At 36.9% G+C, this 72,089-nt stretch overlaps 3 protein-coding genes and 1 long non-coding RNA gene across 5 annotated transcripts in view; 2 read left to right on the top strand and 2 right to left on the bottom strand.

Annotated features, from left to right (window-relative positions):
- LOC126977048 (gamma-taxilin) overlaps nucleotides 1-9,247 on the bottom strand; it is a 15,566-nt gene extending 6,319 nt beyond the window's left edge. The window contains exons 1-5 of the mRNA XM_050825711.1: nucleotides 9,101-9,247; nucleotides 6,693-7,043; nucleotides 4,552-4,749; nucleotides 2,055-2,339; nucleotides 1-174 (exon numbers count right to left, since the gene is read on the bottom strand). Of these exons, the coding sequence (XP_050681668.1) occupies nucleotides 1-174; nucleotides 2,055-2,339; nucleotides 4,552-4,749; nucleotides 6,693-7,043; nucleotides 9,101-9,142 (1,050 nt within the window). The 5' untranslated portion in view covers nucleotides 9,143-9,247. The remainder of the gene's footprint in view (nucleotides 175-2,054; nucleotides 2,340-4,551; nucleotides 4,750-6,692; nucleotides 7,044-9,100) is intronic.
- A 12,254-nt stretch (nucleotides 9,248-21,501) lies between these two features.
- LOC126977490 (jupiter microtubule associated homolog 1) lies at nucleotides 21,502-44,684 on the top strand. The gene is made up of 3 exons (XM_050826337.1): nucleotides 21,502-21,669; nucleotides 39,419-39,589; nucleotides 43,127-44,684. Exons 2-3 carry the CDS (start codon nucleotides 39,427-39,429, stop codon nucleotides 43,372-43,374), a joined length of 411 nt encoding a protein of 136 aa, XP_050682294.1. The 5' UTR covers nucleotides 21,502-21,669; nucleotides 39,419-39,426; the 3' UTR covers nucleotides 43,375-44,684.
- Nucleotides 44,685-46,774: 2,090 nt separating this feature from the next.
- On the top strand, nucleotides 46,775-61,693 carry LOC126977254 (uncharacterized). 2 transcript variants are annotated; one of them, XM_050825996.1, is made up of 9 exons: nucleotides 46,775-46,914; nucleotides 48,735-48,885; nucleotides 50,062-50,181; nucleotides 52,175-52,294; nucleotides 53,643-53,806; nucleotides 54,387-54,505; nucleotides 56,138-56,243; nucleotides 57,774-57,910; nucleotides 59,128-61,693. In XM_050825996.1, exons 2-9 carry the CDS (start codon nucleotides 48,776-48,778, stop codon nucleotides 59,272-59,274), a joined length of 1,023 nt encoding a protein of 340 aa, XP_050681953.1. In that variant the 5' UTR covers nucleotides 46,775-46,914; nucleotides 48,735-48,775; the 3' UTR covers nucleotides 59,275-61,693. The 2 variants fall into 2 exon arrangements, with proteins under 2 accessions (XP_050681953.1, XP_050681961.1); XM_050826004.1 differs by having other exon boundaries at nucleotides 46,825-46,901.
- Nucleotides 61,694-65,093: 3,400 nt separating this feature from the next.
- LOC126977507 (uncharacterized) lies at nucleotides 65,094-68,471 on the bottom strand. The gene is made up of 3 exons (XR_007732218.1): nucleotides 68,303-68,471; nucleotides 67,159-67,278; nucleotides 65,094-65,218 (listed from the first exon to the last, which is right to left on the bottom strand). It is a non-coding gene; the product is annotated as an uncharacterized LOC126977507 (long non-coding RNA).
- Nucleotides 68,472-72,089: the final 3,618 nt, after the last annotated feature.

Below are 72,089 nucleotides of genomic sequence, written 5' to 3'. Positions count from 1 at the left end.
CTGCAATGTTCGACACAGGCTCTGCATCTGAGCGAGATGCTTATTAGCTATGGCCACCTTCTCCTCCCGGTTCTGCATCTCTCCGCACATTTCCAGCAGCGCTTTCTGTGACATCTCCCATCGGTTTTTCCACGATAACGACTCTTTCTCCAGTTTCTGGATCTTTTTTGCCATCTGCAAGCAATTAATTCAAATTTCAACAACTGCTTTACGTTTTACATAAAAGTTTTGCCTCAAAGTTTTAAATAATATAATAAAGCCTGTTTACAACACTAAAGGGAATTGACTAAACGAGGTTTCGTCTTGTCCTTTTTAAAAATAAGTCCTTTTTTTAAACAAAATTCTATAAAAAACGAAGCCGGACAGAAATGTTGTAATGAAATAAAGTACTAGACATGATTTTTTTTATTTCCTTTAAATTAAATTTTTAAATCAAAATCAAATATTATTACATTTTTATAACAATATATTTAAGCATATAAAAATATAGCCCAGTGGTTATTAACCCTGCCTACTAAACTAGAGGACCCAGGTTCGAATCCCGGTAGGTGCAAACATTTATATGAGAGATATGAATGTTTGTTTCCCAGTCATGGTGGATGTTTATATGTATGTTTAAGTAAGTATATTGTATTAAATATACCGTTGTCTTGTACCCATAATGCCTAGTTTTGGGCAAAATAATTTGTATAATAGTGTGTCAATATTAATATTATGTTTTAATTACAATAATTAAATAACATTCAAAGTCTTCAGCGAACAAGGAGATTATTCGATTCGAATTTTGAGACTCAAGACTCGAAGACTCAGGAATGGTACTTTACCTACGTAGGTATCAATTAGTGACTACAACGCATGAACGAATAACTAAGGTGGGACAAATTGTTGTCTGGCGCGACTTCTATAAACTATTATTTGACTAGGTGTAGTGTAATCGGTAGATATATAACTTAAGAATGCATAATTGTATAATATATTGAGCCTATTTTTAATGGTAATATGAATCGATCTACAATCAGAGAATATTATTAAACTTTATCAAAAATACATAAAGCTCTGTTCAAACTGAGGCGAAAAACGCGCGGGACGCGGGACGGAAGTCGCTCGCGCCGATTGTGTCATCTAACTTGTACGGACGTGTTCAAATTGACGCGAGCTCAAGTTGAAGCGAAAAAAGAGTGGGACGCCCGGTGGGATTGTTTGATCTCACAATGCATGATGTTTCTCCACTGAAGAACCTGAAAACTGACACGCGAGAAGTCGCGTCAGTTTGAGAGGCTAAGCGAGCGAGCGAATTACTCTAAAACGCGTCCCGCGTCCCGCGCGTTATTCGCCTCAGCTTGAACAGAGCTTTAGAACGTATCCTAAGCTCTGGAACATGTTTAACCTGTTTATCTTAAATACGGCCATCAACATATTTAATTATTATTCTACTAATTAGGTTATTTTTATGAAGGCACATCATGTTACGGTGTGAAATCAAAGCCCTTCGGTGGTCAATCTCCTTTGAAATAGGTACCAAACACGAACCAAATACGCCACTTTGGAATTAACTTTGAAATATTTCATACTCTACATAGTATATATAAAGAAACCAAATTATCAAGTAATTAACTCATTTATTATGAGATAACGACATAAAACTATACTTTCTCAATTACTATACAATAACAACCTCCCAATAACAATACTCAAACAGAAACACGCTTGGCAGGCGGGGTGGTGATCGCAGGTGATGGTGATACTCTCTCCGAAGGATGCTGCTGCACATCCTCGGTTCTTTGTATCCCTTAGTCGCATCTTACGACACCCACGAGAGGAGTTGGGGTAGTACGACACGACCTGCACGACGACAGACATGGTTGCTAACAATGGGCCTTATGGAAAAGCTCATGGTCACTCAGAAAGCGAACGAGAATTGAGGAGATTAGTAGGAGAACCAAAGTCGGTTGTCTAACAGCAAGAGACTCTACTTAGACGTGTAAATTATCTAAGTTTATAATACATATTACTAAAAATTATAATATTTATTAAAAATAAAATATAAACTCTACCTTCTCCATTTCCTCTTTGAAGCCTCCAAACACCTGATTACTCTTCACAAGCGCATTCTGGAACTCATCATATTTATCAGTATAAATCGCCAGTTGACTTCTCAATGCTGACTCATTTCCTTGCAACTCCATAATTTTGACTTTGTATTGTGCAATTGTAATTTTCATTTGTTCAGCCTCTTTTAGAAGGAATTCCTTTTCGGCTTGATGTTCAAGTGCAGCCTTTTGAAGTTTAGCATCAGAAAGTTGGGCTTCAAGGGTCATTTGTTTGGACATTTTTTGCACCTGAAAATATTATGTTTTAAATTTTAATCAAATTTTTTATTTTAAATATTTTGTTTTATATTGTAATCATAATAACGTCAAAAACATGATATTATCGCGAAACTGAAGTGGCAGTGGGCAGGGCACATAGTTCGACGAACAGATGGCCGTTGGGGCAGCAAAGTCCTTGAAGAATGGCGACCACGTACCGGAGGACACGGAGTTGGTAGGCCCGCCACAAGATGGACCGACGATCTGGTCGAGATCACCTGAATACGTTGGATGAGGGCAGCACAACGTGGAAGTCTTTGGGGGTCTTTTTTAGGCCTTTGTCCAGCAGTGGACGTCTTCCGGCTGATGATGATCATGATTATAAGAGAAGAGGGTGGAGGCACAGATGTCGGCTGACTTCCGCTTCAACCGTTGACGAGTTAGGGGCGTTACTCTGTCCAATTTCTGTTCAAATATTTTAGTCGGTGTCATTATTCTTGGAAGCTTAGCATATTAATTTAATTTGGTATTGAATTATTTTTCTATTTAGTTTTTCAGTTTAATTAGTTTATGTACATGTTACATTGATTGATACAACCTATTCAATATAATAATTCTGCAACACCTCGTAACAAAAACTCTATGTATATCTAACAAAAACAAAATTTTTAACTGTGGAAAGATCACAGAGAGCCCTTTTAAAAGTAATATTTTTAAGACAAGAATCTATCGTACTGAACAATTATATAAAGACTGCAGCGTACTATTCCTTAAAACTATATTTCCTTCATGTTACTCTTTAAATGTTATTATTAAGACAAATGGTGCTAAGCCCATTTTTGCAAAACGGCAGTTTACGAAACAATCAGAACATGTACATACAATCTTATAAACGAAAAATTTGAAATCTATGTTATGTCAAAATCAAATAAACTTTATTCAATTAGGCTTAAGCTAAGCGGTTTTGAATAAAAAAAACCCAAAGTGGAATGAACATGTAGTAGTCAATTAATAAATTTTCTTATCAATGAATTATGTTGAAGCGGAAGAGCTATTTAACTATAAGGAGTAAATGTTTAAGGTTACCTTCTTAAAACTACAGGTGCCTCAAGAAAAGTAACAATTACATAAACACACACACACAGATACACACCGTATCCTGTTCTTATAAATATTTTATTTTGCTATATATTTTTATAGACTTAAATTATAAGTTTTGGTAGTGTAAATATTAATTGATATTGAAGAGTGTGGCCTTCTGGCACAGGTGATCCTCACTTAATAGAAAGTCACATCATTTGCCCCTGAACGCTTATGGAAGTATAAAGGAAAGAAATTTGTCTGTGGTCCGCGGTATGGCAAAGAGATGACGCTGAACAGTCGTTGCATAAGTGTCTCTCTAACTCGAACCATATGCGTTGCGTTTCGAAACCTATACTGATATGATTTTAGTGTAGAAAGTACTACAAATACATTTTAAAATTGCGCTTTATAGCGTCAAAATGTATTAAGCATTATGTCCTTTTTAGTACTTACTAAAAAATAAACTGATAAAAACGAGTTATGAACGCACTTCCTGTTTGATTTAACAGGATCACAGAGTACTTTTTTTTTAATTCGTTCTTGCGAATTATTTGCGGACTTATTGCCTCGTCTATAGTATTTTCATTTTCGGTATTTATTTCAGAATTTTGTTTTACAAAAAAGTCCAGTAAAGGATTCTTATATCATTCTTCATCAATTCCATTTTCCATTTCTGTTTGTTTTCACTATTAAAGTTATTAACAAAACGATTCACTTTCCGCTCAGAAAGTAGCAACTTTAATTGAATCGCTCACTTTGACACATAAGCTATAGGTTGAAATATTACCTCATGGTATGAATGAATGTACGATCTAAAACCGTTTGCGATTTAATTTCCGACTTGATTTGACATCAACCTAAATTGGATCGGTCTTATAACGTCGTGGTATTAAAAAGCAATGCAGTTCATTTTAGGTCGTCAACTGAATCGCAATAACAGTACATGGTAGGGCCACAGGTGTTAAGGGATGTGATGCCAGCCATTATTATTTACTATGTCTGTACCATTTTTGTTACTCAAATAAATGTTTTCCAAATTTCATTTTACAAAACATAACCTACAAACCTACCAAACAACTCCAGCTACATATTGACTAGACAGTTTGCAGGAAAAGAAAGAGATAAAAAAATGATAAAAAATTAAGATAATTATAAATACCTGTTGTTCTCTTAACTGATACTGCTGCATAATACTCTTAAACTTCTCCGTCATACTGATGTTGTCATCTCGAAGCTTGGCATTCTTCTCGTTATTCTGCTGCAACATAGCTGTGATCTCCGATAGTGTACTGTGAAATTTTGCTTGAGTTTCCTTACGTTTCTCCTCCTCTTCTCTAATTTTAAGTAGAGATTCTTCCTGAAATCATATTGAATTGTAATTGAAATCCTTTTTAGAAAACTGAGTGATAGCAGGCCTGTCTCAATTCCCGTGTGGGTATCGAAATCGTAAGCCTGTTCCCTAGGGACTCACGAGTGCTCACGAGCGAGCAGTGACGCATGCGCAAGCTTTGTTCGTCACAGCTACTTCACCGATCATTATTGTTATGAAATTACGATTCATGATCGCTACCTATCTATTACCTATACTAAGTAAATTCAATGGTTCTCTTTCGTTTTTCGTATTTAGACCAAGAGCTGACCGCAAATAAGTTGTTAGTTATTGTTAATATAATAAGTAAAGATTACGTGTGCAAGTCTAGCTCGCGTCGTGTTTCTTTTCAAGCTGGTGTTCCAACTCAACATTACTATCTGCAAGAAATGTAGGTTTGACAACGAAAGAAGATTGATTTAGGCGCTGTTTCACAATAAATAACATAAAATTTATTTATAATACGTACAGATATATACACTCATGGACAATTCTAGTGGTACACAATGAAAAAAGGTTTGATTTTTCTTGCAGTAATTATTCTGTGTATTGGCCACAAACATAAATAAATCCTATAAAAAGGTATAGTTTTAGAATATTTCTTTTTTCTAATTTTATATGTAGTGTTTTTCTATACTGCGAGAAATATCTCAACTTAAAATTTGAGTTTAAATTTTATTTTATCTAAGTTTTGCTTTGTTTGCCTTGTGCCAATCAATACGCAAATAAACTGAGAATGCCAGATCTAAATTCCACTCAAGTTGCTAGGGCTGTTACTTTAATTGTAACTGGGCATACCTACGAATATTCAAATCTATGATACACCGAGTTATCAAGAGGTATCACCAGAACGGACGTTTACCAGACTAAAAGGACAGCGACGTAAACGGAAAACTGTGACCAGGGATGACCGTTTTATCATTAACAAAGTCCTTAGAAACAGAACCTAGACTGTTCTGAAGTAAGAACGAAGCTCCATGAAGTTCGAGGCGTAACAGTAAGCACAAAAATAAACTGACAATGACACTTGACACGCCTGCCAGTGCCAGTTCTTGCCACGTGCCATGGAGTAGCTCGACTTGATTTTGCTCGTAATCATGAAAATTTGGAACCACGAATCTTGGAGTCAAGTTCTGTTCACATATGAGTCCAGATTTTGCTTAAAGCCAGATGATAGAAGGATTAAGCGTGGACACAACCGGAAAAGTTCAACATCATTGGAAAAGAGGCATATGGTGGAGGGTCAGTTTCATAACTCATATAATTATGAGGAGGTATTTGAAAGGAGGGACGTCCGGAACTCTGCGTCATCAAGAATGGGACATTAACGCCGACATGATATGTGACTGACATTATAAAAGAAATTGTAGTACCATTAGCCCTTTTATTATGAAATGGCTTTGTTTTTATGGATGATATTTCACCCCCATTGCATGTGGATATCAATGTTATGAGGTAGCCAGCACCCTCGCTTGACTTACACCCTAATATATAGATAGATACCCTAAAATAGAGCATGTCTGAGACAAGCTTGGGAAACAAATTAAGAAATCCTGCCCACATTTGTATTAGGCAACTTAAAATTGAGAAGAATCAGTTTAACTTATAGCCCATGTTAGGACCACAAGTCAAAAAACATGAAATGTTGGATACAAAAAAGTTTGTGTTCTTTTAATTTTTACTTTACTGTGGTTGATTTTTTTAATTGATCAATAATTTTCGTGACCTTTGTAATTTTTATAAATAAAACTGAACAGAAGTTCAAAAATATTTTGTTTTAATATACACTTTCTGTTGTGTTCCTCTAAATTTGTCCATAACTGTATATAACTCACACTGATTTTAAACATACTTGTCTATATAATTCTATTTACTGCCAGGCCTTGCTTTTGATATATTGATCTGAAATATGAATTAAACAGAATAAATACCTTTATAGCTTTATTATGCTTCTGTAACTCCCTGCAGAGATTTTCAAGTTTAGACTTAGCCAGTATTGTTTTATTATTCTCAAACTGTATGAGCTCTTTCTCCTTTACCATCATATTATGTCTCTTGTCTGATTGTTTGATATAAAACTGAAGTTTTCTATTCTCGTCAACACTTTGCACATATTTCTTAGCTACATAAGCAAGCTTCTCATCAACATTATGCAAATTAGAGTTTGAGTTTAAGGATTTCATAAACAGTTCTATATTTCTATCTTCACGACTCGAACGGTCTTCTTTTTTATTCCTTTTGTTAAATTCTTGCGGCTCTGCTGCAGGTGATACTTCTTTTTCCTAAAATATTTTAATGTTATATTAAAAACAAGAAAGGGAAGCAAATTTCATATTAGATCTAGGCAACTGCTAGGTTTACCAACACACCAAGGGGTTTATTTAAACAAATTTTTATTATAATTTTAGCTGAAGTGGAATTCAAACCCCCACCCCTTGAAACACTACTCCATCACACTTAGCCCAAGTGTCATTAGACCTACACCATTCTTATGTGTTGGTGTGTTAGTTCAATTCTCCAGTTATGGCTTTTTTTTATAGAATAAAGTGATCACCACCGCCCACAATCTCTTGCAACAACAGAAGAATCACAGGTGTGTTGCCGGCCTTTAAGGAAGGTGTACGCGCTTTTTTTTTAAGGTACCCATGTCGTATCGTCCCGGAAACACCGCACAAGTAAGTTCACAGGCCACAAGTCCTCGACCTCAACCTATGTGAAACATAGCGGCATTAGACCGCTACTTCATGCCAGTATTGTGTGAGTGTGGTAATTAACCCGGACGAGTCTGGCCCAATCGTCATGCTGCATTACTCTCCCACTTCTTCTTCGTGGCTTTATCTTCAGGATCTACATAAGTTATTACTAGGAGTATGTCTTCATAGTGCATAGGTTTAGTTATATTTTCCTTCCTATATATGGAAACACTATTTGAGAGGCATTGACACTAAATGTTGCACTATTGTTACTCTCTAAGATTTTTTTTATATATTTGGAAATTGACTTAAGATATTGATCTTTATATTATGAAAAACATATGTTACTCTTAAACAGATTACCCACATTAATATTATATACAGATTTTTATTTATATCACCATTTATGGGTTTGAATCCATGCCCTCTGGAGATAATGGACTAGAGAAAAACAGGCAAGAATCTCAGCTAGTTAATTTCATAACACATTTGTTTTGTACATCTTGTGGAATCATGTTATGAAAGCATACAGATCACCCAATAAAAGACTCACTACTTCAGCCTAACCATGTAGTAGGCATAACAAGTTTAATGTTTGTACCTGGTGTCAACATTATCACCATAGTAATGAGAATGAATTAATAAAATAATTAATGCAGCAATGAGCAAAATTCGCCTCTCATTCACTGATTTTATGTTCTCATGTAAATGATGACTGTCTTAATGAGAAATAAAGTTCTTTTAACTAATAGTAAGGCTTTTCTTATGCAATGTATATATGCTTTTACAACATGATCCCAGAATATGTTCAAATCAAATATATTTAAGAAATTCAAAAGAATTGTTAAATAATGTATATGTGATTAAGGTTACTATAACATTAATAACTTTCTTAATGATACAAAATGTTATTGTGACATGAGTTTCTTGCACCCATTCTTCTCAGGTCCGAGGCATACATGTTGGTATGGATTTTAAATCTTACTTTGAATAAAGATATTAGAATTTTTATTTTAATCAGAACCAATTATTTTAATAAAATTACACTGATATTCTATGCTATCTTTTTATTGGTGATGAGGCTTTAATAAGTTACATTAGGAGGTCATATTCTCCCAGATCCTAGATTATTTTAGTGAGCAGACTGTATTCACTAAGCATGTACAGGAGATCCTTCAAATTTTTCCAAAAGATGTGTAAGAGTGAGAATATTTTGTACATTCCTGAAATGAATGGAAACGAGAGATTGTTATTTAAAGGTCTCAAACTGCTGAGGTGATAGAAGTTTTTTTTTTCAGCATATCTCCATAGTTACCAAAGTATTATTTTAAGTAACTGAAACCAAAAGAGCTGGATTTAAATAAAAAAATATTTCCTTTGCCATTTATGAGAAAACGTGCTTCAGAACAAAAATATCAAAAACATAGCATCTGAGAATTCGTCACAGATTCGGTTAACTTTTAGTGCACTTATTAAACCGAGCCAGTAGAATGGCTTATATTTGTTGGTTGAGAATTAATACAAGTAATTTCTACACCAAAATAGTAAACAGAGAGAGCCGAAAGAAGGCGACATTTGATAGGCCTCAAATTCTATTTTTAAACTACTGAAAGTAATAATATACTAAAACGTATATCTTGACTTACGCTTTTGGGACTTTCTCTAGATAAATCCTCCACCACTTCCATTTTGATGACTTTGAAGTAAAAATATAATTATATTTAATGAATAAATACTTTGCAAATAAAAGCAATTGGCAAAGCGATCGTACAGGTAGGAACCTACATAGAGAACTTAGCAGTTGATATGTTGACAATTGACATTGATTAGTTAGTTTCTTATATTAGACAAAATTTTCTTATATTTGTCAAACATTTGATATTTAATTGAGAACTTGGCAGTGATCATTACCGTAAACATTAGTAAATTCGTTAAGCACCGATCAAATATCAAACCCTTGGAGGTCAAGCTTAGTGGTCTACTTCAATAGGAGACATTGGCTGAATTTTGGTGCGGTTTGCTTACACAGCGGTAGGAAGAATGGAATACTGTAAGACACCTAGGTTTAAAAAGTAGAAGCTGGAACTATTATAGTGATCACACTAAACTAAATTCAATAAATGTTCAGAGACCTCAAACACTTTTTTAGGAAAAATAAAATGTTTGTTATGACCAATGATATTATAGTATTATGTCGCTTAATCGCCTAAATGGAAGCAATTGGTCACTAAGGTAAGATGCACTAATTACGTAAGTAAAGTAAAAAAAATCAAATAGGTAATTACATACCACAGTTATGAAATCATGAATTGCAATTTTTTTTAAATTATTTCTCTAGGCGTTGTTCCAATGAATTTAATAATTTTTAATAAACAAGTGCGTACTGATGTGGGTAGCTGAATTATCAAACTACAAAAACAAGTTTTAGGGTAGGTAACGGACGTGACGTGAGAGTGCTATTTGACTTACGTAGGAGTTTTTTCAGTAACACTGTACCTTTCGGTTTATCTCTTTTAATAAGCAGAAGAATCAATGGATCATTTTCTTCTTCTCCGATTATCTCATTGTAATAACCCTCATCAAAAAGGCATTCATAAAATCTATATATATAAAAGAGATTTCCACCGGTAATTGACTCATCACCAAATCTCAAAAACTACAAAACCTACAAACTTGGAACTTGGAATGTAGGTTCTTTCTAGGACGTAGGTGTCAGCTAAGAAACGGATTTGAGAAACTTCTACCCAAAGGGTGTGATAGGAAGGATCGGAGGTTTTATGAAAGTACACCTTTCGATGATTAAGCTATTAAATAAAATAATTGTTATGCTAATTAGTCATGTAGAAGAAGGATTGTTCTTCTTCTTCGTCGGATTACTCTTGACAGAGCAGTCGTGGTCACGTCGAACGACGAACGATTCTACGCCAGTTATCCCTGGCTGTTGCTTCTCTGGCACATGTGTTGAGGGGAGTATTGGTTTTTGATCTGGTCTGTCCAGCGCATAGGGGAGCGTCCTCTTGACCTACTGCCGTTGACCCTTCCCTGAACAACAAGTCTCTCTATGGTATGCTCTCCACGTCGCGTGATATATCCGAAATATCTGAGGATACGGGCTCTGACTATAGATGAAAGCCTTTCCTTCACCTTGAGCTCTTCAAGTATCGAGACGTTTGTGCGGAGTTGTGTCCAAGATACTCGTAGCATTCGTCTCCAACACCACATTTCTAGTGCGTCAATCCTTTGTCTCTCTTTTTCTTTGACTGTCCATGTTTCGGCACCATATAGTAGTATGGGAAACACTAGAGATCTTACTAACTGAACTTTAGTAGCTTTGGTGATATTCCTGTCCCGCCACATCCTCGTCAACTTCTGCATTGCAGATCTGGTAATAGCAATTCGCCTTCTAATTTCGTCTTCCGAGCCACCTGTATTAGAGGCCAGTGATCCTAAGTATATGTGTGACTGTACAACCTCGCAATTAGCAATCTCGACTATATCGGGTGCATTGTTTTGACTTCGATCGACAATCATCATTTTTGTTTTCTGCCGGTTTATTTTAAGGCCATACTGGAGGCTGGCATGCTCGATACGATGTAATAATTCAGCAATGTTTTCCTTAGTTGTCGCTATTAACGTGGTGTCGTCGGCATATCGGAGATTGGATATGTTTTTGCCGCCAATTGGTATGCCATCTATCCAATCTTCTAGGGCTATCCTCATAATGTGCTCCGTATAAATATTGAACAGAAGAGGCAAAATGCAGCCCTGCCTGACTCCTGCAGAGGGATGAAGTGGGTCGGACGTGACATTATCCACCTTGACTGAAGCGGAACCATTTCATAAAGGGCTCTGAGGATTTGCACCAAGTGCTTGGGCACTCCCTTCTCTATGAGGATCTTCTAAAGTTGTGGCCATTTAACAGAATCAAATGCCTTTTGGAAATCAACGAAGCATATGAAAGTCGGTCTGTTGAATTCCTTTGCTTTCTCTATTATTTGTCTCACAATTAGGATCTGTTCTCGTGTACCTTTGCCCTTTACGAAACCGGCCTGCTCTGGTGCTATTTCCTTCAGAATATAAGCCTTCAGTCTTTCGTTTACTATATGGAGTAAAATTTTGCTGGCATGTGGTATGAGCGCTATAAAACGATAGCTATTGCATTTCGTTGTAGACCCCTTTTTGTGTAATGGTATGAAAACAAAGTGCGTCCATTCCTTCGGCCACATCCCGCTCACCCAAATTTTGTTGCATATAGTGTGAAACATATCTACTCCGAAATCTCCGCAACATCTGATTGTCTCTATTGGAATACAGTTATTTCCAACTGCCTTCCCTCCTTTTAGATGGTTGATTGCAGCTTTAACTTCTTCTCTAAGAATAAGAGGTTCCAAGTCCTGATCTTCCGGTTCAGTGGAGATATAGCTGCGCGAATAAGGGTCAAAGAAGAGCGACTGGCAGTAATTCTTCCAGGCTTCCAGAATATCTTCCAGTTCAGACATAACCTTTCCCTCCTTTTTGATGGTCCATGTTTTAGAATTGAACTTTTTTGTAATTTCACGAATCTTCTTGTGAAGGTCTTTGGTTTCATGCTTTTCGCCGTGGATTTGTATTTCGGTACATATATTTTGAAGAAACCTATTTTTATCACGACGACAAGCCGCTTGAATTCGGCAACTTAGGCGGTTCTGCTGCGTAATGTCAGCCCCAGTAACTTTTAAAACACGTCTTTTTTCGACAAGCGCGAGAGTCTCGACCGTCATCCAACGTTGGCGTTTTGTCATCACGTCCTTCAGTCGGTCAGCAGATTTTGCGGAATCTATCATAATCGATTTGGCTTGAGACCAGAACTCATCTACTGTACACTGATCAGGTTTCTGGTTTACCCAGTTGTGTTTCTGTTCCTCTACACTTTTGGAGAATATTTCGCGGTCCACGACACTTATGCGAGCGCGTTTCTCAGTGGATCTCGCGGCCTTTAGTTTTACCTTAACTTCTGCCTCCAGCAACTGGTGATCTGTACCACAATCTGCGCCTGGCCTAGTAACGGTGTTTTTAACGGATGATTTCCATCTTGACCTGATCAGTATATAGTCGATTTGATTTCGGTAATGCCCGTCTGGTGAAATCCACGTGTAGAGTTTTCTGTGATGGTGTTTAAACATACTGTTCGTACTGGTAAGACCATTATCTGCCGCGAATTGTATAAACCTTGCGCCACGCTCATTTCGTTGACCAAGGCCATATCTTCCTGTCTCCTCTCGCAATTCATCATCCGTTGTCGTTGCTTTTATTTTTGCGTTAAAGTCACCTGACACCATCAGTAGTTCCCTATTAGATGTCTCATTGATCGCGATTTCTAAGGTGCGGTAGAAATTTTCGACCTCGTCATCCTCTTCGGCACAAGTAGCTGCATATACTTGTATAATGTTTAGATTCACCGGATTAGATCTTATTTTAATCGATACGATTCTGTCGCTATAACTATAACTTATATCATATTACGCAGTTGCTGATGTTTTTACAGTAGTACAATTGCTACCTACTCCATTTATACTTTTTGTGTCATGACCAGAATAGTATACGATGTTTTGTGTAGTTTCAAAATGCCCATTTCCCTTCAGATGTGTTTCACTTAGGCCACAGATATCGATGCTATACGGTGTGAGTTCCTGATCTGCAATGTCCAGCTTACCCGGTTGAAGTATCCCACGTACATTCCAGTTCCCGCTCTTAATGCCTCTTCTAATTTTAATGGCTGGTTTTCCAGTAGCATTCTTTCCATGTGATGCCTGGTCGCCCACAAACACATGGCCGGTAGCACATATCACACTGTCTGCCCCGGTCGCAGTGCAGCGCCGGGTGCTATTCGGGTCGCATCGCTTCCTGATTCGTCTCTTTGGTTGTCTATTAATATTCATACGTGACTATCATGGGGAAAATAGTGCAGTGGATTCCCCTTGCCTTCTGCACCAGTCATTTCAGAAGCCTCTTCCAACCGGTTTCCCAGTCAGGTGTATGTCGCCATATCCTCGTCTGTTGTCTAGCAGGAAGCACCACGGAGCGGTAACACGCCATACGGCACGCCACTCCGCCACCATACGGCACGTGCAGGTGAGGTTGACAATTGGGTCGGATAAGGTGTTAGTTCCGTTCTCCCCTTACTCCCCCTTACTAGAAGGATTGTATATGGAGGCAAATTACCTTTGAACCTGAACACGACACAAGTGCTTCGAGAAGCCAAAATTATTGTATGGGATGAGTGCACTGTGGCCTATTAGAAAGGTATTGAAGCTCTAAATAGGACTCTCCAAGATATAAGGAATTGTAACCGACTTATAGGCGGAGTCACGGTACTATTGGCTGGTGACTTCAGACAAACGTTGCCTGTTGTCTCACGAGGGACACGTGCAGATGGAGTGAGGGTTGCCTTAAGTCAACAGTTCTATGGCTTATTGTTAATATTTTGTGCTGTAAATATGGGTGGGTCTATCTTCAACATGATTCAAAGGCGGAGGAGTTCTCCAATTTGTTGCTAGACATTGGTGATGGAAACATTTTGGAGTAGGGGAGTAAAATAAACATTCCCAATAATCTTGGTCATGTTGTGAGAGATCTGACTAGCTTAACAGATATAATCTACCCCTATATTGTTCAATCTGGAGTAAATTGCACTCCATGGCTGAGAGAAAGAGCGAAGAAATTTCTCCAAGAAACGACTCAGCCAACAGAATTAATATTTTTTTAGTTAGTTCAAATAAAATATGAATCTTTGGACACTGTATTGGAGGTCGTTATGCTGTGCATTATCTTGTAGAGTTTCTTCACACTCTTGAGCCACCAGGAATACCACCTCACATCCTATACCTCAAAAATGGCGATCCAATTATTTTAATGCGCAATCTAAACCCTCCAAAACTTTGCAATGGAACCAGACTTTAGACCTTGAATAAACGTGTGATCGAAGCTACCATATGTTACTGGCGTCAACCAAGAGGAAACAGTCTTTATCCCTAGGATTTATTTGATACCATCAGGTTACCAATTTGAATTGAAACATCTGCAATTTCCGGTTAAACTGTGCTATATCGCGTAGCATAATAAAACACAGGGCTGAACTTTGAAACTAGCCGATATAGATCTCAGAAATGATTGTTTCTTGCATGGCCAGTTGTATGTGGCGTGCTCCAGAGTCAGTTCACCAGATTTTTCTTCAACCCGAAAAAAGAAGAACAAGAAGTGTTGTTTACAGGGAATTTTTAAAAAATAGGACTGTCAATTCAATGGATTACAATTGCAATTTAAACATAGCAACAATTTGTGGTTAAGAAATTATACTACTCGATAATCTTATTATGATAACAAAGCCAGAATCAAACTTTGAAAACAGCCGGTTGTTTCTTTCACGACCAGTTGTACCTACGTGGAGGCTTATGAAAATATATTAATTGAAATTTTGTTTACGGGGAAGTTTGGAAAAAATAGAACTGTCAGCTCTTTATTCAGAAAAAAAATTTTCATTGCGACCTCTTTATGTTTTTTTTTTATATGAGAGGGGGCAAACGGGTAAGAGGCTCACGGGATGGGGAGAGGTGAGGCAACCGCCCATGGACATCCGCAACATCAGGTGTGTCAAGAAATTCGTTGCCGGCCTTTAAGGTGGGAGTGTGCCTTTTTCTTGAAGGTCCCTAAGTCGTATCTGTTCGGGAAGACCGCTGCCGGTAGTTGATTCCACAAAGTGGCTATGCGAGGCAAGAAATTTAGAACAAAACGCGCGGTTGTGGAATGCCAGACGTCTACGTGATGCGGATGGTACTTTGCACATAATGTCCGATGGTGGAATTCCAGAGGTGAGAACAGTACTCCATGTGAGGCCGAATTTGCGCCTTATAAAGTTGCAGGCGGTGGCTTTTAGTGAAGTACTGTCTCGCCTTACTGAATACACCAAGCTTTTTAGAGGCCAGTTTGGCCTTCTCTTCCAAGTGACCAGGGAACTGAACGTCGCTCGATATATCGACGCCAAGTATGCCAATACAGTCTGTGGCAGTTAGAGGAGTGATCTCGAATCGAGGGGATACGACAAAGGGAGACTTTTTAGTGGTGAACGCACAAACTTGTGTCTTCTTGGGGTTGAATTGGACTAAATTATGTCGGCCCCATTCTGAGACTTTGCAAAGCATAGTCTCGATTTCAGACACAAGATTGTTCCGGTTCTCGTCGGTGCTATCCCGGGACATGTTGGCACGGCCGGTGTAGGAAGCATACCCTGTGCTGTCGTCCGCATAGCAATGAATATTGCTGATTTGCAGCATATCATTGATATGCAAAAGAAACAGCGTAGGGGATAGCCTTGCCTTTCGCTATAAGCGCTTTATGCCACACCCGATCGAAGGCCTTCGCTATGTCCAAACTCACCGCCAACGCCTCTCCCTTCGACTCAACCACTTGCGCCCATTTATGGGTGAGGTATGCAAGAAGATCACCAGCTGAGCGACCCTGACGGAAACCGTACTGGCAGTCGCTGATCAGCTGGTGCCCCTCTAGGTATCCCAACAGCTGGCGGTTGAAGATCGACTCCATTACTTTGGAGAAAATGGAGGTAATGGCAATGGGGCGGTAGTTGGACGGATCTGAGCGTACACCTTTCTTAGGGATCGGATGCACTAAAATCGCCTTCCATAATTTCGGGACTACGCCTGATGAGTAGGAGAGCCGGAAAAGACGGGTAAGGACCAGCGCCAGTTCCGGAGCCCATGTCCGCAGCACTATCGGGGGAACGCCATCGGGCCCGCTCGATTTTTACCTCCGGCATATATTAATAGCACGGCGGATATGCGGTGGTGGTGCACCTTGGTCATCCAGAGTCAAGTTGGACGCGAAGAGGGAGCCCAAGAGATAAGCTTTCTCTTTCGCGTCATGGGCTAGCGAGTCATCATCCCTGTGCAGTGGCGGAATGGCTGGCTGGCAGAAGTTTCCTTGGACAGCCTTGGCGAGCGACCAGAACGCACGAGTTCCCGAGGGAAGGCGTGCAAGTCTCTCGCCAATTCTGCCAATGTGCCCTTAGATACCACCGCATTGACCCAAGCCTGATAGCACTCCTGCTTTCAGCGAGAGGCCATTTTGCAGGGGCGGTCAAACCATGGTTGGGACCTGCCACCGATAGGCACAGAGGAGGATGGAATGAAGAGTTCCATCCATCATTCCTTCGTCAGCAGCGGCATCTGGATCTCCCAGCGAAAAACAGATCTGCCTCCACGGGTAGGATGCAAAAAAGCACCGCATCTCGTCCCACTCTGCTGACCTATAGTGCTACACGCGGCGACAGCCTAAGAAGCGGAGCCGTGTTAGGCACGTGATCGGCACGTTGCTCCGGATCAGGCAGTGGTCCGACGATCCCAGAGGAGGGTCATCGGAACCTAGGTAGCCGTCCGGATGTGAGGCCAACAGAAGGTCCAACAGTGAAGGTGAATGATCTTGCACATGTGGGATTCGCGTTGGCGCAATAACCAGTTGCGTCAGACCATATGCTAAGGCGAAGTCATGGACAGATCTCCCTGCATGATCGGTAGTACGTGAGCCTAGCCATTCGGCGTGGTGGGCGTTAAAATCGCCAAGAAACACGGTCTCTGCAGTGGGGATCTGCTCCAACACGGAATCTGTAGCCATTTGGATGTATTCGAGGAGCCGGTCAGTCTCTGCGTTACCGCTATGGGACCTATACAGGCTTGCGTAGATTCGCGGATGGTCATCGCAGTCTACACGCAGCCAGATGATGGACAGGTCCTGTCCTTCAAGAAAACTCAGGCGTCGAGAACAGACATCCTCCCTGACGTAAACGTACACGCCAGCCCCTGGTATAAAGGAGTGTTCCAAATTATACCCCGGGTAGGAAAGGTAAGATGAATCAGCCAGGGAGGATATCTGTGTCTCGGTTAAAAAGAGCAGGGCCGGCTTCGCCGTCTCCAGGTGAAAGTGGACGGCATTTAAATTTGATCGAAGCCCCCTGATGTTGCAAAAATTCACAGCGAGTGTGGAGGGTGGTTTGAGCCTCCTGCTCTGTTTGCCCGGAGTCAGTGCAGATTTGCCCCCTCCAGAATACGCGGGGCAGCCTGGGCAACCACTGTTAGGTACAGGCCCTAATTGTGGACGCCCAGGGACGGATTCTCCAGGGCTGCATAGCCTGGTACCGTCCTGGAATAGTCTCTTCTTAGTCTGTGCTGCCATTTGTATTTGGGAGGGGAGGTGAGGCCTCCAAATACCCCACTAATCGGACGAAACACAGCGGCATAGCCGCTATTTCACGCTGGTTTCGAGTGGGAGAGTGGTATTTCTCCGGGCTTGCCGGCCCAATTCGGTAGTGTCCGTGAGGACCCAACATGGCACTACCACTACTATGTGTGAACTATGAAGTGCGGTTTTTACTAGCGGTAGGACTTTTGTCGATAAGTTTGGTTTCCTTCCAGCAGGGAAATAATCTCATAGGAAATCAGAAAGCTATGCGCGGACGAATTCGCGGGCTGAAGAAACTGCTAGTATAATATAAGATACAAATAATAATAATTGTAAACTTAAAACTTTTTAGGATCCGTCGCGGTCGTTAGTAAAATTGTAAAAATGGGACCCCTTACTGTAAATACATTTCGGTTTTGTTTTGTTATGCCTATATGTTTTTTATTATTTTATGTACAAGTAATAGATATCATCAATGTAGTATATTATAATCAATATTAAATAATTTTTTTATAAAGTCAATGACGCTTTATTTACCTTATTTAAATGCAGTTTTACTACTTTATAACTTTTACTACATGAACTTATGAATGAATCGTATTTAAAGCATAAGTCACGGTGTACGGGCAAACCCCATATCTGATTAATTATTCTGTATTTTTTCTATTCAAATTACGAAGCAATTAGAAAGTTAGATTTATCTCTTTTTCGTTTGCGATAATTGCATTAAGGTACTATCCTTCTTTGACGTGTAATCGTAATTTATTGTGCTATTGCAATTTTAAATTATTCACGTGTGCGTTAGTGTATCATTTCGAAACACCGAATGTTGTCTTGGTAACCTATCTTTAAATATCTGGTCAGGACAATAATGTACTTTACATGTGTTGTTGTATGTTCAGCACACATTTACATGTCTAGTTTGCGTGTGAACATAAGGTGCTTCAGTGCCTCAATATATTATAATTAAGAAATACATATTTACTTGAAAAAAAATGGATTACTGTAAAGTCGATTTTCGGACGATAATTTTACGTGATAACCTGTTAAGAATACATCTTGTCTTATACGAGTCATATTAAATTTTGTCAAAATTGTAACATAACCTTTTATTACTGCACTCGCTGACCGATGCTACTAGATTTTTAATAATAAAAGAGAATGATGCTCCACAATCCAAATGCTTAGGTGATCGTGCCTCTCCATCACTTGTTTCTCGCTATTACATGCACGCTCAGCTTAGACGGAACGTGACACTTTTTTGCGTGCAGATGGCGTTCATCGATTTATAAGACGTTATCACGTTAAACGTGTGTGCTTTACGCACTAAAAAAGCTTTAGTGCGATTCATCAAATAGTTCATTTGCAATCATGTTGGCTACCCTGTCTGTCAACATCATCGACTTGCAAAGACGTACCTGCTGGTTCTCAATTCTCAATTTCCTGAGAAAGTCACGATGAAAACATTACAAGTTGTTAAAGACAGATATTTTTAAAAGTGATGGAGTTTTGTGACTAGTATTTTCTTTGATTAACGCGAGTGTTATACTCTTAAATAAAACACTTTATAAAGAATTAAAACGCGTATAATTGTAACTGTTTCTACATTATATATTTTCAGATATCGTTTTCAGGGTAACTACAGTCCCCGCAGTCTTATGTTAAATCAAGGCTACAATTATGACACGGGTTTCAAAACTTTAAAAAGTGTTTTATTTAGAGTTGTGGGACGTTAAAAACGTAACGAGGCCCCGCTTTTTCCATTGAGATATTATGTCACATGTTACAAACTCGGGTCTCAGCCATTACACCTTAGTCCAAAAGAGTTAGCAGCTTCATTTTCATAGGCCCTAGAATTGAGTGATACTAGCCAAAATGTAATACTACTACAAAAGACCAGGGAAAATACTGGAAATTATGATTCATCCAAGTCTAACGGAAGGCATAGTATAGTTAAATGCCGCTCAGTTTAGTTTCTGACTCGGTATCTCAACGGATTCAGAGATTTTCAGTCTTAAAGCAAATATTTACCATTACGTCGGCAGAGCTACAACTGTTTACGCATGCTCTCTCGATTTCAGTCGAGCGTGCCTCGAATATACCAACTAAAACGGTTAATCTGTTGAGATATTGGCACGGAAACTAAACAAACAGTGAAGAAACAGACGAGACCTCTAACGAATATAAGCTAGAATCGGCACCAGGGTTGGCTGTCGCATAGGCTATGTATGAATAACTTTAGCTACGCTGATGACATAGTGCATCTGATTTCGTGAATCAGAGTTCTCCGTAAACTGTAAGCGAACTGCGAGTGCTATGCCGCAGAACAGGTTCTAAGAAGACAGTGGTCATCGTGTTCTGTTCAGTACCGGAGTCGATTCCCGATGTTTTCCTGGACGGAGAGAAACTCAAAGGATTGAGCGGTCCTAATCTCTAATTTTTTTATTTAATTGTATTTTATTCACATAATATTATTGTAATTTTAACTGGTTGCATACCTTTTAATAAACATATTTTTATTATTAATATTAGAGTAGGCATCATGGTGACCGTTACAGTTACCGTTACAAACGTCAAGTTAGTTAACATAATTCTGATAATTTAATTTAGGGCATTTACCTGAAATATGAAACTCCAACCCTTATAAGTTTGGATATGCCGTTATTTGGACAGTTTTCTGAACGAAAACTCTGCCTAATAGACGCGTACGCAGAAATTATGTTTCAGACAGTTTTTGAGCATGAAAGTAAGTGTAGTTATTTATTGTACGACAGTGAGTATATGTATCAAATTTGTATTTAATATAATATAGTTTTAAATAAACATTGATATGGTTGCAGTATGGCCTCTCTCTATATAATTAAATACTCACATTTACTATGGTCCTACGTATTCTGTGTCTGATTCACAATTTGTCAAATTTCAAATATGAAACCTTTAGATTTAAGCGCTTATTACACTTAACTGAATTTAGTCATCTAAATTTAGTTGTTACTGAATTAAGGCAAATTTAATCACATTCCACAACCTTGCATCCTTAATTCAGAAGCAAGGATGGTTTCTGACTGACTGAATCATTTAGAAGCCTAGCTAGAAACGCATTTAGGAAAGTGTAATCGCATTTAGTTACTGATTTCAGTCGCTCATGGCTCTTTGTGAGTGAAGGACGTATTTAAGTTTTATATTCTCAAATAACAGTAATAGCTCCAACAAGTTTCAAATATAGATTTTGTCAGCAGGGCTTGGGATATTAAAGAAATGAAATTTAAATCTTGATATGAATTCCCTGTTACTAGAAATCTTAGAGTTACGATCAATTTTATTTTGCACTAATATTGTCTCGTAAATGAAGTAGAATCTTGTAGAGATATGTCGCTTTTGAAGAACCGGCGTCACAAAATTTAATTATATGTCGATCTCGAATCCATTCGTAGATAATTTATGAAGTCTGCTGGTTCTAAAACACCTATACTCCTTGTAATGTTAGCTTTCACCCAAGATTTTATTTTCTTTGTTTTATTTTAATTGAGCCAACCACCAGGGCTAAGCAAAGGCCATTTTTTTTGTGTCTGAACAATACTGGACCCATCCTCGTATACATACGACACGTCCGACTATGTCGCGCTTTAAGTAATATATAATTAATTAAGAAACTAGATGTAGAACAGTGTGATCAGAAGCGTCTAACTTGTTTCTAAAGTTGCTACTAAATTTAGACGACTAAATTGAGTGAAGTATTAAGCGCTTTAAATAACACTACACTTCGATCTTAGCCAAAAGGCCGAGAAGCGATCGCTTTATTCAGAGGTCTTTGACAGTTTGACAGCCATTTGAGATCCGCCAAACGTCAATCCGGCTTTTTACTTTGTTGAGCGCTGCTCCGTCATTGCCATTCGCCATTCGTCTTGAGATATTCCTGTGGAGTGCGCTTTGTCTATCGTCGAGTCCTGTCCTTTTCATTGTTTCAAGAGAAAGCGTCCAACTGTTGGTAAGTTATTTTTGTATTCATAGCATTATTTATTGCCAATCTGCGCTGAACTGATTTGAATATTTCGAGTAAGATGTTCTGCCAATAATTCCCGATATGCCGGCTGGAGGCGCTGTTTGTCCGTTATTTTTCAAGACCATGAGGTCAATGCGCTCTGCATAAAGAAACTGTTTCAAGACGCACTATTAGAATCCTTTTTATATTTACACGTAATATTTTTGGAAAAAATCCATGATTGTGTATGGGTACTAAAATCTAAAGTAACAGTCGTGTTTCATTTTGACCTGTCAAAATATCTTTAGGCAAAACCGCATTCTTTATATCTTTAAACTTATAGCTTTATTTAAAACATATGTCTTTATACAATTTGATCTGAACTAATTTGATTGCTTAAGATTAATCGATTTATGGATAAAGGCAATCAATCATGCGTAAAATATGGCTTTCGTCCATTCCGATTTTCGCAGTGCTGTCACTTGATAAGTTTGGATTTTATTTTATTAAATTTGTGACTGTACTGTTATGTATTCATTAGAATTTTTTTTATTATTAAAACTGACAATTGAGAAATATGTTCACTTGTTGGTGATTGATACATTTTATCCATTGCAATGCTACTCAGGGTCCTTGAAAAACATAAAACTCAGTGTGGCATTACAGTTGAACTCTTCACAATGAGTCAAGATGTTAAGTCTTTTAAGCCAAGTAACTCCAACAAAATTGAACACAACTAGGGCTTGCACTCTACCATTTAGCAGCAGAATGAGGCTCTTTTTTTTAGGACAAGATGAGCAGGATGTTAATCTGATGGTATTTGATATACCCTGCAAATTACAATGCAGTACCACTCAGGATTTTTGAAAAATCCAATTATTATGAGCAGCATTACAACTGTGTCACCCATATACATAAGATGTTAAGTCTCATTTGCCCAGTAATTTTTCTAGCTATGGCACCCTTCAGACTGAAACACAATAATGTTCAGGTACACATTACTGCTTCACAGCAGAAAAAGGTGACATTGTACTATGAGTACAATGCTATATTTCTAGATACAATTATCTACGATTACTTAAGTTTTTAAGGTTTTCAATCAAGGTAAGCATTGTAGATCTATCTAGTCGTAGAACCACACTCTAGTCTGACAATACTAGGTTTTGAAATCTACATACATCTACATAGTTGTGTTTAGCATGTAGTTTCCGTACCATGTGGCCAATCTAATATTTTTACGAACAAGTATACCCTTAAACTGCTTTCTTATTTTATTTCAATAGCCTAAGGATGTGTGCAAAAAAAGCAAAAATTATTTGTTATTAAAATTCTAAGATTCATACTTTCATTTTTGCCGCCATCTAGCAGTAAACACCCATACTGCAATCATTTACTGTCAAACCTAAAATTTCATGCGTTTATGATAATATTTATACATATAATAATTATTGAAAACTCTAAATAAAGACGTAATATTGTTTTCGAAACATTTGTGGCTTTGAAAAAGAACGTTAATAAACTCAAATCACAGAGCACCTTTGTATAAAGACTCAAATTATATAATTTTTTTGTACTTAAGACCTCAAAATAGCACAGCACTGTCTGCTTCATACTTCATATTATAATTTTAATACTATCCTTTAGCTTTTCTAGATAATATTATTATGCCTACTTAATATATATTTTTCACACAAAAATTTCAAATTCACTTACCACTTCTGTTGCCACAATAACATTAGTTATGGTACAGTAATTTTTCACCAACACCAATATCTCAAAAATGCATGAACATTACTCGTAAAAGTATAACTGGTCTATTAAAAGAAACAATTTTTATTTTATTTATTATTGAAACCAGCTGTACCTATATCTTAACCGGCACACTAATTTAATTTCTCTATTACTTATATTTTTAAATCCCAATACCTATTATAAACACAAATCATACATCAACTTTTTATCACAGTAAAACTTAACACGGGTCACGGATGACGGAATGAACTATAATAAAAATAAAATACTATTTAATAATCAATGAATATACCTATTTACTCTAATGATACTCATGATGACAAAAAACTGAAATAGCCATAAACTCCTAATATGGAGGGATTGAGACAGATGTTGGGTAATCGGTTTATTTCTCTACAAATCGTAAGTAGGCATGCCTATCTTGCCGCCGATACATTGCTGAATATCATTCAACTCTGACGAATATTCTTCTAAATAAGATCTATGAAATACTTGTTGCGTCGTATAGGCATTTTTGGGACTGCCTACCATATGAATGTAGTATGTATCTAGCGTATGGAAATATTGATTGAGTTGGTCTTCAATAGAAGTTTGGTTATAGAATAACGGAAGCAAATTATAGAGTCGGGTTGAGTTAGTAAGTCTTTTTTTGGGCGATGTATATGCTTCTACAATATGATCCCAGAAAATGTACAAAACAAACGTGTTACGAAATTTAAAAGAATTGTTAAAAAACGTTTGTGTGGGAAAGGTAATAATAGCATAAACAATTTTCTTAATGACAACACAGAATGGGAATAAAGCGAACACCCTCAGGCTCTTTAATTATAAATGTTATATAATTATTATTGTTAATTATATTATTATTGTACGATATTACATTGTAATCCATATTTTATATTAAAAAAAAAGCCCACCGAGTTTCTTGCGCCCATTCTTCTCAGGTCTGAGGCAGTCTCTTTTCAATGGGTGGTAGATTTTGACGTTCAATAAGTGATTTTGAATCCTATTTTGAATAAAAATATTTGAATTTGAAACTTAATCAACTTTATTATTAAATATTTTATTTTTATCATATATTGAGTAACTGTATTTATTTATTTTATTTAATACTTTGATAACGAGGTAGACAATGCCTAAAGTCATATATGGAATGCACACCCCTGATGTTAGGAAGGAAAATCGCCTACAATTCGGTTTTGGTACTCTCTGGCCGCTGCCTTAGCATGCTACACTCGGTTAGTGTGTGTTGCGGTAACTGTTCTAACATAACCTAATATGACCAATTTTTATAAATTATAGTTCACAAATATAGTGCAGTTTCTCTTATAACATTTCGTTATTTTCGTTCGTTATTTAGAAAATAACGAAAAAAAAATTTTAACTTGAAAACGGGTAAAACACATAAATAGAATGCTACATGAGCCCTGGCATGGCTGCGGGAGATTAAAGCTGAACACGAAACAGAGCACAGGAACATTCACGCAACTACAATAGAAACGGAATAAACATTTTAGGGAATAAACAAAAAATAATTATTGTTTTTTTTAACAGGCTTTACAACTCTGCGCTCTAGGCTTTTTAGTTTGAAAATTATCATTGATGAGGCAGTCTAGTCTGTCCCAGACTATTTTTTACATTTAATTTCACTGTTTAAGGTTACGTGTTTTTTCGTTATTTTCTTTAAAATTGTAGATTACCTTGTAAGAGTGGTAGCATTATAATCATGGACTAAAGCTCTGTCAACTATAATATTTTTAACCTCCTAATTTGTGCTATGGGGTCCTAAGTCCAACCCACGAATTGTGTATAGTATAATATATTAATTAATTCCAATGTTTTTATGTAATACTAAATTTTTTCATAATGATAATAGAGCACTTATAGAGATCACAATTAATGTAAAATATACAAAATACCTAGTCATAACAAGATATATATAGGAACTCATCTAATAAAATATTATTTAGGGAAAGTTATATTTTTTAATATTAATTAAACTGGTTTCATTAAAAGTTAGGGGCAAACAAATTTTAGGTTGTTTTAGTTTTGAGTAGGTGTTCCTTTTTTTATACTACACCTTAGGTCATTTTGTGATGTGTAATGATTTAGTTTAATATAGTATGTAATATAGTCATTGTTATAAACAGATGATGCCACTTAAAATTATGTTATTCCATTACTTAATTCCATATATAAATGAATGCTAGCTTATATACAATCTTAAGCTGTAATGAGCTGAAACAAGTTTGGCTTTCAACATGGCTACATTCTCAACTCTTGTAAACATTTTCTATTAATAGAGCTCATCATTTAACTTTTATCTTAGTTCAATGTAGCTTTAAGTGCAAGTGCTTAGTTTTCTTTAAATATAGCCTCATGTACATATTTATGTTTGCAACACTATGTAAAGGTCAATGTACTATAATATATTTGTGTAATACTAGCCGCTCTTCAACCTGCAACTTTATGGGTGTGAATTTTATGTAGGCATTAGGCACATTTGATCATATTATTAGGGTGGAACCTCATTCCATTTCTTACATGATAGTTAAGAACCTATTCAGCTGTTTCAAGATGAGTATTATCAAGCAGCATTGTCTTTCAGCAGCTGGCTTGTGGTATGAAGAGGTCCTCATAGCTGTGATTTGTCATAGTTTTGTTTTTTGCCCTCATATTTCATTAGAAAATATTTTAGATTTATGAAGGCTGATTGCATATCACAGCATTGGCTTTTCCTGTGAACTCAATTGACAGTTCTTCTGTATCCAAAGCATAACCAATCTAAGCCTTGTAATTCCATCATCTCATCAGTGTCTCTGTCAGTGGGCTGTATCTGATATTCTGCAATATTAAGACACCTGAAATTTTGACAAAGTACAAAAGTACAAGTTACTATTGCAGCTATAAAAAAAACAGTGATGGCTCTCCATGCAAATAGAAAGACAATATATCTTTTACAAACTATTCAAGCACTTAATTGTTCTTTACTGTAGGATGTTCTCATATTATGTGATTTCTTTTCGGCCATCTGTCACTTGCACTTAGTACTGAGGCTTGGCTATAATTGTGTGTTTTAATTTGATAGTCTATATGAGTAGGGTAAAACACCCAGTAGTCAGCCCGGCACCAGTAGTCAGCCTTTTGAGACATTATTTCCATATAAATAGTATTGATATTTATTTACATATTTAAAATAATTTTTAATCGAATCCTCGTCCTCTTATTGCCTAATACGCACACTTAGGAACCAATAGCACGTCAGGTTGACAAGCTACACTCCTTGATTTGCACTGTTGCCAAAGAATTGACAAGACGCGTCGTTGTTACAATTTTTTTCTTACGAAAACGTTCGAGTTTTCAGTACATTTTTGTGAGTATTAGCCGTAATTTGTGGTGCATCGTTATACTGAGTTATGATTAAATGTTTATTTTGTCATAAAATTAACTCTAAAACGCATTTTATTTGTTTAATACGCTGTAAGTTAGGTGGCTGACTACTGGGCTTAGAAATTTTGGGGTAAATCCAATACTCAGCCATGGGCGGCTACTGGTTTTCTCGTGAATTTCTTATACTCTTACTTGAAATCAACGGAGCGAATAGTCCCAAGTATGCTCATTACTTTAGACTTATCTTTTATAAGACAAAAATTGTATTTTACCAGTAGTCAGCCGCGTACAAATATAATTGCACGTCAGGGGCTGACCAATGGGTCTACAAAACCAGTAGTTGCCGGTAGTCCTGTTGCACAAAATAGCACCTTAAAGTTTTTTAAATTAGGGTTAAATTTATGCGCAAATATTTTAGCATGAAAAGCATTTGTTTTATAATTCCATCATGTCAAAAACACTAATCCACCAATACAAAGAAGAGCAATTAACACAAGCTATAGTGGCGATTAAAGATGGGATGAAGATTAGAGAAGCCAGTGGAGTTTTTAATGTGTTCCGTGAGGGACGCTGCATAAAATGGGACTAATCGAACAGAATTGGTAATAGAGAAAAAAGTGCCTTGAACGGCCAGCGCATAAAGTTAGCAAAATGTGGCTTCGCTTATAAATGTGACGATCACTTTAATACCGTCCTTAATATTATTTCTGAAGGACATAGGCTGAACCCATTTGTAAATAATAGGCCGGGGAAATAAAGGGTACAAATCATTTCTAAGTCGAAATCCCGAATTAAGGGAAAAGGCACCCGAAAATATAGATTAGAATCGAGCCGCTGCAACCGACAAAGGTATTCGGAAGTGGTTTGCTGAACTAATAAGCCATTTAGAAAAAAATAATGCAAGTGATATTTTAACTAACCCAGACCAAATATTTTATGGTGACAAAACCAAATTTACATATTATGTTCAGACTGGAAAATTGTATGCCGGATATAAAAACGTCTACAATATTGTAAAAGATAAAGAAGCTGTTACTGTCTTTGTATTTATATCTGCTTCTGGAAAAAATTTGCCTCCTTGTAGGCTACACAATTATAACATGTAAGACTACCAAAAGATGTTTGTATGAATGTATGCCTGCCAGTATACCTGCTGGATGGTTGTCAAGAAAGTCAGAAACTGGTTGGATGAATCCGATATATTGTACATTTATGGTTTGAACAACGGGAAGAACAAAAAATTTAAAAACTAGTTTAATATGGTATTATCCAATATGAACTTTCACAAAATGCGACACATTTGCTTCAGCCTGCTGATGTGACTGTATTCGTGTAAACCTTTGAGGGCAGGATTTAAAAAATACATTGTACCTATGGACAACTCAACCTGAAAATGTCAATAGTGTCCTTTCGAAAATAACATTTTTCCATTACTTAAAAAAGTCTTACAGAAACTGACTGAAAAAGAGAGGCTGACTACAGGGTAAGTCATGGCTGACTACTAGTGAAAATTGCAATTTTTTGTTAAATACTGATTTTATCTATAATTCTATTAAAAATATAATTAATTGTTACTTTCTTTAGTAAATTGAATAAACAATCTTTCGGAGAATAGTGGTTGTTTTTATTTATAGTGCTTAATATTCAAAATACAGTTGAATCAAATTTTAGTCCTTACTAAAAGGCTGACTACTGGTTGTTTTATCCTATTTTCATTTCTGTGTACATATTGTGTTATTCACTTTTAAATGTAATGAGGTGAATTAGTTATGATTCTTTCAGCTTTATTTTGGATTCTTTGCAATATCTTTTGTTTTTATGGAAATGTACGGCAACCGAGCGTACGGGTCACCTGTTATTAAGTGATTACCACCGCCCATTCTTACTTTCTCTTGCAACACCAGAGGAATCACATGATCGGTTGTAAGGAAGGTGTACGCGCTTTTTTGAAGGTACCCATGTCGCATTGTCCCAGAAACACCGCACAGGGAGCTCATTCCACAGCTTTGTAGTATTTGAATGAAAGTTCCTTGAAAACCACATTTTGTAGGACTGCAACATCCAGATGGTGGTAATGATATCCTAATATGTGGCGTGTCGTGCGAAGGTTGAACTCCGCTGCAGGAATCAGGTGAAACAGTTATAAGGAACATTCCCCGTGATAAATGCGGTAGAATATCTCTATGTTTTAGGTATTAGCGACACCGAATATATATTCTGATTATTTTTTAAGTAATTCTTCTTCAACATTAAATTTGCTGAAACTTATCAATGCCAAATATATATTTGAATTTGAATGTATTATTTTCTATCTATTGTGACCTTTGCGAAAGAATCACCACAATTTAGCCTATGTCATGTTAAGAACTTGCGACATATTTGGCCAGAAGCTAGGGTAGAGACTGTTTTACCTATAGTTGACTCGCCACCACAATGGCAGCATACATACAGACAATTTGCAATTAGTCCATATAAGGGTTTCTATTTGCAAATGGATTGATAATTTATATTCCAATGTAATTCGCAACGGAGGCTTGCAAAACCGGTAACGCGATATCAGCATATTCTGTTGCGTTATACAGTATTCAATTACTAAAGTTGCCGCCCCCTTAAAAGACAGTTGTAGGGTTTTCGATTTCGTTTGCTAGAATGTTCCGTGTGGGGAAGCATACCTAGTAATTAGTTTGTATATCCACAATTGTAATGGTGTCGGGTTTTCCGGTGCATTGCGATGAGTTGATTCATCGATATAATATGTTTGCATTTGATTTATTTCATTTGCTTTTCCTCTTAGATGCTTTGTTGTTTTCGGTATGAACTGATTGCTATGAATTGTTGAAAATAACAATTCGCCCGCCACGTATGTGTTTTCCGTTTTTGAATTCATATAGATGTACGTTTGTTCGGCGTTTTATGAGGTCCTCAACGAACATAACAAGAGAGTATGTAACCCGATTGTCTTTTTTCATAAATAATATTAATAAGCTTAACTAGATTTCTAATTTCTGCAAGAAAATGAAAAACAACATTCAACATATTCTTAGCTCTGCACAAACTATTTCAAATGGCGGTTTCATCACAAATATATTTTAGCTGCTGATGCACCATAAACCGAAAGCCTCGTCTCGCCAACGGGGCCGTCTAATTAGGAACAGGGTGTGAAAAATGAATATGCTTACTAAAGTTATATTCATGCGAATGTTAGTTTGTTTAATCGCAACGCTTTCACGCTTCAAATATTCAAACCAACAAGAATTTTTGCACACACGTGTATATAGGGTACGAGTTAATTTAAGTCGGCATCAGATATACCTAGCGATTGTATGCAAAAGCTACGGCATAAAAAAGAAAGATATATGTAGCAAGGCGAAAGAAGATAGACCTTATAATCTTAGATCGTTTATACGGTAGACTGAAAGCTGTGAAAACGACGAATAAAACAGCGGCTAACTGTTAGACTCTATTTTCATCACCGCACGCACACTAAAACATATATATATATATAATTATCTAAGTCATATTATAAAAAATAAGGCTTTCACTCCGGGAGTGAGTAATTTCACAATAGAGATTATATTACATAAAAAATTTACCACTTCAGAACTATTAAAATTATCTTACATTATAAAGTTTGTCTCTCAGAAAAATCAACTTTCATCCATAATTTCAACAACTGTCTTACGAATTTTCGATCATGTCACATGTCCTGGTATTAGTTTAACATTTTATACAAATCCCAAGAATAGTTCTTAAGAAGTTTTCACTTCAAAAAGTTTAATAACCATAGCATAAACTAATAATTGTAGCGTTTGGTAATAATTTCTCAACCACACTGAATACAAAATATCAATTTATAAATATGTACATATTTTTATGAGAAAAAGTGGCGAGACGAGTAAGTCGTTTACCTGATGGTAGGTGACTCCCTACTCTGCAGCACAGAGTTCTTAATTGAACCCAAAACTGATCGGTATTTTGCCCTGTGCTTGGGCATAAAAAGAAAATGGAAGTCCCAGGCCGAAGGGTGTCGTAAGATAAGGGTATTTAGTAGTGGGAGGCTTGTTTGCACAGGATGCCGGCTAGATTATGGGTACCATAACGGTGCCTATTGCTGCCGTGAAGCAGTAATGTGTAAGCATTATTGTGTTTCGGTCTAAAGGGCGCCGTAGCTACTGAAAGTACTGGGCAAATGAGACTTAACATCTTGTCTCAAGGTGATTAGCGCAATTGTAGTACCGCTCAGAATTTATGGGTTGAATTGATTCCTGAGGGATGCTGCATTATAATGTGCAGAACCTATCAATTACCATCAGCTGTACGTCCTGCTCGTCTCGTCCCTTATTGTTATAAAAAGATATTGCAATTGCGTTCAATTTCATTACACCAATCTCCCTAGCCACTTCGCAATTCAGACTGTGGTCTGTACCCAGCCTAACATCCTGCGCGAAGGGTGGTGAAACATAATACAATGTCAAATTAAATATTATACCAGCAATCAAATCTCCTCAAAACAGCTTAATAACAGACAAGCGTGTATAATAGTTTTAGTTCGCGTTCAACTCCGTTAGTTTGACGCGAGCGTGGTAGACAATGGTCAGTGATGAAAGCTCGGTGTCGATGACTTCAGTGTCCCCGACCTCTTGCGATATCGTTTCGCAACGCCTCCGCTCTGAACTCGCGGTTTTTTTTGTTGCTAATAAAGGCTCTTCAAGGCCTTCGTAGTTACTCGATTTACTTTTTAATTTTCTATTTTTTTACTACTACTACTACTACTCATTGGACAGAGTAGAAGGAATGATGTGAGGAGGTTTAGTTTAAATAGAGGCCCTTGTAGTAATTTTGCCCTTTGATATTGAGGGCTGCCATTATGGTCTCATCACCTCCGGCAGACCATAGACTGAGACAATATACTAAAGAATACAGGACAATATACTAAGGCCACATGGGGCGGAAGATCCTTAAATATTGTAGATGTAACATTTTACTGAAATAAGAATTTATTTTAGTTACTTGATTTTTAATTAAATAATTGCCTGCTGGAACCGGGAATCGAACCCGCTACACGATAAAAAATACACTGGCTTCATCATAAGGCTTATTTTGTGCTGCATAACATAGCATCAGAAATACCAGGAAGACCATGAATTTTAACATTTGATGTAAAACTTGGTTCAGAAAAAGGAAAAGCATTCCGTAAGGACATTCAACTGACAGTATCATATTCGATTCCCGGTTCAATCATGCAATTAAAAATCTGTAAACGCAGTTTGTTTTTTTAAATTAAAGTCATCTTTTAGTAAAACGTAACTGTCCATGTGGCATGGCCAATATAGCGTGCGGGGAGATGAGCATCCAAACTTTTTTAAACACTCTCATACTCTGCCGAAATCCCCTTTCCCCCACGTGAGATTTGTTGAAATTTGACTCGCCCCTCGCACCCCTATATGCTTCACGTAATTAATTAGTTCAACTGTAAAAGCCAATCAAGGTCCAATTGATAATAGAAGCAATAATAATTCAAAATGCAGTTTTCTGATTTTTTACACGCTTTTTATTAGCTGAACCTGTATGTACGTATGTTTGTATGTAACCGACTCATTTTGGCGCGATTTTGGCCCACTTTAAACAGATTATTTCGTTCAAACTTCGTATATTTATATCAAGGACCGATGACAATATATTAATTTGATAAAATTCTAATAATTTTCATCTATCGTCTATAAGGCAGGAATTGATGTTAATTTAAAATGTCTTCTCTATGTTTAGTTCGGTTTTCTATAAAAAGCGTGTTTTTTAGTTTTTTTAACTATTATTTATTACATATTTTTTTTAGCTTTGTACATCTTCATTAAATATTTTTTTCACTCCGAAAGGATGTTTGTCGAGTCAGCTAGTTGTATTATAAATATAACAACACTTCCGTTTTGTTTTACCCTGAACTGTAACATGATATACAGTCAACCTTGTGTATACTTATGGTTTAGACATCGTCTAGACCAGGTTTATCGTCCGCGTACGTACATAAATACCGGAAATGACCACTGCTTATGAATAATGCGGGAAAGCGGTGTAATTATATCGTGTAATGTTCACTTCCTATCATTACGGAGTACGGCGAGGGATAGTTGATGGTTCGTTCATTTCGACATAGGTCAACTTAACGTTTCATGTTATAAACGTAGTAATATCATGTACGATTTGAAATATTATTCGAAAAAGGAGGGATTCTTAGATTTAAACTTCTATATTATTTATACGTAGACATAGATAGACAACCGATGAAAACAGGCCAGGTTTATTACTTTAGAGGTTAACTGTCATCCTCATATTATTATATCTAGACGTATAAATGATCTAAGGGCGGAATTTAAGACTTTCTACCAAAATGATAGCTAATCGCGCTAATCACGTCAGTTCGCAGAGCTTAAGAAACGCGGCACGTTGTGACATTTTGTATATTATTATCGATTTCAAAGCCAAAAAATGACATTATCTTGTATTTGAATATTTTATTTTATGGAATAGAGGGCAAACGACCGTACGAGCCACCTCATCTTAAGTGATCACCGCCGCTCATATTTTCCTGCAACACCAGAGGTATCACAGGAGAGTTGCCTGCCTCATAGAAAAGTGTACGCGCGTGTTTCTTGAAGGTACCCATGTCGTATCGTCCTGGAAACACCGCATAAGGCAGCTCATAGTTTTATTTTAAATTTTCCCATCGAGATAACATAATAACACGCACGATCGTAGGCTGGGCTCGGTTGATTAATTTGTTTGAGTACCGCGTGCAGTAGGGTTGCTAGCCGTACCATAAAATAGAGTATTGTACTTTACTTCACGTAGGTGCACTATAATATTATTACTTTGGCGATAGAACTTTAAAGAAAAGAATACCATATCTGCATAATAGTTTGCCAGAGGACATTTGACGGGGACCAAACAGAAATAAATTTAACAAACTATTGAATTATTATTTATTGTTACATTTGTAAAATACGTTTTAAGATTTATTTTATGTGACTCGCTCGATCTTGTAGACAAAACTGTGTAAACAATTTTACAGGACTTTGTATTATTTTAAGAAGAAAGAAGAAGTTTATAATAAATAAATCTATAACATTAATAGAATACGCTTAAATACTCTTTTTGCATGCAAACTCACTGTTTGGCATGTAATAAATTAATTGATTCAGTATGTATGTTGTTATCTAGATCGGAATGGTGTGTATTTGAGCTTATCGTACCGACCTGTATTATCATTATCAATGCAACACGGGTCCCCTTTTACGACTATCTGTCGACATAATCGGCACGATCACGGAAACTAGACCGCGAATTAGCTAGAGGTTATTGAACTGTTTATTTCAAAACTATTCAAATATCATTTTTGTAGCTTGGAATTATTAAACAACTAGTGACGACCCACCCGTGTCTCGCGTGGCTCGTTTATTCACAAATCGTCTCTATCCGACACTTTATAAAATTGTATATTATTATATTAAGTAGGCTTAAGCACTTTTAAAACGGATGTTATCCAGCGTTCCATTAGATGTCACCTTTGAGTGAGCTTGGTTGCCATCCTTGGATTCTGTCTCGGCCACACAGATGTGTTAGCGAATCAGTCGCTAGTCGTCTATTGGCGTGAAAACATCTTATCCTGTTGTATGTAATGGCTCCAAATTTGTCCAAACTTCTATAAATTGGGCGTTGCTTTAGCAGCTTGAAGCTTAGTAATTTTAAGGTTAATTTGCTTCAATAAATTAACACTTTAAGGTTCGAGTTGAAATAACCAATTATTATAAGAGAGATGCAGATACATTATTATAAAGGCAGAGACCGCTTAAAACCTTTAAATTAAATGTAATACATATTATATGGATCATACTATATTTGTTGTTTTATCTCTTATTTCTTTCGTTAACTGTTTTTCGTGCGTATTTTATTCTCAAATACGACTGAACTCTCTGCCTGCTACAGCGCAATTTTCTTTGTTAGATGTAATCTGCCGGCTAAACAGAATATAAACAGTAATCCACGCTTTTAAACCGCGGGTAGGAAGCACGGGACCACAATCCAAGGACGATAAAGGTTATATGAATATTTGGATGACATCTGCAGTCCACTTGGATGACATCAAGCAAGGTCACCCCTGATGGGACGCTGGATTACATCTTTCTACAAAAAGCTTAAATTGTTCTGTTTTAAAAGATGGGCTGAGAGTTTCTCATTAGCTGTTCAACCCATGTTCAACTCTTATTAATTAATCTAATTCTAGTAACGATTATTGTTATTTTTGGAGTCGTTGTCAGCCTATGTAGGTTTGTAACTGCATACATACTTATAAGTGAGATGTGCTTGAGTCGCACTCGTGACGTGAAATCGTTACTAGAATTAAATTAATTAATTCGATTGTATAAACATACGCAATTATTTTTATACTTCTTTGTACATATTATATCTATTGTTTTTGAAGTCGGTTATTTTTTTGTAATGTTTTTTTTTGCTATCGTCACCCCCTCTGGTAAATAAATATATTTGTATTTCTTATGTAATTTTAATCTTTTTAAACATAATAAAAGGAAGAAAACAGGTATGTTTGAACTGCGTTAAGAACGGTATGCTTGCAGCGCCTTTATTCTGGACTCCATATTGAAGCGGTTAATTCCGCGACAGTACAGTTGCCATTCTTCATTGTATTCTAATATTTGTTTTGAATGCCCCGCCTCATTGAGACTCGTTCAGAATCTCTGAGTCACCTACCTTATCTTACAATAATAAACTGCTCATTGTGTGTATTAGTTATACTTACTATTATTGAAGTATTGACTCATGGTGAAATGTAGTCATTTTCTCGTTAAATCTTATGAGTAATACCCATAGACTCATACTAGCGTATCTAAGGCGACCTGACAGCCCGAAATAATTAACAGATACATAAATACATTATAATTATATACATTACTTAAAGCCGTGTAACCAACTAATCAATCACTTATTGCTAGAGCTAGGAGCATTGCTAGATCTTTTTTTTTTCTTGGAAACGCTGACGATATAACCTCATCTTTTCAGCAAAGTTGGCATTTCATTCTATTTATTGACGAAAGAGTAGTGTGTTCCTGGGATTCCGCCATTTTATTTAACTGATTATTATTTTCCTTTTATATTCTATGTATAATTCATTAATACCTATTGCAGGTTTTTCAAATATTCACTCATTGAATAAAATAATTGAAAAGAAGAAATTTGAGGTTAGATTATTAATTAATTATAACGGACGAAGATACCAAAAACAGGATGGTACAGAAATCTGACGCCATCTTGCTGAAACGGACTTCCGGTTCCGTTGCATTGTCGTCCAGTTACCTCGTAGTCGCGCCTAAAGAAGTTTTACTTCAAAAATATTGTCGTATTCTCTACGGAACCAAATCAAAATAGTTTAATACAATTTCAAATTAGTATTTAAAAAGTTTCAAAGCGCCTCACTGCGAATTGTCCAACATGCAACCTTTGTGCGATGTTAAACTAAAAATCACCGGTTAGTACTGGTTCCATCTGGAAGGCACTATAATGGTACTCACGGTAGCGAGACTTCTTTCAAAACAAAAGTTTCGTTGCTATTCATATTAATTTTGTTTCATTGTTGAAATATTTTGTTATAATTTGCATGGTGGACGAAACGTAATGTAAAGCTTAGTAGAACCACATGTAAATAAATTTCGATTATTGAAATAAATATAATAAGAAGTGCATGTCGCACACTAAAGTTATAAACCTGCTCTGTTATGCATTGCCTAACAGCAACAGGCTCTATGTAGACACATAAATTATCTAAGCTTAGATGTGGGCTATAATCCTCGCCCGCTTTGATATTGATTAAGAAAGAATGACAATCTGACTACTGAATCGAGTTTTTTTGAAAACTTTGTCCCGTCCAATCAATTCAGCTGTTTCGGATATTGGCCAGCAAAAAACAGATAGAAATTTTCAAAATTGGACCATGACTATTGCACGAATATTTGCACTGAAAATTTCCAAAATAAAAAAATATGTGATGCAGATTATTTTAAATTTTTTGTACAATGAAAATGTAGTGCAGTCCGTTTATGAATGAACAAAATATAATAAATATATGAAACAAAACGCTTTCTTTTATGACAATAAGGGACGAAACGAGCAGGACGTTCAGCTGATTGTAATTCTTTACTATGCAGTGCCGCTCAGGATTCTTGAAAACCCCAAAAATTCTAAGAGGCACTACAATTGCGCTCGTCACCTTGAGACATACGATGTTAAGCCTCATTTGGCAAGTAGAACTCAATGAGTAAAGCTAAAATCTATTTAGCCGCAACAGCTGACAGCATTAGAAACGTAAATTGACATTATTACGTACATTGCATTTCAACGCTAACTAAAAAAGTTTTCAAGAAACTATGAAAGTTTTTACTGCAACTACAGATACGTTTCTCGCTAAAATGCCCAACAGCTATGATTCGGTGATAGGAGCTCTACGGAGCCCTTCTGTATTCGGAGGTTGTTTGGTTACACCCGGTATATAGATGTGTTGGTTTCTAAACCGAGTATCTTTTTGAATTAAATACACAATGCCTCAGGTAGTACCACGAGGATGGGTGACTTTGGAGTTTTTTAGACTGTAAGCCGGTCCCTAACATCTGCGCCGACAGATGCAAGTCCGACGCTGTCTACCGCAACATAAAACTATAGTAAAAAACATATGGTGACTGGTAATGCGAAAACTTTAAATATGCTGGTTAAAGCTCATAAAAATATGAGACAAGGCTCATTCGGAATAACGCGTTAAATGTTAGCTTATAAAAAAATGTAGTTGCTATTAACAAATTAAGATAAAAAAAAATCTTTTTACGTAACTCGAAAACTATTAATATTTCAGGAATTTTGATAAAAGAACCTTAAAAAGGAGGAAATTTCTAATAAAAATGTTTCTGACTCCCGAAACACTATTATAACTATAGAAAAGAGAAGAACGTGCACAAGAAACTTAGCCTGCTTCTACTTTTTTTTTTGAAACAATCAAATGTATAATTTAAATAGCCCGACGGCGGTCGCTCCATTCCTAATCTTACTCAATACATCTAATATGTATGCAGAAATCTAATGAACAATTTTGTTTAATTATTATAGGGGTATATACCGGTACAGCCTTAAATATTACCGCAAAAGTGATATATTGCGTTCGTCATTGAGAATTATTATCGCGAGAGGAAGCGCACTCGACGATAACTGACTTTCTATATTATGTTTTAATTGTTCGTTTCATTGAGCCATTGTTTTATTGTGTCGCGGACTGAGCTGTGACGCACGGAGACCATTAGAATACGTTGTGCACAATACTGGGAATCAAATAATTATTGTTGACATAAATTGATTTTTCAATATTGCTTTCTTTTTTTAAATACATCCACATCATCTCTTGACCTCGCTGGAACGTGAAGCCCCCTCCCGTTCACCTTTCACCCCCTCGTACTCGTCCTGTTGTCTCAGTATGGTTTGCAGTTTCATTACCGTTACATGTCGTGATATTTCGTGCTGTCACTACTTTGAAGTTATCATTGTTACGTTTTGACTTTTGTTGTTAATTTTATTTACCAGTGGGAGGCTCTTTTGCACAGGAAGCCGGCTAGATTATGGGTACCACATGGGCGCCTATTTCTGCCGTGAAGCAGTAATGTGTAAAAATTACTGTGTTTCGGTCTGAATGGCGACGTAACTAGTGAAATTACTGGGCAAATGAGACTTAACATCTTATGTCATAAGGTGACGAGCGCAATTGTAGTGCCTCTCAGAATTTTTGAGTTTTTCAATAATCCTGAGTGGAACTGCATTGTAATGGGTAGGGCGTATCAATTACCATTAGCTGAACGTCCTGCTCGTCTCGTTCCTTATTTACATAAAAAAAAAGTAATTCTGTAGTTTCTGTTGTTCTGTGTCGCTATAATAGTACTGCCAGAAATATTAATACTCCTTGTGCTTCACTAAGATTCTTTCATTGATTTTTCATCATTATATTATTAATATACAGCATCACATCATAGTATCTTTTCATCAATCTATAGTACTGAACAAATAAATCGTTTTTTATTTATTTATTATAATATTAGGATAAAGCCAATGCAATAAGTTTGTTATCGAGCTAGTAGTAGGATCGTAGGATGATTCTGTGCGTTTTTTGTTTGATTTTCAACCCTGTATATGTATGTATGCAGTCGGTTTGCTTCTAGCTAAATGTTTAAATTTTGTTGAGTGGAAAAATATGTGTACGGTGTAGCAATATCGTGATAAAAGGCCACAGTGCACACCCATTTTATGCCGCTTCCTCTCAAATTCTTGTTTTAATCTGATCAGTTGGGGGCAGTACAGATCCGAATCGATGGTTCAACAATCAAAAATGTCCTTCCAATTCTATATGATCGAGCTTAAAGAAATATAACCACATAATTGGAGACCCGCTCGACATATTTTGAGTTGGATTTATGGCAATACCATTTCCATGATTTTTTTCAGGTTGTACTCATTCATCATCAGGACATCAGTTCATTTGGCCGATGTTTATTATATTTATTGTTCATTCCAGATTTCAAAATGACTTCCACATCGTTCAACGTTGGTCTGAATGACGATACGCGTCTATCGAGCAGGGTGCTTCGCCCCCCTGGCGGCGGACACACTGACATCTTCGGGGGAGAGGCTGAGATACCGAGGGGGCGCCGTGCCGCGCCCGCCCCCGCTGGTAGTGTATTCATTGGTAAGTTAATGAATTAATTCTTCTTCTTGGTCCATACTCCGGTAGCAGTCGTGATTGGCAAGAAATTTCAATAATAATAATAATAATTTTTATTTTATTTTATTTATTTATTTATACTTTAATAAAACGGCGTAAGCCAATTACAATATTAAAGTAAGTAATTAATTACAAATAAACAAACTAAACAGAATACACAAATAATACTTATCCAATACAAAGCTTACTGTAAATAACTAACAATTAATAAACATCCAAATACCGTTCATCCATTTCTCTCACAAAAACGCAAGCACTCTGTTAATATCGTCCATCCGCAAATAACAAGCAGGGTTGGCTTCAAGAAGAGCGTTGAGAGCAGAGAGAGACCTCGGTATAGGTGAGTTGATGCAAGCCACAGTACGATGTGTCGGACTCGCGAACAATCTATACCTGCGCCTCGAACAGTAATTGTCCGGTAATAATCATTTATTCAACTGATAATATGTGGTACAGATTGTTTTGTGCCCTACCCTCTCCGGTAGGATACCCTGAGTTACAGAGGCTAGGTTCTTCCAAAAGGCTATACATTATTAAACATAATTAGGAAACTCACTAAAAAGAGGTTTGTGTGTGTGTGTATGTATGTATGTGTGTGTGTGTTTATGCGTGTGTGTTTTTTTTAATTAAGTCTATGTATATTAGTATATCAAACTGTGCACAAAATTAAATAAATGTTAGTAATTGATGCTTAAGTTTTAATTTTAAGAACGTTTTCTGTATCGTCGTATTTTAATACTACTATTTATTAGATAGATAGATTTTATTAAAGAGTATTTATTTATTTTACTTATAGTTTTATTAAATTTACTGAAGTAGTTATAAGCGTGTGCCGAATTAAATTCATATCGTGAAAGCCTGTTTTAGTGATTGGGGTATGAAATGTGGTTATTCTATATAATAAGGGTAGATGTATTGCGCCTCACAATTTCTTGCTATATCTCTCTGTGTTAGAGGTCAGGGACCCCCCACAGCAGATTTGATCTGATCGCTTTATCGCAAATGTGACCTTCCACGATGTCTAATGCCTTCTACTTTACCCTGTTTGAATTAATCATTTATACTTATTACCTGGACGTTTGTGATGGTTACTGACTCATGTTGTGAACATGCTAAAACAGAAAAACAAATGATAACTGTTGTTATACAAATTAAAATGGGGTTCCGTCCGAGGTGTAAAGGAAGCCACTCAGCATGACTAACACAAGTGTGTTGCAACGCTGATCTTCTGTGACACATGAAGCTCAAGGGGACACCTCACCTGCGGATTGCTGTGGAATGAGCTTCCTTCCGGGACGATACGACACGGGGTACCGTCAAACAAGGCGCTTACACCTTCCTTAAAAGCCGGCAACGCTCCTGTGATCCTCTGGTGTTGCAAGAGAACCCGTTTGTCCTCCTGTTCCATAAAATAAATGAGTCTCGTGCCGGAATTTGGTTTACATCTCGTGAGGGTGCCTAGTGTAGAGGCGAAACACTTTTCGAAATGGTTAAACAAAAATCTTAGCGTAATTATAACTCGAGATGACTCATAGCATTTGGATACTTATGGATACATGGTTCAATTTCCATATGAATCGAAAATTATACGTACGTACAGACTTACGTGACATACATTTTCTAAGAAAAGATATATTATTACCTCCCAATATTTCCTTTGCAGTTCAAACCAAGCTAAAATGTGCAGTGTCCGTGATCTTGGCATACAGCTTGACTCTAAACTACATTTAGACCAGCACATCAACAATATTGTAAACAATGCATATAAGATGTTTGGATTTGTCATGCGCGTATCCTGCCAGTTTAAACAACATACAACATACATAACACTTTACAAATCACTAATATGACCTCAACTTGAATACGCTGTACAGGTCTGGGATCCTCTGTACAGTAAATATACCGATATGATGGAGACTATACAGCGTAAATTTCTAAAAATCGATTCATTATAGATGTTACCGATCTAAATTATCATTCCCCGATCTGCTACAAAAATATAACTTACAGACCCTAAAGTCCAGAGGGAAACTTCTTGCGGCTAAAACATTATATGGATTATGTAACAACAAATATGACTGCAGTGATTTAGTACACTATCTAAACTTCATGGTCCCAAGAGTTGTATGTCAGCGCAGTGTACGAAAGCGTCCCCTTTTTGCAGTTAGCCCAATTCGGACCAACTCCGGCAAACGCGCGCCTCTGCAGCGCCTATTTAGCACATACAATGAAATCTTTTCAGATATTGACATATTAGGTATATCGGAACTACAATTCAAATCAGCAATTAATAGCACATTGAAACAGCATCAACTTAATTAATGTTTTTAAATTAAATTAAAACTTAAATCTCATTGTTATTAAATTAAATATTCTCATTGGAGACTTATATCTAACCTCATAATAATATTGTAAGCAACATCTGTTTGTAATAATCTCTTGATTACTGCGTTATTAGAGTCTGCTTTTTTGTTTGTATGTGTTTTGTTTGTACATGTTTTTCTGTTGGCAACATACCTGGGATACAAAAAAAAGTGTTGAGGTGAAACCTAACTAGTAGTTATAGTCTACAAAGTGACTCCAGTAGTAATATCTGAATTTAAATATTACTTATCAATGATGGAGCTACTGTTTACACCTATGTCAAGACCTCGCCAACTTTAACAGTGAGCCCTTGAACGAGTTGGTGGCACCACCTGGCAAACTATCTATTAAAAGTGCATTCACACGAAACATCCAAGTACTCTGGCGTTTGTGTAGTGGTAAAACGCTTTCGCTTGAAATCTTTATATATATAATTCTTGTGTGCGTGTGTATGTCACTGAACTCCTCCTAGACGGCTGGACCGATTCTAATGAAACTTTCTGTGTGTATACAGGTGGATTTGAGAATGGTTTAGATTCACAATTGAACTACCTCCTAAACGGCTGGACTGATTTTGATGACTTTTTTGTTTGTTTCAGTGAATTTGAGATTGGTTTAGATTCTCAATTCCGCCCATATAATATAATTCTCCTGCTCATGTGTATGTTAGTGAACAGCTCCTAACGGCTGGACCGATTTTTCAAATTTAAAACATGTGTACAGGACAACGTCTGTTGGGTCCACTAGTTATTGTATATATTACTATTTGTTTTTAATTGTTCGTACATTAGTACAAAAAGAATTCCAAATTCAAAAATTTTATTTCATACAATATATTGCACCATAGTGATGAAATAAACTGACATGCTGTATCTTACTCATAAAATTTTCAACCAATCTGGTGTTATTAGATATGATCAGATTTTACAAATTTTAGTGTTTCTTAGTAACTCCTAAAGATTTCCACCAATCAAGTGTTCTTTATTAAGTATGACTAGATGTAGCAAATCTTAGTGTTTCTTATGAACTCCGAAAGTTTTCAACCAATGTTGTGTTATTAGATGTTAGTAGCAAATTTTAGTGTTCCTAAGGAACTCGTCAATCTTTCCGACACTTACTTACATCCAAACATTCCAGGTGATGAGCCAGCCAAACCCGCTAAAGCTGCTGAACCAAGTCAAAATGGATCTGGTGAGGTTTCAACGCCCACTGCACCTGAAGAGTCACCCAAATCTCTTCAAATTGAAACCAAGGCTGAACCTCAACAAGAAGCCAGAGCTGAACCGAAACAGGAGAGCACTTCGAAGCCTGCTGAGCAAGCAAAGCTTGAGGCCCCCAAGAGAGTAAGAGTACCTCCTGGTGGTTTCTCATCAGGACTCTGGTAAAGAAATTAGCGCTTGGGACCCTCTATACTGTGCCTTATTCATTCAACAATATGTAGACTGTCTCGGAATGTTCTAGAATACACTAGTGGAATTAGACTAGAAGATTAATGTGAATTAATAGAGCCCTCTCTACGAGTTTTGGGATACTCAAACTGGGATATGCATTAATAATCTGGTCCAAATCCATTGCTAGATTGTTCTAGAATGTGTGCCAATTGGTAAATTGAATGATGAATTATGATGAATGATGAATTTATGTTTATTTCTTTTAACATCTTAAATTGTTGCTTTGTGTCGAGACATTTGATAAGGTTTTGTCGGATTATGGTTATGTTTATGTATGTTATGTATGTGTGTCTGTGCATCCACAGCCCATTTTATAATTTCAGTACTGTCTGTATGTACCAAGAGGACCCTGGCTTCATGTTCCATTTGTGAAAAAACATTCTAGGTGATTTCAGTATTCACTCATTCCTTGAGCAGGGAGCTAGATTTATCCATAAATTAAAGCCACAGTATAGTAACTGATATTTGTAAATTGGGCTTGTGTATTAAGATTTGTTTACATATTGTGAATCTGATAACTAACGGGTTATATTTTTATTGGATTGTGATGACCTTTTATAAGGACAAAATTATAATAGTGTCCTAATTATCTGTATGTGATGAAAATAAATGTAAATTTGCTCCAAAGACTGATTCCTTACATCAGATGTCAGTTCTATCCAATGTGATGTCAATTGGAGGGATTATTAACACTATCTGGCAATCCAGTAATTATATGATCCGTTAAAAATGAATATATGAGTTGATAAAATATATAAAACTGTGTTACTGGCAGACGGTCCCATGCTTGTAGCTTGTAATGTATAAATCCTCGCAGGGATTTTTATTTACTCAACCGTCGTATATCTTTAATGTTTATAATGTCAACTATTTTAACTTTGCTTGTGTCAACGTGGCATTTACTAGCCAACTCTCTATTAGACTAATCTTGTGATGTCACAATATATTATTGGTAGATACTAACGAATTTCTAGATAGATTTTTAATAATTTTGATTGATTGACAGTGATCGATGGCTTAATCTTGTTGGCCGTACAACAAGTTGTATAAAGCAGTTGGCTTGCCAGTTGCTGGTATAGGCTACTATTTAGCGGCTTATTCGCTTGCTGTGAGCTGTATTCACAAATGAAATGTGACATACTGATTTGTACTTAAGGACTATTAATTGCGTTTATTAAATTTAATGCGGTTATGTATATTTTATGACGGTATTTTTATATGACATAAATGCTACGAATTTTCAATCGTTTTTCATTTGTTTTGGGTTATTTTTATTTATGATTTATTATATTATATACAGACTGGTTTTTTGAGAAGGGCGCTGATGGTCAAGTCGGAAACTACAAGTATTAGAGAAAAGTCGTGAAAGGGGTCATGCCCTCAATTTATAAGTAAACAATAACTGCATATTTAGTTTTTTTAAATTTCTTGAAGCTTTCACGACTTTTCTCTAAGTAGTAGTCGTAGTTTCCGACTTGGCAATCACTTTTATTATTATTTTCTTGCCTAAATTGGAACTTATTTCTGGATATTTGGCATTTCTCTACGGTGCGGTTTTCAGAAAACTTTCCTCCCAAAACTAAACAATGTAATGAGCTTTCTTATGTGGCGTTTTCAGTACGATACGTCATGACATAAAAAAAACGCGTACAGCGACAACTTTCTAAAAGGTCGGCAACACTACCGTGCTTCCTCTCGTTGAGAGAGAATGTGGGCGGCGGTGATCACTTAACGTCACGTGGTGACCTTGTACGCTCGATTGTCTTCTTCCATAAAGAAATCTATAAGCCTAAAGTTAACCTCTATATATAGGTAGATTGAGCTTGATTGATATACATTACATTATAGAGTATTGCTCTCATGTCTCCTGAACGGAGCGCCGTAGTATTAGCTCGAACCATTTGACCGCCAGCAGCGATACATGAGTGCTCTGTGAACGGGTAGAGATATCAAGTTATTTTATTTCAAAGAGCTACTTGGCCACAAATGACAACGAAAAAACAACGTCGACCATCCCGCGGTGTCAAAGCTCTATGCCTGAAGTACAGTTCAGACAGAAAACTGGAAGACAATAAGTCGAGCGGGCTGGATGGCATTTCTACAATCGTGCTTAGAACGTGTGCACCTGCGTTGACGCCGGTGCTAACGCGTTTATTCCGGCACTCATATTCAAAGGGCATAGTCCCCGTCTGATGGAAGTTAGCCCTTGCCCAAAAAAAGTTCGGATCTGGCAAATTACAGGCCTATTACCTCCCTGCTCTCCAAAATAATGAAGAGCATAATTAACCGCATTCACATAAAAAGAATATTCATCATCTTCGAACCATCTGGATGCGTGGCGTTCTTTAAGAAACTTTGTTCCACGTAACAACCAAACTGGATTGAACCAAACCAAAAGGATAGAATCCTTGCGCGAAGTTCAGGTAGATTCTACATAGAGAAAAAGCGCTTGCAGTCACCCAAAAGGTTGCCAGCAATGCTATGATTTTTATTTCTTTATAGAGTATTTAGCTGCTAGACAACCGATGAAAGGCCAGGTTTATTACATTAGTGTACAAGCTACGTCTTACACTCGCGATTTGTAGGTCCCTTTGTGTTAGTGTGCGTGCATTGCTCGAAATAGGGGGTTTACTGTTAACCCCAATTTTTTTCGACCTTTTCACAGCTGTCACAGTCCATCTAGACTTATAAAAGATGTAGGGTATTTCACATAAAAAAACACTCCATTGAATTGCTTGTCAAAGTTCCAAAGCTTATTTATTGGTTATTTCGATGATAGACTTGAAATATAGACAAACTATGAGAGAAGAACATCTTTAACAACAAGATAGAAAAGAAGAGAGAATCTATTGTTACTGTTACCTATTTTGACGATCAAGTCTTAAATATTCAGCATTAGTTGGTAGTTCAGAATACTTAATTTTGAACACTATGGTCTTCTTGGGTATCTCGGCAGATAAAAAGCTTCAGTGGGGTCTACATATTGGCCAACCAGTAGATAGACTCAGCTCTGCGGCATACGCCGTTAGAAACATTAGAGTACCTACACGAATGTAGCGATGATTATTTTCTTATCTATCTACGACATCTATTATATACGCTAGTATATTCTTAATGTAGTTCATAATAATATGTAGCGGGTACCTATGGGAATACCATGTTTTTTATTAGGAACGGTTATCGGAAACTAACTTTCTTGAGACGAGGCCTGATTTTTTGATGTTTCGATAAAAAAATATATGTTAAACTTCGATTATAATAATTGCATACCTACTTTCAACCCACAAACAGTGTGAAAAAAGAAATGTGATATGTTTTCGACGTGAATTGTGAGTGACATTTATTTGTCAAGCAAAATGGCCTAAAATGGCTTTATAATAATTTTGATAAAATTTTAGTTATAAAAATGTGAAATAACTGGAGCGAGCCCACTCAGCATCAAATTCAAACAACATTAAAAGGTAAAACTGAATGGTAAGTAAAAATCTAACTATAAAAGAAACGTTAGGTAATATTTTTTTATAAAAATCGGAGTGTATGGAGGATATATTATGTATATTATATATGGTGGGACTAGATCGTTCCCGAGAGTACCCAAGTGGAAGTACTTGCATGTCAACCGCACTTTAAACGCTCGCCACATTTGCATGATGCTATAAAAAATATTCTTTAAATTATAGAAAACTTATACATTGTTTTTATAAATAGGTGTTGAAACTGGCAGTAGGCCAATCATAGGCACGCCTAACAGATGGTTGAAACTACAAAGTTCATAGGACCGGTATGTTATTAAAGAGGGGTTGGCAGACCAACAAGATATTGCAGACAATTATCTATCACAGAATCTGTGCGAAAACAGAGAAACGCGGCATAGGATGGAGTGGGACATCATCGAAGAATGGATTCATTACCCATGAAGACTAACAAACTAATCGTACTCTCTCTCTGGGGTCAGTCCCTTAAGTCTGAGGATCGTGGTCAGAATTATGGTTGCATCTAGATCTAATGATCTGCCTCCACCGGATCTGTCCGTCTCTTAGTATCATGGACAATTTGTATGACGAGTCCTTAATTTGGTCGGTCCATCTTATTGGAGATCGACCGCGCGATCTTTGCCTTCGGTATTTCCAACCACAATGCGAAATAAGGTTTTTCACTTTTTTTTTTATTGTAGACTAATTGATCCGACAGACGCTGCCCAATAGAATAAACATCATGCAAGTATTCGGGAATAATGTGTTTAAGTAAGTAAAAATTAAACAAAAAAACGTATTTCCGAATGATTTTAATGCATATTAATTAGTAAATAGTAGCAGAATGATAAATATAGTTTATGTATAAACATCTTTCACTTTCACTCAAGCTTTATAATTGACAATTTTTTAAAGTATTAAACTGGATAGAGTATGTGATCCTTAAGAGACAGACATATGCTATCGCGGATTTTTCTGTAGACCTATATAAGATATACAATTCCACCATACATTATTTTGTAATATCTCGAAGGGTCATCGTTTTAGTTGAAATATTATTTTTTCCGACATCGATAATGTATACAAAAACTTTAACAAATCATATGCTAAAAACCTTTCTCGAGAACCACGCATTGATGAAAATAGCATTAAAAACAGTGTAGTATTTTTTGAGATTTGAGATTATCGCGAACAGACAGACGCACATACACGGCGGAGGACCTTGTTTATAATGTGTATTAATAATATTTCACATCTACCTACTATAATGTTGTGTATAAATAGATTATTAGTAATTGATTGTTGTAATTGAAACAACGAACTTCGTGCCGTGTTTTTTAAATTGTGTGTATTGCATCAAGTTATGATGAACGAAATTTGACCTTAAGATTTTTGATACAATTTATGTTTCCTTGTCTCCGTCGTCTAAAGAACAGTTTTGAAAAATTCTAGAAAGATTGAATGCGAAAATACTCGCTCAAGTGGAAACAGTTCCGTGCACCTGTCAGTGGGTTTATAAATCAACGCAGAGCTACTTGGCACCCCAACGATAAAATGACTAAATATATCTACAGCTGAGTAATATAAAAAAGCAAGAGTAACGACTTCGTTTTTTATTGATTTACGTCTAGCCTTACAGCATTAAACCTAATACGCTAGTGTAGCATTTATCTTTACAAAATCTTATGGGTATCTAATTAACGTTATCTGATTATTAATTACTATCCAATTATATAAGTACACCTAATCTTACATTCATAAATAAATACTTTAAAAACCTAATCTAATAATGATTATTTATTAATATCATAACATTTTCAGAAAGGTATTAGAACCCGACGGGTCAGCTCATCAGCAGGCGAATGGAGGGCAGCGGCAAACAGTCCCGTCTGCTCGGTCGTTTGCTCGGCAAGCTGCGCGGCGAACATCGTCTTTCTATGACTGATAAGAATTTGTCCTTCACTTCTACTGGGTGTGTGGATATCTGAGAATAGCTGTAATATTTTATTTTTCGAATTTCATACCTCAAACAGAAAAATTTAATCAGCATTCGTCGGTGTGTATATTAGGCCTTTTTTCTCAGGAACACATGAAGTCTTTCTTATGTCTGTGTTTGGTTCCGGTTGTAAATCAAGATTCTTAATTAAATTGTTAGATCATTTGTACGTCAAAATAGAATGTGACAGCTGTGAAAACGACGAAAAAAAATTTGCGTTTAGAACTAACCTCCATTTTGAACAACCCACGCACACTAACACAAATTGTCATACAGATTGCGAGTGTAAGACGTAGCTTGCCACGCACACTAAACTTTATTTCCTGGCCTGTTTTTATCGTATTCTGTATTACCTAACAGCAAGAGACTATTTGTATAAATTATCTAAGATCAAACGTTTTTGTAATTCAGGTTCCCTAAATCAAAAGCTGAAAGGAGTAAAGTTTTGCATTTGTAATTCACATCTCGAATTTGGGGTTGTTTTCTTCAGGTAGCCTCTTTCAAACAGCATCCCCCTCACCCTGGCACAGTCTAGTAGTTTTTTATGTATTTGAATTTACATTTTACCGGCATTTTGGGTTGAAGTTGAGTTTTAAGAATTAATTCACGCAGTGGATGTAGTAGAAGATTCGACTACTTACATCAAAAAGCAATGCCAAGGCATTTGTCACCCTTGACCAATGCCTTGGCAATCACGGGTAACAAACGAAGGGTCTGCGAAAATTTTTTCTCCCTTATGCACAGTTATGAAGACAGCGATAACAATATGCTCGATCGTGAATTACACAAAGCGACGCCTGCAAGTGTTCGTCTCTGTTCAGAAATCAGAATTTAATACAATAAAAATACAAACGAACAGAACGTTTGCCTACAAAATAATAAAACAAAACTGGAAGACACATGGTTCGTGGTATGGACATAAAGAGCGAAAAGCTCATGGCAGATAATAGGTAAGAAAAAAGAAATATAGGAAGTCAATTTAAACGATTACGACATACAAAGGTGCTGTAGGCAGGAGGCACCGGTCCTCTGGACTGAGTGCTTAGGAAGGCTTAGAGGGAGGTGGAGGAGACTAAGTTAAGATATTCATTTCTTGTTAATGAAATTATATAAATTAAAGGTTTGTTTATTCAATTTTTATGTGTTTATTAGCATGAGTGAAAATATTGGATGCGGAAGTGACAATGAGTGTGAAGACGAAACACAAGCTCAGCCATCCACATCGAACCCTATCTTTGATGAAGCAACTTTTGCGGCCAATGTTGATTTGAGGTAACTAGGTATAATCTGAATACGTATTTGACGGGATGATTTCCGTAATTTCTTATAATAATGCGTTAAACTTGTATTATTTTGTATAGTTAAAGTTGAAAATATCAGTTGATTGTTTTTTATTTATATAAATTATAGTTGTAACCAAAATTTATGAAAGACGCGGGACTCGAATCCGCGACCTCTCGGGATCCGTCCGAGTGCTGTTTCCAATAGAGCCAACCGTAATTAGAGTACCTACGCATGGGTCGTAAATTTTTGTACTTCGAGTCCGCATAGTCCATAAATTTTGGTTACAAATTTAATTTATATAATTATTATTAATCGCAGAAGTGAGGGCTATCACTTTAAAATAGCAAATTATTTTTAATTTCCAGCTTTATTCTGTTGTTCTTATTAAGTCAGTGACAGGTACAAATGATTTAAGTTTTCTTTAGTGTTAAGTCCGCCAATATTTGTTTTCAAAACAATTCGACACGTGCTTAGCCTCTACACGAGGCATCCTCTTTGAAATACAGAGGATACATCCCGGTGAAAAGGATGACATCATCAACCTTACTAGGTTATGTATGAAACAAAATTATTTTAAATTCAAAAATCAATTCTATCGCCAAAAGGAAGGATTAGCAATGGGATCACCATTAAGTCCAATTATGGCTGAAATATTTATGGATAATTTTGAGTCTAATTACGTGGTGAGAGACCCACATATCCTGTTTTATTACCGATACGTTGACGACACAATAATTTGCTGGAGAGGCACCGAACGTCAAATCGATCTTTTCATTAATAAAATTAATAAGATCCACCCAAAAATAAGGTTTAAATTGGAATTCGAATCAAACCAATCTCTAAATTTTTTGGATTCAACATTAACAAGAGTAAATAATAAATTAGAATTCCAAATCTATAGAAAGCCGTCATATACAGATATTGCTATTCCCGCGTCATCTTGCCACCCGTACAACATAAACTAGCGGCCTTCCGCTGCTATGTTCACAGATTAATGTCAGTCCCACTGTCCCGTGACAGCTTCGCGAAAGAACTTAATACAGTTAGTGAACAAATTAATTAAAAATAAATAAAAACATTTAATTAATTCAGAACTTTATCCCGTCCCACCACAATCAAATACCAAATATGTGGGTAGTTTGACATATATTGATCCAATATCAGATAGAATAGCTAAAATATTTAGGAAAAACAATATTAATGTGTCCTTCCGAACGCATCACAATGTCAGTCGAATATGTAATGGCAAAGATCGATTAAATAATTCCGATAAATCCGGCGTTATAAACTAAGTTGTGACACTTGTAACGGGGTGGATATAGGTCAAACAGTTCGAAATTTCGAAATTAGATCGAAGGAACATATTTCCATTTAGGAATAATCATCCCGAAAAATCACACTTCGCGAAACATTTAATTGATACAGGTCACTCACTCGGAAACAATAATAATTTTAATATTTTACATACATGTGATAAAGGATTTCGCTTAAATGTGTTAGAGCAATTAGAAATAATAAAACACAAAAATAACATGTTTAAATTGTTGAATAAAAACAAATTTAATCCCATCACCTTTGTTACGTGTCTCTTCCGGGGGTAATACGTCACAACAGCCGACCAATCACAGCGCGTCATTTCATGGGACGAGGGTATAAAAGAGAGGCTTCTATGTATATAAGGCTTAATTGTAAATTGCTTTAATAAGTAGATTTAAGTAATTTTGTATATATATTTTAATATCAAATATAGAAATTTGGAATTTTAATTTTTTTTTTTCATTTGATTCAGTCTCGTGCCAGATTTTGGCGAGACAACACGTCCTGATGATGCCTCGTGTAGAGGCGAAACACGTGTCGAATTGTTTTGAAAACAAATATTGGCGGAATTAACACTAAAGAAAACTTAAATCACTTGTATAATTATGGATTTCCGCAAAGTAACGCCTCATTCATTAAAAGTGACTGGTATTTTCTTTTTCAGGTACAGTGGGCAGTACTTGACCCCAGAGCAACTTCCAGAGTTCTGCAACCAGCTTCATCACCTCGTCGAAGTGATCAGAAATATTCAGTCATATGCTAAGGTCACGGGAGAATATCCGAGGTGAGGACTCGTTTGTGCCTTCACTACTGGTTCCAATCCCGGCTGGTGCAAACACTTTACGTGTAACATGAGTGTTGGTTTCCCAGTCAATCTTTGACTAAATATTGTTTCAAAAATGTATTCAAATGGCAAAGATATACCATTATTATCATTATTATTTTTATTTAGGTATTGGATATTGCCTTTGGTTTTCTATGTAGTGGTACGTGATCACCGATTACACGAGCGTTTAAGTAGTTTTTCTGGCTTTTATTGAATGTACCTATAGCCTTCCCTCCTGGAACACCGCACACAGTGTACGTGGAAGGAAATTCCCTAAAAACCTCACAAATATCACGCATTCAGATGTTAAGGATCATATTTATCCAGACTCATATTTATCTGTCACTGTTACTCATCTTGTTTCGGCATTGCTTCTAAGAGCAGCTGAAACAGCTTACAATCGGCCAACTGCCTTTTCAGAAAATACAAAGGAGAGCTAAAGCTAATATCTATGCTTAATTTAGTGCAAACCTCAGCAGCATTAAAGGCATAAAAGGCATTATTTTCTCAAAAATGATTCCTTTAGAAATCTTTTTGGTGTCACTTCTAATACTACCACCGCTTCGGAAACAAATGGCGCCCTGAGAGCATTCTCTTTTGCGCCCTTTTTTTCTATAAAATATACAATATTGTCACTGTTATTGCTATAAAATAATAATACTCTAGTCCCAGGCTATCCGGACAACTTATATATTCAGCTGTGGAGTAGTAAGTTTTACGACATAGACATTATTTAATAAAACATTTAAAATTTTGTTTAGGTAATGCTTGAAAAGTTATTGCGATTTTATTATAAACTAGCAGTTGCCCGTTGCATCCGCAACTAAAGGTTTTATCTCAATACTGCCTGTCAGCCATTAAGTTGGTATAGCGATATCCCATTCTGCACGGACGCACGCCAAGAAAGGGAAGATATTATTAGGAAGTGTATAAACAATTTGTTATGTTTTTAAAGTGATAATCCTCACTTCTAGGATTAATACACAAATAAAAAAAGCTTCATTTCAAGTCAATTTCCTAATATGCAATTATTGGTGTTGAGCAGGTTATCAACTGTAATGTAGATCCTGTAGATGAAGCCACAACCTGCTGAGAGTTGAACAAAGCATACAAGATTTTATGACGATACGTCACTCGAACGGTTAGCTCAGTTGGTAGAGCAATGGCACTGAACGCCAGAGGTCGTAGCTTCAAGTTCCGCATCGTTCATAAAATTTTGTTTTCAAATTTTATTTTTGTAGACTGTAGACAGTATGTAGATTTACCTTTATAGCTATTATGTATCTTGTGGTGTGAACTCGTTCAGTGACCTGGAGCGTCGCTTGGAGCGAGAGGCTCGTGAGGTGGCTGCTCTGGCGAGCGAGGCCAGGAATGCTTACGAGGTGGTGAACCGCGTGAAGGTGCAGAGACAGGCACTGCGACAGGAGCGGGTGCGGCTTTTGGCGCAGGTCACCAAGATGAGGGAAGCTGGTGAGTAACGGATAAGCTTATTTTATTCTCACGGCCGACATGCATAGGTTCATGAATAGCAGCAAAATATAACGACAAGTACTTCGAATCATCAATCTTCAATCAACGTTAAAGATATAAACATAAACTTATAATGCCTACTACTCGGGTAAGTCGAGTTAGTGTTTTGTGGGGCGATGTATATGCTTTAACAACAAGATCCCAGAAAACTGTTCAAAACAAATGAAACGAAATTATTCAAATGAATTGTTAAAAAAATGTTTGTGTGGTAAAGGTTACTAAATAATAATATAAATGTCTTAATTAATGATAGCACTGAGTGGGATAGGAGCGACCGCTCTCAGGTTATTAAATAATAAACTTTATAGAACGAGTTTACAGTGTAACCATATTTTTATAAAAAAAATATATCCGGGTCTAATATATTGCATAGATCTGGTGATAAGAAAAATGCCATATATAAATCATTTTTGGATTTTTTCTAATCTACTTATATATTGTATACTTGGTAGTTAGGGATACTATACTATAGAACAATACTCCTGTTCTTTGTACTTTTAAAACATCTAAATATTTGCAGAGATTCGGGAGTTAGAGAGTACGGTCCGGTTGTCGGATAGAAAGCTGTACAAGAGTTGGGAGGCTGTGAAGGACTCATCTGATCCGGCCGCCTTTGAACCACTCTCTGCGGAAATCCGGGTTTGTTGTTCATTTCTAGATATTATTAATCATTGTAAATGAGGTGTAAATATAATTAGCAATGATGATATAATACCGTTAATACCATATACCAATATTTCAATATTATGTTCAAATGAGTGCTCAGTGTTCAGGTTAATACTAGCAGCTGAATCCCACCACCGGAGATGACGTCGAAATGCGAAACTCCATGGCATTCTAACACCGCGAGTTTTGCAAGAAATTTTTGCCTCATAAAAGAAAACAGTCGAATACGAAACGTAAATGTGCTCAAGTTTTTGTAGTTATAATCGGTTAGCGCTGTAGTTGTTCGTTATGCACAGATAGCCCTCCATCTGTGCATAACTGACTAACTCCCTAGTTAGACTATACCTAAGTTATAGTACGCGACGACAATAGCTTCTTGAAATATTATGTTGAAAACTACTCAAGCTTTTTTAAGCTTATCTTTTTAGATATAATAAAAATTTGGACCTGTATTACAAACAGGGCATTAATTTATGTGAAGTCCACTGTCGGCTGAGCAATACAGCCGTAGTTCAGAGCACTTCTAGCGAAAAAAGGACTGTATCTACTAAAGGACCAGGAACTGACCTGATGAAGCTGAACCGCTGGCGATACTTTTTAGAGACTGAGCGTTTGGCGATTAAATAAAACAACTGCTTGACTGTGAGGAATATGTGGAAGATATGGTTTATTAAAAAGTTACACGATATATATACAAAATCCTTAAAACTAGTTACCCAATTACAATTGTTACTTAAAAAATATTTACAAGTTCAGAAAATACACACCCATACTAGAGCTTACATTTTAACCAATAGTAAAACGTTTCATTCAATAAGATTTGAAAATAATATTATGTGTTCTATCACGCTCTAAAACTAATGCTATCGCAGTTTGTGTAAACTCGCGTCGAACCTCGATCATACGATGTCAATGAGCATTCCGCACCTACGCTATGGCTCATTGATTAAAATTGCATGAATAGCGATCGACGCCCGAGTCCCGACGCGTCATTCGAGGACGCTCGGCCTTGCTGTGCGGTTGTGTAGCGCGGAGCATATGACTGATCACGTGAGTATGTCTGTGATCGTCGAGAGAAAGTACGATGCTTGAAACTTCACTGAGATGACTACTGGTGATCTGTATGATTCTATGAGTTGATGTACAACATTATGAAATAGTTCTTATCAGAGCTAGTATTACGTTATATAAAATAAAATGTTCTTGTCAGAACGAATCTTTCGGCATACGCTTATTACAGTTATTATGCACGATTACTATTTCTACGATCTATAATGCTACGTTACAAGTTAGATATTAGACATTTGTATTTATTGATATTATTGGTTGTAGGTACAGCTACAACTTAATCCGGTCCTTGTTTGTAGTCCAATTGGTTAGCGGTTTCCCGCACTAGTTGACAACTCGTTTCGCGGTGCGTTAATTTGCGAGGTGCGGAGTGGAGCGGGTTACTTCAGCGGTCGACTGATTCCTTCCTTGAAAATGGCGCAATGCCACTGCAGTCGGCGCAGTGAAGTTGAGAAGTGGGGAAAAGAGAGAGGGCGTTATAGGAGAAGGCATATATATATGGCGTTAACAGTTTATAAATAATAATCGTTTTAACAGGCCAAGCAGTTAGCGCTGGAGAACCTAGAGAGGCTTATTGAGACCCGATGCTCAAACGCTGCCCGCAAGCCCATTCACGCACTGCCACTACCTCCACATAACGAAGGTATATATTATGGTCGTCAAGTGAATAGAATATAATTTTGTCCAAAACCCTGGAAGTAGCGGGTATGCCACCAAAAAATTTTATATATTATTAATTTAGTGGAATTTTATGTTTACGATTTCTCGACTTTTCTAGAACTTCGAGGCGTTTTCAGTTGACACATGATTTCAGGCCGTTCCAACAGAGGCTCTATCACGTAGTAGAAAATTGGTAATAACACATATTTGCCCTCGTTTACTCTTGTAAAAACTAGTTTTAGCCTCTTGGCTAAAACTAGTTTTCAGACAATTTCAGAGCAAGAGTAGTAAATTGTACATTTGGCAAGAAATTCGTTTTGGCTGGAACGCGGCCATGTAGTTCAGTAACTTGTGTCTTGATACAAGCAAGCAACTTCGAAGAAATTAAAGTGAGAGCATTGTGACCAGTGTTAATTATTAAGTGAGTGTAAAGCGTTGACCTGTATAAATACCACTGGACAGGTTGTTCCATATGTTTGACAGCATTTTTTGTGCCTATTTGAAGAGCCCCTGGCGAGCGTCCAGAGAACTAATTTTGACTGAAGTATTTTGAATTAATTTCGGTCGTTTTCCGTGTTATTTATACTTCAGAAAAAAAAACATTGCGTGCGTACAAAGTACACATGTCAGAAGTGAAACCTGCATGGTGCATGAACCTCTAAACTGCATATGAATTCCTGGTACGTGTTGCTAGGATGACACATGATTTCAACCGCTATGAAAGACATTCCTACCACCACTAATATATATAATAATATGTTCTCCTGGTGTCTATGTAGTAAAACGTCGTGCGCTTGGAGTCAGAATATATTAAGGTACTCGCGCCATACTAAAGACAATCTCTTCTTTAACTATGATCGCCTGGTACCAAAACATTGTATTATGCTTCCTATCTCATTATCTCCCATGTTAAATATTACGAATTAATGTGACTGCTCTTTTTACTGTCGCTTTTTCGTTTAATCGACTTTCAAATCACAACGATGATAAAGAAGTTTTCACTTCAATAGTATGCATATTTCTGTCTCATTCTTTGCCGGCTTCATCCTACACATTTTTGTATTTGTGTCTCTTGCCTGTCGTTTTTTCCGTTGCATCCGGTTTGGAATCACAACGAATCTAAAGAAGTATCACTTCAAAAAAGTACACTATTTTTTTGTAAATAGTTTTCCTATAGATGTTTGTTTAGCTGCGGTTGTCATCATTAGTTTTGGTTCCGCAGGCTCTAATATCAAACAGTTACAAAAGCTCTTTAACAGCTGCCAGTCTATGGTATATAATAGAGGCCAGTATTGTAAAGTGTGCGTAAATTAGAGTACCTAATTAGTGTCAGTGCTTTGTGTGTGCCTTGTTAGTCTATTTTCTTTTGTGTGTATTTAAATACCTCTTATATTTTTTTAATAATTCCCTCGAGTATAACGACTTTTCTATCCACGAACATGTGATTCTGGATCTAAGTGTGAAAATATCCTAAATTAGAATAATTTTTTTTCAATGAATTGTGCGTCAACAGAAAGTTCAGCAGTATCGAACGGCCGCAAACGACATGAGGGTACTAGAAGGTCCAACAAACGCAGACGGAAGGACACATTCCGCGAGCCTCGGTCGGAGCCCTTGTCGCAAGAGCCCAGTCGTCATGAACCGCAGCAGGTAAGAGACACGACGAGTCTCGAATCGCGAAGAGCGCTCGAATTAGTAATGAGTATCGTAATACCGGGTCTAGAAATCTCGACGCTTTGACAATTCCGTGTTCGTCTGGAAGGCCACCACCAAGTGGATGTGTGGCGGTCCTCCTCAATGCGGTTTTCAAGGAGCTTTCTTACACGTACTACAAAGCTGTGGTATCAACTTCCTTGTGCGGTGTTTCCGGGACAGTACGACATGGGTACCTTCAAAAAAAAGCGCGTAAACCTTCGTTAAAGGCAGGCAACGCTCCTGTGATTCCTCTGGTGTTGCAAGGGAATGTGGGCGGCGGTGATCACTTAACACCAGGTGACCCGTACGCTCGCTTGTCCTCCTATTCCATAAATAAAGGCTAAAGGAACTGGAGGTCATAATTAGAGCAAGGCAATACTTTAAGCCCACATTCTAGCGGTCTACTAAGAGGAGGTTCGGCCACCTGTATACGGCATCACCAGTGCTGTCATCTGCATAGCAATTAATGTTGGAGGTGTCCAACATCTCATTGATATGCAGAAGAAACAGCGTAGGAGATAGCACACAGCCTTGGGGCACTCCAGCATTCACGGGCTTCGGGTTCGAGCAATGTCCGTCGACAACGACCTGTCTGGTATCAAAGTTATGCTGTTCACACTTTTTAACATATTTGTGCATATTTTTCCTAGTATACATAATATTTTGATAGATATATTCTGATGAATTCTTGTTGTAATTAGATTACTCATGATGTAGGTATTTATTCGTGATAACGTTCTCTGGAATATGGAACAGAATAAGAAATGGTAATGTTTGTTGCGTCACTTTATATATATTGTAGTTGAAATGATTTGTAAAACGATGAAGCTGTTATTGTTGATTTCTACGAGTGACAATGAATTCCCTAGTATTTTCTTTGATAAACGCGAGTGTTAAACATTTAAATAAAACACTTATAAATGATTAAAACGCGTGTAATTGTAACTGTGTTTTACATTAGATGTTTGCGTAAAAGTTACATTTTATTCCGTTAAATTTTTTTTAGAAAAAAACCACCGCCTTCAAGAACACTAAATAAAAATCATTTCCTTGACATATTATATGAATCAAGTGATTTTGATTTGATTTAATAGGCCACGAGTATCAAAAGTACAAAACGGCTAAAGTCTTAACACGTAGGTAGCACAATTAAATAAGTAATAAATCTACAGGTGACGTTATACATCCAAGGTTCGGGATCCGTGGCAGCAGATTGCCCAAGACTACGTGCTGGCAGCGCGGCAGCTGTCACGCTGGGTTCCTTGGAGTTGCCCAACCGTGGCAGCGTGCGGGACATCCTGTTCTTTACAAGCACTTGAGAAACCGGCCATACACTGGACCTCAGCAATATCAAAATTAATGCAGCTTTCAAGAGTATTCCGGGGTATCCTCGTGAAATGTACTTTGGCCAGTCAGCTTGCGGTCTTAGGCTGAAATCTATATATATCTCTTCGACTTTGCTCCGAATTTACTTACGTAAAACTTTGCTGAGTGTTTTGGCTTGTTTTGGCTTAAGCTCACCATAATTTCAGCTGTCAAATAACTATTAAAACGAAATCAACGATTATGCTAAGCCTACACTCATCTCAGTTTTATGTAAGTAAAGTCTAAGCAAAGTCTTAGTACGCTCTATAGATCTCAGCCTTAGTGTATATTGTGAGAGTGCCGAGGTCAGGAGCGATTTAAATGTTCACATCATTGAGGATATTTCGTAATCCACTTAAAGTGTTTGTTAAATTAAGAACATACAAGACTACATATTCATTTTGCAAAGGAATATTGGTAACTATGGCTTTCCAAAATTGATAAAGGATACTATTTCCCAATTTAGTTGTTGAGTTATAAGTGCCTTTTCACATGCATAAGGTCACGGCACGGTTGTGTCGTGTTATGTTTAGTGTATAAGTTACAATGATAGCTAATTAAACATTAATACTACAGAACTTTAACTTTATACTAGAGCTCCCGAATCAACGCACGCACACGGCCGCTAAGGAATCTTGGGGAGACAAAACTATTGAGTGTCACGCCGGCCTTGCCTGCCCCGCCGAGAATGGTCGCTGTCCGGGTTAAGTTAGCTGCACCGCGCCGTCAAGCTTTTTGTATGTACCAACTCTAGTGCTCCGCCAAGACGTAGGTATAAATTTCAAGGACACCGCTGAGTTACGCCACTGTTCTATTCTGTTTTATGGTGCCGTGACTGTCGTGTGTCACCCGTGCCTATCCACTGTTTTGACGCGGCAACCGTCTTTGGAGTAATGTATTTACTTGTAAAGCCTCGTTCACATGAACACGGACATTGACCGGTGATGTCTTCAGTCTACTTCTCAGTCGTACTCCTCACTGGTGAGGATCGTGACTCCTTCTGATCTAGTCCACTAGCTGTCGCCATTGGTTACGATCCGTTGCCTATTGTATTGCAACATTCATTGGTACCTCCAGCTCTTTGGAAATTTGGTTAGACCACCATATGAAACTCCAGCCTCTCGGTCTCTTTCCTTCAACCTTCTCTGTCACCATATGACACTCCAAATTATTGGCATTTCTGCGAGCAATGTGGCCAAAGTATCGCACTATTCTTTGCAGACTGACAAACTGCTGTGGAAAAGCGCTGAGTTTTCTCCATTTTCAGCTCCTTCAGTACAGAAACGTTTGTGCGGTATGCTGTCCAAGGTATCCTCAGCATCCTGCACCAGCACCACATTTCGAAGGTGTCCATTTTCTGCCTAAGCGCGGCCTTTATTGTCCACGTTTCCACATCATAGAGAGCGATGGGAAAGACAAGTGTGGGAGCAAGGTGCACAAGTGTGGGAGCAAGATACCTTATTCAGTACGGTCATTGCTGTCCTGGCTATTTCTATGGGTCTCCTTATTTCGGGTTCACTGCTGCCCTTGTTGGTTATGGTAGATCCAAGGTACTGGAATTGATCCAAAATTGTCTTCAGTCTAGTACCTCGGTATTACAGCGACCGTGTACATGTGAATTATGAAAGAACCGTGCCATTTAGACGGCAACCGTATGCCTGTGAATAGGCCCTAATACTGTTTGCCAAGTCAAAACTCAATGTTAATTTTGACAACAAAGCTAAATATTTTTGCTTAGTAATTAAATAAATAAGTTTTATGTTAATGCGATTCATTTTCGTCTCCATGGGTAGCAATTATTTTTGATAAAGTTAGAAGGTTGTTCAAGTCTTTACAGAAACACGGTGTAACTATGAATTTCCCGATCGTTTGCCACCAAAGAAAAACTATTGATGTCAATGCAACTTATAAAATAGTCTTGCAAAAGTAATGTACTCGTTGATCAACAGAACATCAGTGACGTCAACGATAATACTTTGGTGTGAAAATATTGTGTCTTATGTTGGATTTTGTCTATTAAGGCCCCTTTTACAGATGTTGTGTTATTTGTTATCTTAACTGTGGCAGGAATTGTCAGGAATTCCTGCCACAGTTAATTTGATAAAAAAAATTCATTTAAAAATAAGATATTTGTTAATGTAGGTATATAATTTTTTCATCTATTTTTGATAAGGAATGATGTTCATTTTAAATTTCAACTATTATCTTTTTAACCAAAGCGTGTATTTTAATTTTTTCAAACTATTTTTATTACATAATTACGAAGTTAAATATTTCCAATTAGATTTTAATTAAAAAGTTTGCTTGCGCATTTGTGTCGATATCTGAAGTGGAATTAGATGGTTTCATTAAATAAATGCTCACTCGAATGAATTGTTCGTATTTCTTTCATTCCACACTTCACAAACGGCATTCACATCCGGTTTTTTTCAAAATTTCGTTGTGTGAAATCGGATATCTTGGACTTATTGAACATAATAATCTATCTATCTATCTATATATATATAAAAATGAATTGCTGTTCGTTAGTCTCGCTAAAACTCTAGAACGGCTGGACCGATTTGGCTAATTTTGGTCTTGAATTATTTGTGGAAGTCCAGAGAAGGTTTAAAAGGTGAATAATTAAGAAAATGCTGCTTAATTAAATAAAAACAACAAATTTGTTTTTCCTTTGATGTGTCCATACATAATTTCTATTAGAGAATTTATTGACGCACGGTTTGACAGTTCTGCTGTGAAACAATTTCATTACGACAGCAGGGTGCATATTTTACGAAGTAATTTTTGATGTTATGATACATTATTGACAAATTCACATAAAAACATTATTTTATTTATTATATACAGAACAACGTCTGTCGGGTCAGCTAGTATCTAATATAAATGATAATAGCTTCTTTTGGCGTGTTAGGGATAAAAATCAGAGTGAACTTTTCGATGCGCGCGCACACCGTCACGTAAATTTGACACTTAGCATTTGTATTCAGCTACCATAAGCCCTCATGTGTCTACTAAACCACAACCAATGGACGAGAATTAAATAAAATTCAATAGAACAAGTTGTTAAATAAAAAATAACTTTTCTTTCTAATTTTATAAGAGTAACTAAAAGGCATAAAAGGCATTTATTTTCCCAAAATTGATTTTAATGTCATTTCTAATATACGAGACACTACCACCGCTTCTGAAGCAAAGGGCGCTCTGAAAGAAGATGCGATACTAATAACTAAATTATGCGAAATAATATCTAATATTATATTCATTGGATGTATTTAATACCTCCTATATGTTGTTCTATATACAAACTTAAAATAGCACGAGGAATCATTGCTTTCAAGGATTTTTGTTTTGTTACGCCAACTAAGTAAGAACTTCTCGCGTGCGTACATACCTACTTACTTTTTTTAATTTGAGGATCCGTATAATTTAGGAGCTATTCACGGATTCTATTGATTTGTGTTATTATTCTTTCGTATTACTGAATGATGAGACGAGCCGGACGTTCAGCTGATGATAATTGATACGTCCTGCCCATTACAATTCAGTGCCGCTCAGGATTCTTGAAAGACCCAACAATTATGAGCAGCACTAGTACCGTAGGAGAACTTTAGTCACTGTTGGATGAGGGAAGCACAGGACCGATCATTGTGGAGATCTTTAGGGGGGGCCTTAGTCTAGCAGTGGACGTCTTCCATCTGATATGATAATGATGATGACAACTGTTCTCAATTATTTTATACAGAGATATTTTATTTTTAATTATTTATGGTATCGAAAACTGTACAGAATTCACTACTCATTCAAGTTAATGCTATTAGTCTCTGTTGGCATACAATCTTCTCCGATTTTAAGAAACTGCATTGCCCTGCTTGAGAATCATTATGTTGTTGTACTCACATATTTGCAGTCAGACAAAACTTTTACGTGTACCGTGTATAATCGAGACGCTTCCAAAGAGGCATAAATTATTTCATCTGCCAGTGCGCGGCGCACGCCCAGTTAAAACAAGCCGTCCCCCGAATCTCGCAAGAGACTTACTCGTTAGAGTAAAAGTGTTCTGTGGATACTTGCGACAGGCGTAAATCTCACGATCATTGCTGTCAAACGTTACTTTTGTATTACGTAACAGTGGCTACAGAGCAGCCAGCAATCGAGCTTAGTTCACCCTCTATAGGACAATCTATGAACTCAAAAGTGCATTCGAGTCATACTTGTACTCGTACGAGTAAATTGGTATTACGTAAGCTTCTTTCACAGCAACAGACGAGCAAAATGAAACGTCAAGCAGCAACAACCTGCACCTGTCGCGACCTGATTGTTGATTTGTATTGTGTGTTGTACCTAGGTAGGTAATTGTCGAGTATGTTAACTGTTAAATACATTTAGTAAGCAATGTTATTAATTGAATACTTAAAACAGTAAATCTATCTACGTGGAAAACCATTAACATCTTTGAAGGTAAGATGGAGTTTAATTAAATATCTTATATGTAATGCAAATTATTTATATTTATTACCAAATTCATTTACATTTAATAAAAAATGAACGCATTATGAATCAAAATCGAGATTGAATTTAGGCGTGAAAGCGTGACTTTGTTTAGACTTCCAAACTAATTTTCATCCCTACACAGGTCGAAATTTCAAATACACTAAATATAAACCTAAATGATGTCATCTTCGATTGTGACGAACTTCCATACAAACTTTTAACCATTCCAAACGTTTTTTCGCGATAAAGGGTCTTACGACCGTTCCCAATACACTATCTACAGATAGAGATAAATTACTACCTTCTACTCTCAGTAATTAGCTGTCAATAATCTGAAGCTGTCCCAGTATACCCGATAAGTCATTCTTATCGCCTTATATTGGGACGCGTGAATTGAAATTTCCATACAAACTTCTATCGCTGGTTAGCTATACGTCGCGTCGTCCCATTGATAGACAGCGTGTACGGATAAGGTGAGTTACCGTCGATAAGTTTATTGGGACAGAAAAGTCAACGATAGTTACAATTTTTATCTCAAATAAGAGATAGACTGAATATTGGGAACGGTCGTAAGCCTATCTCAGTACTGAATTTCATCAAAATCGGTTCAGTGGTTATGTGACAGCGATATCTAATATACCAAATAAGTGCAGATATCATGGTTTTTGGGTCAATTTAATAAAAATGTCTTAATTTTAAATTGCCAGAATAAGTTCTAAGAATAATTGCCACTGAAAAAAAAATTACTTGAGATATTTTATTTAATGTTAGATATTTAAATCTTTCAAGGATATAAACTTCAAAGAATTGCACTTATTTAAAGATTAGTTTTATTTTGCAGTCTAATATAAAACAAATAAAGATTCTGTTTGTTCTACTTTTGTTGATTTTATTGAGCCGTGTAATCACCGCTTTACGATGTTGTGAACGGAGGTTTCACATCTAAATTATTTCAGGTTATTAACCTCATGCAGTAATTCTTATATGTTTACTAATAATTATCTACCATAATGAACAGATCGCTACTATAGCCTAAGCACATGGTCGGATTTGGTACGGACGGTCTGGTGGGCGTCTAGCACCGGCGTCGTACTCGGTACTGCCCCGACGGTAATTAATATTTTTTTGCCATGAATATTGCGACATACTATCGAATGTCCTCCGCTAACGAACTGCGTCCGATGGTTGGGCCGTACGAAGTCCGACCATGTGTTTGGGCTATTAGTTATTTATTTTTTTGCATAAAGACAGATTGTGATATATCAATTTGAATGAAAGAATGTTTGTCTATGATTTGTTTATTTATGAATGTGTAATTAGCTGCTATTATGTTTAGGCTTTCTTTTCCTAGGCCGGTTGACCTTCAGTTTTGGCAGTAGGGGCTGCAGGAGTCTCAGCTGCTTTCACCTGTGTCACCAACAACAAACAATTAATAGAAATAGAAATATATTAATAAACCATAGGGAGTGAGTGATCAAATTGGGGTATACCCCAAATGTCTATAAACTGTGTTCGACTCTTTATGTAAGAAGTCTTCAATTTTAAAGAATTGTCGCACAACTTAAGCTGAAGTAAAAGGGTACTAAAATCCACGTAATCAAAAGCCTTCTGGGTTTAATACTTATACTTAACTTTAGACAAAACATGACAGTAGGCCAGATTTATTACTATAGTGTGCATAACAGCTACGTCTTACACTAGCGATGTGTGCGTACGTTTGCTGAAATTACAGTTCGCGGCTATGTTTTTCGACGTGTTCACAGCTGTCACATTATATTTCGAAGAATGAATTATTTAACCTAATACTTCAAAGATCTAGACTCTATTTTTTAAAGTTACAGGATGTTCAAGACCTTAAGAATGATAAATAATCAGTCCTGCCCACCAAAATGAAGTGTCTCTTAGGATTGCACTCTTCAGTCATAAAATGTAAGTCTCCGTAGCTCACTAATATTAGTAGCCGCGGCACTGAAACAGTCAGAACTTTTTGTCAACTAAAATACAGTGTTTTGCAGTATTGTTTTAGTGCCAATTTACCTATTCTGGCTCAATAATCGGAAATGTACTAATGATTCAAATTAACGCCAAAAACTGTGCTTTAAGAGTGCAGGATTGTGGCCAATGGGCATAAATAAACCGATCTCCAGGCTCCCGGATGCCAGCAGCAATTTGAATAGACTGCTAGACTTCTGCGATGATCTGGTTTAGTTGGAGTAAGAAGACAAACGGACACGCAAAATGGCTCATTCAAGAGGCTAACAGCATAAATTGCCCAGCTAAACTAACTAACGAACTATGATTCAAAATAAATTAAACCCATTGTTGTATTAAATAAAGGAAAACCCTCCTTACCTGATGGCAAATGTTCACCGCCACCTTGCAGTTGAAGAAGAATGAAGAGAATAGTCAGTCTGCTAGACATGGCGTAATTAAAGTTTTTGTACCCCTATGGTACGCGGTAAGCCCTGTTCGCTAGAAGCGATTTGTTGACTGATTTTTTATTCAAATTGGAACTGATTAAAAATCACTTGTTTAACAAACTACCCATTCGAGAAGAACGGTCACACGAAACTCAGCGGACTTCAGTTTTTTAATAAAACTTCATCACACTATAATATCGTAAATGTATAACTAAATAGCTCAAAAGTAGTTGCTCCATTCCCAGTCTGTGGTATTTAATTTTTTATTAAAATAATCACAAAATCCACAGAACTTAAAATAGGTTATACTATTTAGTAAGAAAGTATCATTAAGAAAGTCATTTATTGAAGTGACACTTCTTTTGATGCGTTAGGGAAAATTATTAGAGTGTATTTATACTATACGCGCGCACACCGTCACGCAAATTCGACACCCTGTTAGCTCGTCAACTAGAACGGTTGTATTATACTTCAGCTACCATAAGTCATACTTTTTTTTACGCCAAAGAAGATTGGCTTCTTGCGCGCGTATATAACACACACTTAACCTTTCCCACGAAATTCATTGCTAATATGTAGGTATTAGTAGTCTAGTTTTTTTTTAATTAAAATAAGGGACGAGATGAGCAGGACGTTCAGTTTAAACGCCCTGCCCATTACAATGCAGTGCCGCTCAGGATTCTTAAAAAACCCAAAAATTCTGAGCGGCACTACAATTGCGCTAGTCATCTTGAGACATAGGATGTTGAGTCTCATTTGCCGAGTAATTTCACTAGCTACGGCGCCCTTCAGACCGAAAAAAATAATGTTCACACATTACTGCTTCATGGCAGAAATAGGCGCCGTTGTGATAATCATGATCAAGCCGGCATCCTGTGCAAGGAAGCCTACCACTGGAGTATAAGGTTGATGGGAAATAGTAATTACCTCTGTGACTGCTGCTGGTGTGTTGTCAGCTGCAGGATCTACGGTGTCAGCAGCAGTGACAGAAGGGGTTGACTTAGCATCCGCATGTTGATCATCTGGTGTCGGCGCAGAGCGGCACAGCTGCAAGGAGAAGCTTATTACAAATGGAAATAAGTAGGATACCTCAGAAAATTTAATGATACACAAAACCAATACTTTCTAATGGAATTTGATTCATAATTCTGACTTTGCTTATCTCATCACACATTTCAAACCCATTATGTGAGGTTGCACGTATTTTTTTTCCCAGTTCTTGGCCTGCACGGTTTGTGCGTCAGCCGTGCATAATATGTTGCACGTTGCTGAGCACTTTTGTCAGCTCGAGTACTAAACTATTGTGATAATAAACAAATTAAATTTGGAAATCAAAATTTTATGAACGATGCGGGACTCGAACCCACGACCTCCGGCGTTCCGTGCCGGTGCTCTAACCAACTTAGCTAACCGTTCGAGTGACGTATCTTCTTAAAATCTTGTATGCTTTGTTCAACTCTCAAGTCAATTTCCTAATATGCAAATATTGGTGTTGAGCAGGTTATCAACTGTAAAGTAGATCCTGTAGATGAAGCCACAAGACAAGCCTAAGAGTTGAACAAAAGCATAGAAGTATAGCATACAAGATTTAAATAAAAATAATTTAATAAAATTTTTGTTACACAGTTTTATCAACAAAAATGTAAGTGAATAATCTTCGTCACGTCACGATTTCAATAACTTATCTCTTGTTACGGCTACATTGCTGTCACCGTTTAATGACAAGATATTATCTATCTATCCATGGTTATGTTCAATATAGTTATAGTCCAATGCTTTAAGTCAATAGGTTATTGAAATGTAAGTAAGCGTAAAAGGATAGATTTGTCTACCTCTAGTAATTTAAACTAAGGATAGAGAGGTTATTGAAAACGGCCGTTAATCTATGAGTTTAATAAACATCGATCTATAAATAATATCGGGGCCGAGGAACGAGTCGCTTCATTATTGAAAAGAAAAGACAGCTTCTATGAATATCTTTTTGTAAATGAACATGCTGATGATGATAAATATCGGTTTACTTTATTTTTATATTAAAATGTACATAAAATAAATATATTCAAAATGTTACCTGCACTACAACGGCTAGAACGACGAGGAACACGTATGCCTTCATATTGTCGAATATTCGTACAATGGAATATTCCCCTAAACTACTGCTTTATATAAGCTGCCAGAAAGCAATTGTTAATGAAATGTGAATGTTTAGTTTATAAGCTGTTTGCTAAACACGCTGATAGTGTTATCGTTTCGAGGTTTATTTTCTCTCCGCAAAGTGATTTCAAACAATGAGTTCCAGTGCCACTGGAGGATGTCAAGGCAATCACCAGAAAGTAGTGAAATTAGAAATTAAATTGAATGATCGCATTGGTTCTTTATGTACAGTGCAGTAGTTGATTAGAAATTCTTAATTAGATTGACGTATTTGAGCACGCTCCGAGTAAACAGTATCGCCTGAAAAGAAAATATACAATTAAAATGGAATATAGAGGTGCATAATATAGATCACCTGATGAAAGACGATCACCGCCGCCCATCTTCTCTTCTTACACGAGCGGTGCCGGCCTTTTGAGGTGAGTGGGCGCGCGGTGAATTTAACCACGTCATGTCGCCCTCAATTCACCAAGCATGAAACTGGAAATCAAGGAGAGACTAGGATTTGATGTTGGTTGGTAATTGAATTAAAATTATAGATACTAGTAATATTGGCAAAATATTACAACAAACAACGGAACTTGTCGCCTTTAACTACGAAATGTCGGTATAAATAAATATTGATTTTTTTGATACAAGAGGGGGAGGATGGGCAAGAGACTCACGTGAAGGGAAGAGATGAGGCAACTGTCCATCTATAAAACCATAGGGTAAGAGATGCGTTTCCGGCCTTTAAGTTGAGAGTATGCTCTACGCTTGTAAGTCCCTAAATCGGTAAGTAAATCGGTTCAGGGAAACTGCAGCGGTAATTGATTTCAGTCGGATTTCTTTCACCCTCAATAGTTCCTAATTAACAAAATGCACCATATTATCTTTTAACAGTCTAAGGACCGACATAATGAAAGAAGAATATAAATATGTAAATTATTACCTCCAAAGGTTAATGGGTAATGTTAAGGTCGAACAATATCAATAATAATTAATAACTATATTATATTTTAGCTAAAAAATGGTAAGCTAGGTCTGTCTCATTTAGTGTGTCCAAGTATTGGGAATTTTTTGAAATTATTATTTCAGATGCTTATGCGGCTTTTTAAGATGCCGCCGCATATGATACTATTACTTGTAGACAGATTGGGATGAGAATCTGTCCTTTTAGTGGAGGCAGATTTATTTTCCGCTCGATAATCTAAATGCCACTGCTATTTCTGTTTCTGGTGTAAGTGTTAAACTTTTCATTTCTTTCTCTTTGGTGCCTATCTCTCTCTTGGTTTCGTCGCTCGTGGAAAATGGTCTCACGCACAGAAATTGTAAAAATATTCCTCCAGGTATGCCAGAAGAGTAATTGCTGAGCTGAAATCGAAGCACATGGGCAGAATTGGCGAGAAACTTGCACGATTTCTTTCTGAAACTCGTATATTCTGATCATTTGCCAAGGCAGACCAAGGAAACATCTACTATTCCGTTACTGCACAGGAACGAAGATTCATTGCCCCAAGCAGCAGCGAATAGCCTGGGCTCTTTTTCGTATCCAATTTTACTCTGGATGACCATACTTTAAGGTGAGGGAGACTTTTGTCCAGCAGTGGACGTCTTCCAGCATGATGACCATACTTCACAACCTCTTATGCCGCGTGTGACTCATTCATAACGAAGATAATATTCCAACATAGAGCCATGCTTAAGACACATTTGGACTTGGAAATTTACTTAAACTGAGCGGACCCGATAGCATTCCCCAATTCCAGAATTCGCACCCGTGCTATCCATATTTTCCTGCTCTACTACTCAAACTAATCAGCTCATCATCAACTAGCTCTTGGGAGTTCTTGACTTGCTCAGCTAAGGCAATCTCGGCGCCTGAATGCGAATTTTTTTTTAATACAGTTTAGGTATCTCATTTTAAGTAATAGTTTATGTAATTGCGTTTGAATCTGACATAACTAAACTACTGAATCCAACTACTAGATTTTACCTTTTTTTTAATATTCAAAATACTAAGGAGCTAATAACTAAGTACTTAAACAGTTAGAGATGTTCTTCTGTCTCGAACGTTTTATCTATACTAATATTATAAACAGGAAAGATTTGATTGTTTGTTTGCATTGAATAGGCTCCGCAACTACTGAACCGATTAGAGTAATTCTTTCACTATTGGGAAGCTACACTATCCCCGAGTGCTAGGTTGATATGCTATATTACATTTTCAAAAAATTAGGGATCCCTGCTAAAAGTCCAGTAATTTATTTTATTTATTTATTTATTTAATTCAGAGACATCTCCATATATATTAGTAAATGTATTAGTAACAATATTTATTATGAACTACGTTAGTATTATTAGTGAAATAAATTTATAAACCTAGAGCTAACTGTATCCAGTGTTTCTGGAAGGAACAGTCAGGAATGTAACCCAAGGTGTAAAAATACGTACGTGAACGACGTCGCGGGGTATCGGCTAGTTTATAAGTGCAGTAGCATGCAATACTAAATCTGCGACCATAAAATAAATAAAATATAATTTCATAGCTTTAATATTGTCTGTGTTCAAATTTTTGAATGGTAGATACAAAATTTTTAATGGGCAATAGAATTTAATTGAATGTTACTCGAGTTAGACGGGATATTTTTATGTACTTCCTTAGATAATTTTTACATCAAAATAAAGCCTCTTGCTGCTACAACTGATGGAAACACGGCAGATTTATTACTTAGTGTGCATGGCAAGCTATGTCTTACCCTCGCGATGTATGTCACTTTGTGTTAGTGTGTGTGCGTTGCTCAAAATAGAGGTAAACTGTGAACCTCAATTTTTTCAACGTTTTCACAGCTGTCACAGTCTATCTAGACGAATAACGATTTGGCTTCTTTGAATGGGGCGTCAATATAACTACGGGTCAGCCACAACCGTGATAAATGCGTAACACTGAAAATGTTTAGAACTGGAGGCAAATGTAAAACTCTTGTTACACGTGAAAATGAATCTAAAGCGAGAAAATTTTCGGTCAATGATTTATTATGACTTTCGTTGTGAGCTTACTCAACAACAAAGCTATGATAGGCTGCGATTAGCATTTCTTAATGAAGCCTCATCTCGTGCCACGATTTACAATTGGTTTAGTGCTGTGCGAAGCTTTTTTTTTCGAGAGGAGGAAAATACAGTTACGTATTTACGCCCCGGAACGTGGCGTAATATGTCGGACTCGCGTGTCCGCGCAAGCGGACACCCCATACCGACTAAAAACATCCTCTTTTCTGTGGGCCCTGAAGGCTTTTACAGCGACATAGGACGTGGGCCGTGGAGGCCGCAAAGACTATGCAACAACAGTCGCGGGGCGTCTCCTAAGGAGACTCGAACCTCGGACCGGCTGTGTGCTTGTGGGAAGGAGAGAGAATGAAAATGAAGATGAAAGTAGAAAAGATGAGAAGAACACACTCGCCGGCTAGTGTGGTGATGTTTTGTGTAATGTATGTAAGTGTGTATGTATGTTTTTATGAATGTTTGTATGTATACAGTTCGTGTAAATGTTTGTGTGTTTGTGTCTGTTTGTGGAGTGTAATTGTGTAAGTGGTGTATGTCAGTCCGTCAGCCTGTCCGTGTGTGAGTGTGAGTGGAGTGAACGATTACAGGACGAGGACTGAAATCTCGTCGGGTATCAAAAGAATTTGTAGTGTATCTAGGTTGCGGGCCGCTGGCCATCGTCA

Source organism: Leptidea sinapis, chromosome 2 (assembly GCF_905404315.1).
Source record: "Leptidea sinapis chromosome 2, ilLepSina1.1, whole genome shotgun sequence".
NCBI classification, from domain to species: Eukaryota; Metazoa; Arthropoda; class Insecta; order Lepidoptera; family Pieridae; genus Leptidea; species Leptidea sinapis.
Note: the sequence above shows the minus strand (reverse complement) of the source record. Positions and strands in the feature narration are given on the sequence as shown.

Coding starts and splice junctions, on each gene's coding strand:
- LOC126977254 (XM_050825996.1), top strand. CDS start 48,776: ATGGAGGGCAGCGGCAAACAGTCCCGTCTGCTCGGTCGTTTGCTCGGC. Junction 48,886..50,061: donor TTGTCCTTCACTTCTACTGG/GTGTGTGGATAT, acceptor TGTGTTTATTAG/CATGAGTGAAAATATTGGAT. Junction 56,244..57,773: donor ACTACCTCCACATAACGAAG/GTATATATTATG, acceptor GTGCGTCAACAG/AAAGTTCAGCAGTATCGAAC.
- LOC126977490 (XM_050826337.1), top strand. CDS start 39,427: ATGACTTCCACATCGTTCAACGTTGGTCTGAATGACGATACGCGTCTA. Junction 39,590..43,126: donor CGCTGGTAGTGTATTCATTG/GTAAGTTAATGA, acceptor CAAACATTCCAG/GTGATGAGCCAGCCAAACCC.